The 72089-nt window shown below is 45.2% G+C and overlaps 2 long non-coding RNA genes across 2 annotated transcripts; one reads left to right on the top strand and one right to left on the bottom strand.

Moving 5' to 3' along the window:
• Positions 1 to 37041: 37041 nt before the first annotated feature.
• LOC129388317 (uncharacterized) lies at positions 37042 to 38674 on the top strand. The gene is made up of 2 exons (XR_008615294.2): positions 37042 to 37196; positions 38402 to 38674. It is a non-coding gene; the product is annotated as an uncharacterized lncRNA (long non-coding RNA).
• Positions 38675 to 42781: 4107 nt separating this feature from the next.
• Positions 42782 to 71659, bottom strand: LOC129388316 (uncharacterized). The gene is made up of 3 exons (XR_008615293.1): positions 70761 to 71659; positions 68680 to 68762; positions 42782 to 43176 (listed from the first exon to the last, which is right to left on the bottom strand). It is a non-coding gene; the product is annotated as an uncharacterized lncRNA (long non-coding RNA).
• Positions 71660 to 72089: the final 430 nt, after the last annotated feature.

Here is a 72089-nt window from a genome sequence, read left to right as displayed (position 1 = left end):
GCGCGCGCGTGCGTTGAAAGCCGCAAAGGAGCAGCCATTGTCAGCGACGGCGCATTCTTCTACCGTGGTTGTTGTTTCTCACAGCTCTGAACGCCCAAGACTCCACGGTAAGTGACGTTGAACGATTATTACACGTTCTATCAGTGTTCGTGTGTTCAAAGTGAGGAGACGGGCTGATATGACTTATTGAAGGTCTCAGTACAACATGGCGCGACAGGTGGCCGTCCAGTACCATTTTGCACGATCACTGTGTTTCTTCGAGCTTTGTCGTAATCGAGGCGACTTGAGTGCTTAGAGTCAAGCGAGTGTACTTAAAAATGAGGATTTTACATGATGACGGACTTTGCCGCGTCTTTAATTGGGTGGAGGTGAGCATTCGACATGTTCCCCGAAGCGCAAGCCACTACCATAATAGTTACGTGCAGTGCGACGTGAGCTAAGCTTCGCCGCCTAACCGCGGCCTGAAAATGTGGCGGCTCGTTAAGGGTTTACTGCGGTGCGCGTGTGTGAGTGTTTGTGCAGCGATCATTTGAGCGAGAACCGGCGGCGCTTCTTTGTGCGCGGTATCTGCTAGCTGGCGCGTACGTGGCGCCAATGCCCTAGCTCGTGCGATTGTGTGCAGTAGGTCGCTCACTAAGCGCGCATTGTGCAAATTTGCCAGTACGCTCCGTGCTATCGTCTGTGTCTCTTGGCGCCCACATCACTGATTGTGCAGGCAGTGCGCGACTGCGGCACGTAGCATGTAGAGCCTGCGCCCGTCGACTTTGATCTGCGGGCGTCAAATGTCGGCTGCGCGTTTGTAGTATTAAAAGCGTCTGGTGAGCTTCCAACGGCACTACCGGTCAACGCCGCATGAGCTGCCGGTCAGAGTATAAGAACCTCTTTATTGTTAGCGTACTGCTTGGCGGCAACAGGTGACCTGCTTGGGTTCAGATTACTGGATACGCCATCACTTGAACGGCGGCGGCCGGAGCAGGTGAGTACCAGTGGCGCCGGCACCTCGGCGGCCAGAAAACGATGCCTGTGCCGTGACGAGATATATCAATTTACGCGATAGAATTACCGGCGATGGGTCATACGGGCACGTCGCTCCATGGCTGTGTTCTTTGCTGAGGCCACCACTACGCCTGCCGTTCACATACTACGATATATCTATATAGTCGATGCTTGTGCAATGTTGTTATTCAACAGCTGACGCTGTGCACTGGATACCTGGACTTGTTTAATGTTTAATTACTTTGCTGCTGTGCCATTGCGTATTGGGTAAAGATATTCAGTTTTGAATTCTAGGTGCCAAATCAGGATCATATCAGGTCATATCATATCAACTCAGGATCATATAACACATCACAGCGTCATCCTATATTGCACGAGTATTAATAACAAGATTTCTGCTGCTGGTGAAAAATTAGGGTAGACCGATCAACCTGTATCTGTGAGAAAAATGTGCTTGAAGTCCGCCATTATCTATTATAAAGAGGTACTACCTCGGTGTTTAATGTCAGTAACACTCATAAGTTATGCATCCTTTTGTGTGAAATAATTTATCTTAGAAGCCATTCATTGTAAGGGATCAGTAAACATCTGGTAGCTTAAGTAGTGCAAAAGTGCATGAGTTGGGCAAAGGCTTTAGTTTGTAAAGAGCAAAGCCATTAAGATATAAACTTTTGGCAAGCTTAGTTTAACAATAAGCTGACCAGTATACAAAACCTAATGGAGCAGCAGATGTTCTCCAAGATAAACTTTCGACCAGCTTTTTCGTCTTCTGTGTGATTATTGTAGTGTACAATTTTTCTCTTTTATTTCAGGACTGCGGCTGCTGCCGTTCATTGCCAGCTGTGAGGATGAAGCAGCTTCATAGCCGGAGATCGGACGCCTCCCATCAGTTTCCCTTTTCAGCAATAGAGGCCTTAGTATGCTCGTACCTAGAGCTTACTTTTTTTACCCTGTATGTTTTAAGTGCAATGGCTAGTTTAGCGGCATCACTTAGAGTGATTGGTGTGACACCTGTTCCATGGGACGTATGCAGGTTATCCCATGTAACTTTAGCAAACTTAAAAAATATATGCAAATGCCACCTAGCTGCACAGAACCTAGGTAATGTTGTTTCCTGTCTCTTGGAAATACTTGGATTATCTGCATTTTACCTAATTACCTAATTAGCCTTAATCAATTAATCAACTTATCAAATATAATTAGATAAAAAGTCTCAATTATAAAATTGTAGAGCAACGTGAAAATTTCCCAGTACAGCTTTCTGTGGCTCAATATGTGCTACATAATGTTTTTAGGAGCATGAAAGAAGCCTGAGAATCTCGCAATATGCCTTGAGTGTGTGTGACAGCACCTGTGTTGTGTTCTTCCTTTAGTCCTCGTCTTTTGCGCTGTACAATCAGCCGACCTCGAGTGGCCAGTCCCGTGGCAGTTTTGCATATATTTGAGTGCTTGCCCTGTATAGGCATGTGTGTTCCAGTAAGAAAAAAAAATACTGAAGGAGCCCAACGTGTATTTCAGGACAAGTGTATGATGTAAATTACTATGTAACAATAAAATAAGAAACTGAAACAAGACTTCACAGTAGAGGTATGCAGGTGTGCATAATGACGAAAACTTCGTGCAAGTCTAGAAAAATATTAATTAGATTGGTTTCTGTTATTCTTCTCTATGACATTATTATTGCAAAAATGTGCTCTCTAGTATTGCACGATTAAAGATACAGTTCAAATACATCATTTGCTAGCACCTTCACATTCATAGCAACATAGAGAGGAATGGTTAAAAATGTGCTTTGCTTCTCTGACCTTCATTTTAGGTCCTTCTCATGTTTGCTGAGCTTCTTAAAGTATCATAGACATCTTCCAGGGTTTACAGGCAGCTTGAGTACATTATGCCAGATTGCGGAGAAGCCGCAGAGGTCGCAGCGTCTATAGTGGTGTCCGGTAAATGCAAGTTTCTTGCATGATGCATTATGCTCTGTACCAATTAGACTAAGTTATCATTTTAGCAAAATCTTTGTTTTACAGACATATATCAATGTGTGTCCAAAGAACTACACTTTTCATAAGAGTTGCTCCTTCTCTAAGTCTACTGTACGGTGTTGTAAAATGCATGTTTGTTGGACAGCATAGTGTTTTGCCTTCAGCTGAAGGTAGTAGTGGCCCATTTGTATGTGCATAAAGCTGCAGTAAGCCAAATGTGAAAAGATAAAGGCTAATACGATACAGCCATGTAGCAAAATTTACACGTAAGCAAACTGTTTGATGCAATCCCTAGAAAAGTAAGCAAAGGTATAAGAATGTGCTTATGTGATAAACAGTACCTATGTTTCAGGCGCATGGCTTTCTACCGCCATATTCCATAACAGTTCATTATTTAACACTTTAAACTATTTGCCCTGTTTATGTCTAACTGCTCTAAATTCGAAAATTTTATTGATTGCACTATGAAGGTTTTGGCCGTGACTTAAGTCACTGCCAGAATTAAATTTATAGTTGGGGCCGTCCTATGTGTGATAACAAAAAACCATTTTGGAACCAGGTGACTGTTATACAGTATGCTAAGTGTGTGTATTAGAACAGCCACTTATATTTTCATTGTAACCATGTATAAACTATGTATGTACACATCTCGAAGCCATAGACTATGTAATCTTAATTGAAGGTGTTATTGTGTGGAGTAGGTTTTTTTGTAAGCATTGTCTAGAATTTGCGCTACATTAAGGTGTAGTGAAGCCAAGCGAAAAATATTGTTCAGACAAAATGGCTGAAGTACATCCTTAAGAGTCTTAAGCACATTTAGATGACTTTACAGCATGTAGTAAAACAAGAATGGGAACTGAGGTGCTTAATTTTTGTTCATTATTACCATATGACACCAACATGCAATGAAGACAAAAGGGGAAGAGAAGTGAAGTGCACCAAAGGGCAACTCGCTCCTGATGGGAGCTGCATTCACATCTGCATGATGCATGCAATCTTCGAGTTATAGCAGCAGCTATCCACCTGTTCACTTTGTTGCACATTTGTATTGTTTAGGTACTAAGTTTGGCCCTGGACGTGTTAGGCAGTGCCACTCATGGCATTGGTGCTGCATGCAACACGTCCTTCTAACCACAGATGTCATGCATTATGCGAACTTAAGTTCTTTTGAATTCATGTAACCCACAAAAGTTCCATTTGAAAGGATGTGCCATATTTGCCACCATTACCATGAGTAGCACTGGCTGACAGTCACAGGGCGAGACGTTAACTTTGCTCAGCTATTATGCAAAACTATTTTACATACAAATGTGGTAATGAGTATACATGCCAAAAACCTCACAGAATAAAATTTTTTACCCGCATCTCACAATGATTGTTATTTTGCTTTAACTCAGGATGCCTTTCCACCTGCGTTGCATCCTGTGGCTGACCACTCCAACGATCTCGGCAGAATCGTTACACAGGTTTTTTCTTTTGTGATTCTCAGTAGTGATATCTTGTAGTTTACGTTCGATGTAAATGCACAGATCGAATGAAAAACAGATTAAAAGATGAGCTCACAGGCACTGGATCCAAACGTTTGTTAGGAAGGAAAATCTTTATTACAAGTTGCCATTATAGCAACACAAGAGAGTGTGCTCGTCAAACCACCAGTACCTAGCAAGCAACAGCATTATATCATGGAAGAAGCCAAAACATCAGGCGAAGGCCTATACTAAACTAGGGATTGCATTAAGACGTTTTGGAGGCTTAAACTATTTCTTGGGTTACTCTGTCTAATTGCTTGAACTGAACTGACATGTCCTGCAAAACAGTTTGCATTCGCATTTGATACAATCTGGAGCAAAATGTCAAGAAAGGACTGCAATACTCTAAGGGCCTACTATTGAAGTAGCAACCAGTCTTCCCAGTGTACTGCAGCCTCAGGAAAATATGTGGTACACTGCCCCACATGCACACACAACAAATTTTAATTCCTAAGCACCTGTACACTGCTTGTGCAGGACCGAGCAACTGGCTGTTTGTTCGCGACTGAAACAAGTACGTACTTCAAGACTGTATTGGGAAGCCACCATCTTTTTCAGTCAGTGTAACAGTCCATAAACATATGGATTTCCATGAACATTTTGTCTGCCACGCTTTTCTTTGTCGTTTTTTTTTGCACTCCTGCTTTGATGGCTGCGAGACACTTGAGGCTGGCTGAAGAGACAGTGGTAGCCTAGTAGCTGGCCTCGCAAAGTTGTTGTTTGATTTTTAAGAGCCAGCTTGCTTTGGACAATTTGAATAACACATCAAAAGGCAAGGATTATTGACGAGATTAGAATGACTTTCAAAGAAGTTTATGAGGGTTCTTTTTTAACTCTGATCTGTCTGCTGAGACCAAATCATGTCAGCTTTTAATGAAGCAATGTTCAGGTTGGAAAACTGCAAGGCTGTGTGGATACTCAAACACCATCATTGCTTCATTAGCTGAAGTTGCTCCATGACATCAGGGCAGAAAGAAATGACATGGCAAAGGAGAGGTTGGCGGAAAAAGAACTCTTGGTGGCAGTTATGTAGGTTCAAAAGCTATCGCACTGAGTATGAAAATGTGTTCCCGATACAGCGTGAACATAGTGTTAATGCTGAAGAACAAACTGGCAACATCTGCCTAGTCCTACACAAGCATGTGCACAGAGAGGGATGCCTGTTGGCCTTGAGGGCCACCACTGGAGGGATCAGCTGCTATCGCTATGACATAGAATGTGACATCAGATAACTATAGTTCACACCTTTGCTTCAGCTCGCTGGCTGGGCAATTGAAGCCTTGATTGTAAGGTTGAAAAGTTTCAATCACAAGGTGGCAATTTAGTTGCTAACTCTTATAGCATGGTTCAATACTCAGTGCTGCTGTGCTGGACATATTCGGCCAAGCCTGGTGCGAGTACTCTTGACTACCCATGTTCAAGCTGCCGCTAGATACTTAGTTGATAACGTCACTGAAAATGAAATTTGGTCATCGAAAGAGTCATGAAAACGATGCACACAAGGCTTGTAGCGTGCTCACTTGGTATGGCATCAGTCAAAACACCCTGTGTAGAGCTGGCAGAAGTGCAGCAAAAGTGTGGATTGAGGAGACAAAAATATAAGCTGTTCAAGTTCCACATATAACAGACCGATAATAAATCGTCGTTCAGCAAGAACTCTGGCAAAAGGGGCAAGCCACACTCCCCATGACGAATGCTATAAAAACAGTACTGTTATTGCAGCAAAATTGCCTATAGCTCTTTTGTGAAAGATCATGCCAACCAATATAAAAGCATCAAGTTGCTCCGATAAAAGCCTTTGTTATGCTACACACCAGACTGGGATGTAAGGTCTAGGTTGTTTTGTAGCCAAGATGCCCGCAAGCAATACTTAAAACATGTAAACACTTGGAAGTCTCTGTGATTAAACTGCTGATTAAACTGATTAACACTTCACAGCTGGTATCACACAATGTTGTTTTCTATGCCACAGAAAGATTCCAGCACGTGGGGGCCACAATTCTCCTAGAAGCCAATACAGACACAGGGTGCCAGCAAGCATGGACTAAATATTTTTCCATATGCATTGATGTGGTCTACCACATTTGGTTTTCTTGAGGGCACAGTCATATTTGGGATAACAATTTTCTGCCTGAATATTCATCGCAGGGAGCACTGCAGCCAGCTAAAATGAGTTTGTTGTTCACACCTTGCCACAGATGTAGACCTGACCCATTTTTCTAGGCACATTTGTTGGATTCAAGAAAGAACACAGAGTAACTTAAGAACTTTATTCCTTCTAGATTTAAGGCGTGGGCCAGGCGTCAACAATTGTTTTAAAAATTTTACCAAACCGGCAAAGATTCTTTCTTGAAAGTCTTCTCATATCAGCTTGATACAGTCCCTCGCTTAGTATGGGTGCATGTGCTGTGGCTTTTTTTTAGTCTGTTTAAAAGGTAGTTTTCCTTTTGAGTGTTTCAGTCGCAAGGAAATCACAAATATATCTTCATTTCAGCAACCCTTGTGACATTACAGAATTTATTCACATATTGCAACCAAGCTTATTTTTAAACACATGTCTTTTTTTCAGCATGAAAAAACATCTGAGATGAAACAAGGCAAAAATGCCTGCTTATGCATTTGTACGATATTCCATCTGAGAGGGCTGAAAAGTAATAAAATATTCTACTTTCATAATTTTTCTACCATGCGTACAAAATTTCTTAATAGGAATGAAGCAAATTCACTTTTTGCACTAGCCTATTGCAGAAACGAAAATGGCGAACAGCTTTTAAGGGGACCCTCAGAGGGGCCCAGTCAGTGCGTGTCTTTTCTAGTGCAGCCGTCACTGCACATGGTTGTGAGTGCAGCTGAGCACATCTGCAGCCTGCGCACCCTGTTCTATAGGTGATCTGCTGCGTGTGGAAAGGGTGGACGTGCTGATATGGCATGGTATTATGTGCACAGTCTTCCCACGTGTTTAGTACTGGGGGTTGTATAATCTGTAGTTTCAGAGGTGCATTGAAGTGAGAGACAGACAAAGCGTTCGCCTCCACTGCCAGCACTTTTCATGATGGTGTCGTCCCACTGCGTGTGGCAGTATCAAAGAGGACAGAGTGAATGCAAAAGCAGGGCCGGGTTTGCTTCATACTACCTATGCGAAGGTATCGTTGACACACCTTGAAACCATATCTTTGATCGCAGACTCTCAAATTCAACATTTTTTTTCTCATTCAGGTTTGATTTTTCTTACTGCGGCCCTTTTCGTGGGAAAACAATCCATTTGCACAAGTACTTATTTGACTAAAAGGTGGAATCTCAGTACAACATACCGAATTGCTGATTTTAGTGGATTCGTTATGTTGGGGTTCCTTTGTACATGCCTCCAGAAAAAGCCGACCATCGTCTGCTCACACTCCGCCGTGCCCACCCGTGTAGGAATAAACATAATTTGGTTGGCCGCGATGCTTATCGGTGTAGTAGCTGTCGTGTGTCCACCCATACACATATTGTCGGCGACCTGAAAACCTCAACGAAAAGCTGTATTTTGCTTATGTGCATTCACTAATCAAATAAGTATGTGTTTGCTAGGATCCCCATAATATTGAGTTAGCTGGTATGCTTGAAAATGTTCGAAATATGGCAGACAGATGTGTAATAGGAAGTCATACTAAAAGGCTTTGTATTATTGATAGTAACAGTAAGCTGCAGTGGCAAGATTTAAAAGACTAGGAAACCTCTTCAGTTAAAGTTATTTCACAGCATATACTGTTTCAAACATGTAGAGATAGAGAAATTCATATCAAGCTATCATGATACCTCACAAGAAAGAGATTAGACTAAAAAGGTTTATTAATTTCCTTTTACTTATAGGTGATGCCTCACATTGTTTTTTTCCTTGGACCAAAGCGACTGCAAGGTTTTTCCGCCTGCAAATGTTTGCATAGTTTTCAAAAATAATTCCCTCACTGCTTTGTGTGCTTGATTTGAATGCAAGTTACAATACACAGAATGTATAGCCCCCTGCAATGCCAGTACAGGCGAAGCAGGTACTAAATGAATAACCACAAAAGCATTTTGGAGCGAGCAAAAATTGCATGTGCAATAAAGATATGCGTAGATGTCCCGTCGGTGTTGCTGTCAAACAAGAAATTGTGATACGGAGGGACTGAGCAATATAACAAAATGGGTGCTTGCCAAACTATAGCTGTCATTTACACCTTGATTGTGACTTAGCTTCCAAAAGAAGTTTTCTTTGTTTTGTCTTGTTCTTTATCTGTTAAAATGTACTTTTTTCTTTGTCTACTTTCGTTTGGGTTTTGTAGCTATATCATGTGCACATGTGACCAATAATGCCGTCTGGAACTTAGTGGTGGCTTGCATTTCTCACTGCCTGTCGTTTGTTCAATGTGTGTACTAAAGTCAATAGAGCACCAACCAGTATAAACCAGTGTGTTGAATTTCTTTTCTTGTTTTAGTACGAATGATCTGACTGGTTATGTGGCCAAATAAACAATTAGATTATGAAAACAAAGTTCATCCGAACATGTCATTCGTTTTACTTATAATTACCCTATTTCAACTGCAGAACCCACATGTTCAGGCATGTAGATTTAAGTAGAACAAGTCTTTTGCGATTCTTAGTTCTGAACAGGTAAGAGCAGTGTTAAGGACACAAAGTGAGTCCACACAGATACATGGCATGGTGCACTGTGCACTGACTGATAATTCATGTGTTTTTGCAACAGACAAGCAAATAAATATCCAGTAACGCCTTGTCAAAGGCACGAAAGCACATAAAGAGGCAGGGGGTGGTCACATATAAATATGCCGTGGTTGTAGGTTTGTTAACAAGCATGCCACTTTACTGTAACTTCAGAAAACAGGTGTGTGCTGACACATTCGGCTTTTTTTTGTTATTTTGTGGCATTTGGTTAGTTTCTGGGTTAATGGTTGCTGCTTTCGCTAACATGTTGCACTTGTGAAATTCGGGCCGTCATCTGCACTGTTTACAGTGTATGTACCCTAATGGTCGCATTATAGTGGTGCTTAATTGTGAAGGCTCATTCAAATATAGACTTGTCTGCTCTACATATGCTTTTCTTCATGCTAAAGAAAGAAGATTTACTATGTTTGTGTCAGAAGGAAAGAAACTGAGACTGGAAACTGGGACTTTTGTTATTATTGCACATAAATCTACGCTTAGTTGCGTTAACATTTTCGCATAATTTCAACAACTTATTTGGGGCATTTCTGTAACATTCACACTCTGGCTTATCCACTTAGGTGTAAGGAATAACGGCAAGAAAGTAAAGCATTGCAGTGGATTTAACTTAATGCTCTTGATTCTTGTTACCTTCTTGACAGCTTTTCTTTTTGGAAAAGCATATGTACAAAAGCATGTTTTGACCAAATAAGCTGCTGTTTGCGAGGCTTTGCAAGCACCACTATAACGTGACAAAAGCAGTGTGTGGCCATTTGGTTATGCAAATTCTGGTGTAATGACACCACAAAAAGTAAACGAAGAAAGATATGTAAGCATATCACACAAGCACCGGATCTCACTTCAAGCTTTAATATAAGGAAGCAGGCAATATTTAATAAAAGGTGGAGACATGATATGATAATACCTGTTGTAAGAAATTCTTTATGCAGTGCAACTAATGGATCAGTGATACATTCGTCATTCTTTTTAAATGTTGCAAGCCACAATTACCTTTCATGTTGTCAGGTCGTAATACCTGGTTACAACGCAAGTTTTGTGGAACACAGGACCACAGTCACATTCTTTGCAGAATCTAACATTGTGTGAGGGAGGGTTGTTTCACACAGATGACTCATACTCCCTCAATCTCCCTCATTTCGAATTAATAGAGCATCCCATCTGTCCGATGTAGGCACGGCCTTATGATGGCAGCAGACTACACAACGCTTATGGCCTAGCTCACTAGATGCATATTGTGCTTCAAGTCACAACCAACCTTTTCCTTTTTGGCTTCTGCCTTTTGTTACAGCACAAAACTCCCCTAGCAAGAGCCTGAGAAAACAATGATTTGTGCAACTAAAATAGGCATGAATATGGAATATAATGAATGAGATGATGAAGTAAAAAAGTGGTTGCAGTTGTTTCGTATGCATTTGTAATTCTCATGGGTAATTGTGTAGCTGGTCCCTACAGGCAAAATTTTTTTTTCTGTATGAAACATGTGGAGAGATTTGCTCTGATGAGAAAAAGACTGAAGCCAGGAAAACAAATCAATTTGTTTGTTGCGTGCAGCACATTTTGCAGGCGGTGCGCTGTGCAACGGAGGTTATGTACAGTCTGCCATTGCCATCCAGTCATGCTTGCATTGAATAGACACACATCGTAATAATTTGAGATTGAGGCTAATGAAGTTTGTGTGCAACAACTCTCATCCTCACATTGTGATGCACTGCAGAATAGATTGGTTCGTTCCTGTGTTCTTCAAAACTCGTAGCCAGAAATTATGAGCAGACGTACATAAGATAATTAAGCTTTGGAAGATTAGCACGAATACGACAAATGCATCAGTCATTCTCTGTTACATTGCACGAAGAATTTGTTTTTGAAATAATGACGTCACTTCATGTCACAACGCGTTGTATGTGATGTCTGTTTTCTTATTAAAGCCAGAGTTGAGGTTAGGCGCTTGTGCCTTGCATGTCTTGTCTTCCTTTGCTTCTGTGGTGCCATTACACCAGAATAAATCCATGACAGTACCTGCCAGTCCATGCAGTTATACTACATTGGGCTCAGTACGGCTGGCGGCCTGAATGTGACGAGTTCGAAGTAGCAGTAAGAACTGCAGAAGGGCAGAATTTTGTGTCAGTGGTGCATATTACAGTATGGTGAAGCAATAGATGGTACAGTATGAGGCGAGAGAGGTGGGAAAGTGCTACAGACAACTGTGAAAGTTTACTGGAAAGTTTCACTACAGCAGGACAATGCGGGCATTATCCTGGTGCAGCAAAATTTGCCAATTTTCATAGTTGTCAGTAGCACTTGCCCATCTACATTACACTTCACCATACACTAATAGCAGTAACAACAGCAACCAACTGACCCGATCAATAATCAAAGCCCACAGAATTGCCAAATTGTAGGAGAAATGTTTCAGCGTAACACATGTTTTGTTAACTGACAAGTAAGTCTGCAAACCGATGATCAGGTGTATTTTTCATGCGCATACATTATTTTGTAGAACTGCTTCCTGCTTCGGTTTTTTATGGCTTTTAGGAAGCATTTTAAGGCACGTAACTGTTTGTGTGTTCTAACATTAAATCTGTTGTCGGCCAGCACTATGTGTCATTACTGTATAAGCCTTTACTTCGCCAGTATCCTTCGCAGTGTTCCCAACGAAATATGAATAACCGAATAACCATATTTTAGCTTTCAGATTATGAAGAGAATACTTTTAATATCTATTTCATTAGAAAAATTTTCTCAATTTTAGGAAGAAGTCCGACTGGCCCCAAGCCTAGTGTGAAATGAAGAAATGGCACTCCACATCAATCCATGTTTACTTGTCGTCATAGCCAGTCTGTTAGCTTAATTTTTGGTTCTTCCTAATGAATTCCCAAGAAAGGCACCAACTCTCATTCATTGGAAACAAATTTTTGCACTTGGGGACGCAGCCATGCACAAAGCCTTTGAGCTCAATAATATCTTTATTTCTTAAAGAAAGTGCAGCTCCTGCGTGGAGCAATAGGTTGAATAAGATGAGGGTAAATGAAAACTTGGCAACATTAGTCACCAAAAGTTGTCCAACAAAGGAAGTCTCATGCTGCAGCCAACATCTTTGTAATGGAACCAAATGGCTCCAGCCTGAAACATTCGTTGTTCAACCTGGCAAGTCTCCTTGTCGAAATATTTCCTCTAGCCTGAGACCTATATCCGTTCCACCACCCTCGACCAACAATACACCTATACATTTGGCAACCCATGGCAAGGTAACAAATTCACAGTCAAAGAAAGAGAAGATAGTGTGCACCCTGGAAGGTAGCATGAACAGTATTTTATTTACTTAATGAAATGCAGCTTTGCTATCCAATTACTTTATTTTGATCCCCATTTTATAATTGGACAGCATTGTTCCTCAGGGAGAATAATAATTCAAAGCTCACACAATTTTGCACCTTTATCTCCGTTAAATCTGTCCTGGTTGCTACACTTTCAGCCCTGTCTGCAATCGCATTGCAGTGTTTTGAGTATGCATTCCACTTCAAAAGAATAGTTAGGCTCCTACCTCAGAATGTCTGCTACTGCGTCGCAGCATGAATTTTATATCTAGGTGCTCACTGTGATACCATATGCTTTTTAAATAAGACCAATATGCTGCTTGAAGTGCAATTAAATGCAATCTCAAATGACCTCAGCTCGGGGATAACAGGCCAATATGATAAGGAGGATTTGATTTCTGAAAACAAGGCACTTAAACGTGAGAAAGCATGACTAATTTCATCTAAAGATGCTGCTATTAGATATGATTAGGGAAGGTTCTTGTTCGTGGCTGCATTTGCAACATGTTACATTGCTGGCTTTATATATTACACTGGGCAGAGTGAAATGTTGCTGCTTGCACAATATTCAACTAAACATGGTAGCCATGCTAAAGTGTCCGTGCAGAACACAACTCATCCACTATTATAGTCTACAGTGGAATCTCGATAAACGAAAATCGCTTAAGCGAAACTCCCGCTTAAACAGGACGCTATTCTGATAGTTGGTTGGCTCTCTGGAATGTCTCTCAGTAAATAGAATGCCTGGTAAATGGAACCAATTTCCCTGGCCCCTTGATGCTCCATTTAAAGAGCGCCCACTGTAAAAATATAGGGGGGATCCTGTTTGGAAGTTTCGCAAATCTAGTCGTAACCAAAACCACATTTCAGTGGGAGCGAAATGGAAAAGCACCCGTGTACTTAGACGTAGGTGCATATTAAAGAACCTCAGGTTGTCCAAATTAATCCAGGGTTACTCGCTATGGCACGTCTCATAGTCAGAAGGTGGGTTCTGGTTAGTAAAATACGATAATCTTTAATAGCTTGCTCGGAAATACAGCCCAATAACCACACTTAATTATGTAGCTTGTTTGTGTGAGGAGTCCCAATTTCTTAATTTAGTACTTTGTCATCTATCATATTTGCGTACTAGTCCATGCAAAATGCCACTGATCGGCCTCATTATACAAGCCACTGTTAATTTGGAATGGCTTGTACTTACAGTACAAACACCTAAGACGGACCACAAAAGGAAGATACGACACACACTAGCGTGAACTTCTTTATTTCTTCGTCGTCGATGCAATACAAACCCTAGGCCACACAACCGCACAGGTACTCAGATTACATTACAGAGATCTGCCAAATTATCAAGTACGCAAACATAGGAAGTCAAATTCAGATGGTTGCAAGGACAAAGATATCTCACTGATGCAATTATCGCCTTGCCTTTTTATGTGGTAGGCCTCTAAGGCAAGCCGCGCATGCTCATTCTTGCTTTTGCCAAGAATGGACGTCCCATCAAGTTGTGTCTCACAATTGTTGCAAGAGTTTATACGCACACCAAGCTGCGCTCCTCCATCTACATTTTTGTTTACTTTTGCGCATGTTCCCCAAGTCGCTCATTGACGCAATGCCCTATCTAGCCAAGCTAGGTCTTACCATATGAGATTGGAATAGTATAAATCACACCGACAGCGCACGACATGTATGAAGCAACATGCCGGATTTGGCATCCTCCTCTGCTCTCTGCAGATGCGGAAGCATAGCTTTAAAAGCTTGTTCAGCGCAGAAAATGCCAAAGGAACACTATGCCTGCAAGCAACTTTCTTGAGCTGATAGATGACCTTATGTGTTTAAGGGACCACGCAGGGAATATGCGCAAAAAGTAAACAAAAATGTAGATAGAGGGGTGCACCTTGTAGCGCATATAAACCCTTGAAACAGTTGTGAGACACGACTTGATGGGACGTCAATTCTTGGCAAAAGCAAGAATGAGCATGCGCGGCTTGCCTTAGAGGCCTACCACATATAAAGTCAAGGTGATAATTGCATTAGTGAAATATCTTTGTCCCTGCACCCATCTGAATTTGACTTGCTACATTTACCTATGTGATATTTTGGTAGATATCTGTAATGTAATCTGTGCGCCTGTGCGGTTGTGTGGCCTAGGGTTTATATATGCATCGACGATGAAGAAATAAAGAAGTCAGTTAGCACCAGTGTGTGTCATACCTGCCTTCTGTGACCCGTTTTAGGTGTTTGCACTGTAAGTTTAAGTTCAGAATTATGTACCAACTAGGCTCATATGAAGCTTTACTCTTAGTCAAGCAAGCTCAATATGTAGTCTGTGCAAAAATGTGGAGTGTCTGTACAAAGTAACAATTCAAACACATGGCTCTGTAGTTACAGTTCAGTATGAAACGAGGTAAGATTTCTTAGCATTTCTTTCATTTACTAATTTCATTGTGTAGGACATGTAGAATACTAGTAACTGGCATGCTTACAATGTACATTGTTCTTTCTTAAAATCCAGAAGGTTGCTTTACTGGGGCAGAAATGTGCTTTCTTTTGGGCCCGGAAGTGAACATATTATGTTTCTTACATTTGGTGTCTAATAAATTTTCTTCACTGTCACTGTGTGTCTCGTGCACTTTCCCTTTCAGCAAGTAGCAACTGCTCTCGAAGGCGTTTGCTGGCCTCGGAGGCACTGCCGATAACTAGCATTTTCGCTAGGACGACTGTATAAAAGCTTTTCAAAGAGGGGCTCTGTGAAGCGTAAGGAAAAGAAATGAAGACGTGCGGTGACAGGTTCATTCGCCATTGGACCACGTGTGCGCGTGACTTGGTGGATTCATCAGTGGCCCTGTGCCGTCGATTGGACCACGTATGGCGAGCCCGCGGCGAAATGCTTCGTGGCGGTACGCCGCGCCTATGCAGCAGCAGACGGGATACCGCCGGCCAAAGTGTCGGACGCCGGCGTTCGCTCCGAGCAGGTGCGACGCCTGCTCGGGTGGCAGCTCACGGACGGCCGAGTTGCTTTGAGCCTTCATCGCCGGCGTTCGACATTTCGGCCTGCGGTGTTCCGTCTGGTGCTGCGTAAGCGCGTGACACGCGCCACCAAGGATTTCGCTACGTGCTTGCCGCACCTAGACTAAAATGCCTTTAATTCCTTCACAAAACTCCCATTGTACCTCCCAGTCAAATGGGGGAGAAGTGGGCGTATTACGGTACTCCCGTTGTGTGCCCAAATAATGCCAACGTCAATGGGAGTTTTATCGCAAGCCCTTTTAATGGGAGCAAAAAGATGTACAAAAGGGAATGCGCTAGAGGACAAGCAAAAAACGCCCATCTGGGCGTTTTTTTGTTTACAGTGTACCTTCATTGTTATAAATGTCAATACTTTTTAAGTGCAGAAGGCTCTGCTAACACACACCCTAACTACTAATCACGGTGGTTCAGCCTATGGAGGGGGCCAAATCGAAACGCACGAAGTGTCTCAGCACACTGACTTGCCCAAGAACAATTCATAAGGGCACTCTGTGACTCTCTCAGGCGCATGCGTTCATGACATAATGGTTTCAATATTGGATTTCTGTAGTTGACGTCCTGTGTTCGAATCCTGGCATCGGACAATTTTAATATAGGTTGTTTGTTTATTACACCACACAGTACTTCGTTGAAAATTATGGGTTTGCAAAGTCACGGAGCAGTTTAAAGCGAGAAGGACGAAGTTCAAGCAAATACATGGCCTTCCCAATATTCCCATGCCGGCCGAACCACCCGATTGCAGCTCCCGCAGACACTAGCGCCAAAGTTCCCTCTTGTGACAATAAATGAAACATTATGATCTGGACCATCTCAGGCATCGACCCACTGCTGCGGACGGCGCCAATGGCCTAAAACTGAGCAAGAAAGTAAGCGAAGCTAATGCCTTAATAACTTATTGTTTACAACTACAGCTTCGTATCGGCGTCGCGAGCACATATTCTGTTGCGGAGAAATGAACACAAAAGATGCAGTGCCTTCCGGTGCGCCTTCCATGTTACCAGGTGCATGAAACAGACATTGCGATTGTTCGTTCAAGCTCATTAGCAGATACCAGCTTGTTTTTGCTAGTTAAGATGAGTTCTTCCACTTCCCCGCACGGTCGCCTTGAACGGATGCCAACTTGTCGATACTGGCGAAATTTTAAACAGCTTTAGATAAATTGACAAAGCAATTTGCAGGTTCCCTAAGTGGGAGGAGGAAAAGTGATGTTGGCTGCAAACGTACCTAGCCTTGCAAAAGTTGCCGATCATTGCTACTCCTGAACGCCGACTATTAAACGCGATATGGTCTAAAACACTGTGCAGTCCAGCTGACAACACCTAGCATTTGCTTCAGCGTACTGTGGCGGCCGGTTCGTTTCACACAGTCTGTCGTGTTTTGTTGAGTGGGCATCAAAAACAAGCTGACACGGAGCCCAGTACGTTGAAGCAAAACATGTTTTCGGAATTACTTTTGATCACTGAACAGAATTCGTTCTGCCCATGCGATCACTCCTAAACTGGTGCCATTGCACAACAACCTGGCCGTGATGCAGCGGAATATTTCGCAACAAAAATATACGGGCGTTTTAGCCACGTGCCTGCCCTCCTCAATTCACATGTTACGAGACACCATACGACATAAACAGGTGCTCAAAATCCGTCTACCACGGTTCTGAGTGGCACCAGCTAAAACGCCCAAACGTCTAGTAAACAAATATCCAGGTTAGTGGGTGGATTGATAGCCGTCATCTTAGCACAATTGGTAGTGCCACGCAGGCGTCATGCGGAGGTTGTGGGTTCGGCTCCCACCAGCAGCAAATTGCATTTTTGTCCACTTTCATTTCCCTTCTCTTCATTATTGCTACAGTCCAACTTTAGATCACTACTAATTTCCCTGATTTCCTTGGCTTCAATGTCTGCTGGCTTCGTGTGGTAATGAATATATATATATATATATATATATATATATATTTATTTATTTATTTATTTATTTATCTATTTATTTATTTATTTATTTATTTTTATTTATTTTATTTATAGAATACTGTCAATCCCCCATGGGGATTTTTACAGGGGTGAGCAACAAGTCACATCAATTAACACTACTAAAACATTCAATAAATGAGTACATAATGATTGGAGACTATTCAAGAATAGCAGTAGTACATTCATACATAATGATACACACAACGAAACCAATGTACATCAACCAGCAGGAAAAAAAATGTACTGTATAAAACCAAAAGGTCGCATCGGAGCGCTAAAACAAGAGGACTGGCGTAGCAGGCCTCTAGAACCAAACTGCACTTGCCGTGCTTGCACATCGAGCACGCACTGACCATCTTTATTTTATTCGTCTTTCGCAGGCGGCACCAAAGCGCCAGCTGACGCCCCGACCTTAGTATCCCCGTGTTGCGGCGTCGGAGGGCGCTGCAGAGCACCCCGCTCAGACGGAGGACCTCAACTACAGAAATCCGATATTGAAACCATTACGTCATCAACGCATGCGCCTGAGAGAGTCACAGAGTGCCCTTATGAATTGCTCTTGGGCAAGTCAGTGTGCTGAGACACTTGGTGCATTTCGATTTGGCCCCCTCCGTAGGCTGAACCACCATGATTAGTAGTTAGGGTGTGTGTTAGCAGAGCCTTGTGCACTTGAAAAGTTGTGACATTTATAACAATGAAGGTACACTGTAAACAAAAAAGAACACCCAGATGGGCGTTTTTTGCTTGTCCTCTAGCGCATTCCCTTTTGTACATCTTTTTGCTCCCATTGAAAGGGCGTGCGATAAAACTCCCATTGACGTGGGCATTATTTGTGCACACAACGGGAGTACTGTAATACGATCACTTCTCCCCCATTTGACTGGGAGGTACAATGGGAGTTTTGTGAAGGAATTAAAGGCATTTTAGTCTAGGTGCGGCAAGCACGCAGCGAAATCCTTGGTGGCGCGGGTCACGCGCTTACGCAGCACCAGACGGAACACCGCAGGCCGAAATGTCGAACGCCGGCGATCAACGCTCAAAGGAACTCGGCCGTCCGTGAGCTGCCACCCGAGCAGGTGTCGCACCTGCTCGGAGCGAACGCCGGCGTCCGACACTTTGGCCGGTGGTATTCCGTCTGCTGCTGCATAGGCGCGGTGTACCGCCACGAAGCATTTCGCCGCGGGCTCGCCATACGTGGTCCAATCAACGGCACAGGGCCACTGATGAATCCACCAAGTCACGCGCACACGTGGTCCAATGGCGAATGAACCCGTCACCGCACGTCTTCATTTTTTTCCCTTACGCTTCACAGAGCCCCTCTTTGTAAAGCTTTTATACAGTCGTCCTAGCGAAAATGCTAGTTATCGGCAGTGCCTCCGAGGCCAGCAAACGCCTTCGAGAGCAGTTGCTACTTGCTGAAAGGGAAAATGCACGAGACACACAGTGACAGTGAAGAAAATTTATTAGACACCAAATGTAAGAAACATAATATGTTCACTTCCGGGCCCAAAAGAAAGCACATTTCTGCCCCAGTAAAGCAATTTTCTGGATTTTAAGAAAGAACAATGTACATTGTAAGCATGCCAGTTACTAGTATTCTACATGTCCTACACAATGAAATTAGTAAATGAAAGAAATGCTAAGAAATCTTACCTCGTCTCATACTGAACTGTAACTACAGAGCCATGTGTTTGAATTGTTACTTTGTACAGACACTCCACACTTTTGCACAGACTACATATTGAGCTTGCTTGACTAACAGTAAAGCTTCATATGAGCCTAGTTGGTACATAATTCTGAACTTAAACTTACAGTGCAAACACCTAAAACGGGCCACAAAAGGTAGGTATGACACACACTGGTGCTAACTCACTTCTTTATTTCTTCGTCGTCGATGCATATATAAACCCTAGGCCACACAACCGCACAGGCGCACAGATTACATTACAGATATCTACCAAATTATCACATAGGCAAACGTAGCAAGTCAAATTCAGATGGGTGCAGGGACAAAGATATATCACTAATGCAATTATCACCTTGACTTTATATGTGGTAGGCCTCTAAGGCAAGCCGCGCGTGCTCATTCTTGCTTTTGCCAAGAATCGACGTCCCATCAAGTCGTGTGTCACGACTGTTTCAAGGGTTTATATGCGCAACAAGGTGTACTCCTCTATCTACATTTTTGTTTACTTTTTGCGCATATTCCCTGCGTGGTCCCTTAGACACATAAGGTCATCTATCAACTCAAGAAAGTTGCTTGCGGCATAGTGTTCCTTTGGCATTTTCTGCGCCGAACAAGCTTTTAAAGCTATGCTTCCGCATCTGCAGAGAGCAGAGGAGGATGCCAAATTCGGCATGTTGCTTCATACATGTCGTGCGCTGTCGGCGTGATTTATACCATTCCAATCTCATGTGGTTAGACCTAGCTTGGCTAGATAGGGCATTGCATCAATGAGCGACTTGGGGAACATGCGCAAAAGTAAGCAAAAATGTAGATAGAGGAGTGCACCTTGGTGTGCATATAAACTCTTGCAACAATTGTGAGACACAACTTGATGGGACGTCCATTCTTGGCAAAAGCAAGAATGAGCATGCGCGGCTTGCCTTAGAGGCCTACCACATTAAAAGGCAAGGCGATAATTGCATCAGTGAGATATCTTTGTTCTTGCACCTATCTGAATTTGACTTCCTATGTTTGCATACGTGATAATTTGGCAGATCTCTGTAATGTAATCTGAGTACCTGTGCGGTTGTGTGGCCTAGGGTTTGTATTGCATCGACGACGAAGAAATAAAGAAGTTCACGCTAGTGTGTGTCGTATCTTCCTTTTGTGGTCCGTCTTAGGTGTTTGTACTGTAAGTACAAGCCATTCCAAATTAACAGTGGCTTGTATAATGAGGCCGATCAGTGGCATTTTGCATGGACAAGTACGCAAATATGAGAGATGTCAAAGTACTAAATTAAGAAATTGGGACTCCTCACACAAACAAGCTACATAATTAAGTGTGGTTATTGGGCTGTATTTCCGAGCAAGCTATTAAAGATTATCGTATTTTACTAACCAGAACCCACCTTCTGATTATGAGACGTGCCATAGCGAGTAACCCTGGATTAATATGGACAACCTGAGGTTCTTTAATATGCACCTACGTCTAAGTACACGGGTGCTTTTCCATTTCGCTCCCACTGAAATGTGGTTTTGTTTACGACTAGATTTGCGAAACTTCCAAACAGGATCCCCCCTATATTTTTACAGTGGGCGCTCTTTAAATGGAGCCTGAAGGGGCCAGGGAAATTGGTTCCATTTACCAGGCATTCTATTTACTGAGAAACATTCCAGAGAGCCAACCAACTATCAGAATAGTGTCCTGTTTAGGCGGCAGTTTCGCTTAAGCGATTTTTGTTTATCGAGATTCCACTGTAGACTATAATAGTGGATGAGTTGTGTTCTGCACGGACACTTTAGCATGGCTACCATGTTTAGTTGAATATTGTGCAAGCAGCAACATTTCACTGTGCCCAGTGCAATATATAAGGCCAGCAATGTAACATGTTGCAAATGCAGCCACGAACAAGAATCTTCCCTGATCATATCTAATAGCAGCATCTTTAGATGAAATTAGTCATGCTTTCTCAAGTTTAAGTGCCTTGTTTTCAGAAATCAAATCCTCCTTATCACATTCGCCTCCAATTGTGTTATCCCCGATCTGAGGTCATTTGAGAATGCATTTAATTGCACTTCAAGCAGCATATTCGTCTTATTTAAAAAGCATATGGTATCACAGTGAGCACCTAGATATAAAATTCATGCTGCAACGCAGTAGCAGACATTCTGAGGTAGAAGCCTAACTATTCTTTTGAAGTGGGATGCACACTCAAAACACTGCAATTCGATTGCAGACAGGGCTGAAAGTGTAGCAACCAGGACAGATTTAACGGACATAAAGGAACAAAATTGTGTGAGCTTCGAATTATTATTCTCCCTGAGGAACCATGCTGTCCAATTATAAAATGGGGATCAAAATAAAGTAATTGGATAGCAAACCTGCATTTCATTAAGTAAATAAAATACTGTTCATGCTACCTTCCAGGGTGCACACTATCTTCTCTTTCTTTTAATGTGAATGTGTTACCTTGCCATGGGTTGCCAAATGTATAGGTGTATTGTTGGTCGAGGGTGGTGGAACGGATATAGGTCTCAGGCTAGAGGAAATATTTTGACAAGGAGACTTGCCAGGTTGAACAACGAATGTTTCAGGCTGGAGCCATTTGGTTCCATTGCAAAGATGTTGGCTGCAGCATGAGACTTCCTTTGTTGGACAACTGTTGATGACTAATGTTGCCAAGTTTTCATTTACCCTCATCTTATTCAACCTATTGCTCCACGCAGGAGCTGCACTTTCTTTAAGAAATAAAGATATTATTGAGCTCAAAGGCTTTGTGCATGGCTGCGTCCCCAAGTGCAAAAATTTGTTTCCAATGAATGAGAGTTGGTGCCTTTCTTGGGAATTCATTAGGAAGAACCAAAAATTAAGCTAACAGACTGGCTATGACGACAAGTAAACATGGATTGATGAGGAGTGCCATTTCTTCATTTCACACTAGGCGTGGGGCCAGTCGGACTTCTTCCTAAAATTGAGAAAATTTTTCTAATGAAATACATATTAAGAGCATTCTCTTCATAATCTGAAAGCTAAAAAATGGTTATTTGGTTATTCATATTTCGTTGGGAACACTGCGAAGGACACTGGCGAAGTAAAGGCTTATACAGTAATGACACATAGTGCTGGCCGACAACTGATTTAATGTTAGAACACACAAACAGTTACGTGCCTTAAAATGCTTCCTAAAAGCCATAAAAAAACCGAAGCAGGAAGCAGTTCTACAAAATAATGTATGCGCATGAAAAATACACCTCATCATCGGTTTGCAGACTTACTTGTCAGTTAACAAAACATGTGTTACACTGAAACATTTCTCCTACAATTTGGCACTTCTGTGGGCTTTGATTATTGCTCGGGTCAGTTGGTTGCTGTTGTTACTGCTATTAGTGTATGGTGAAGTGTAATGTAGATGGGCAAGTGCTACTGACAACTATGAAAATTGGCAAATTTTTCTGCACCAGGATAATGCCCGCATTGTCCTGCTGTAGTGAAACTTTCCAGTAAACTTTCACAGTTGTCTGTAGCACTTTCCCATCTCTCTCGCCTCATACTGTTCCATCTATTGCTTCACCATACTGTAATATGCGCCACTGACACAAAATTCTGCCCTTCTGCAGTTCTTACTGCTACTTCGAACTCGTCACATTCAGGCCGCCAGCCGTACTGAGCCCAATGTAGTATAACTGCATGGACTGGCAGGTACTGTCATGGATTTATTCTGGTGTAATGGCACCACAGAAGCAAACGAAGACAAGACATGCAAGGCAGAAGCGCCTAACCTCAACTCTGGCTTCAATAAGAAAACAGACATCACATACAACACGTTGTGACATGAAGTGACGTCATTATTTCAAGAACAAATTCTTCGTGCAATGTAACTGAGAACGACTGATGCATTTGTCGTATTCGTGCTAATCTTCCAAAGCTTAATTATCTTATGTACGTCTGCTCGTAATTTCTGGCTACGAGTTTTGAAGAACACAGGAACGAACCAATCTATTCTGCAGTGCATCACAATGTGAGGATGAGAGTTGTTGCACACAAACTTCATTAGCCTCAATCTCAAATTATTACGATGTGTGTCTATGCAATGCAAGCATGACTGGATGGCAATGGCAGACTGTACATAACCTCCGTTGCACAGTGCACCGCCTGCAAATTGTGCTGCACGCAACAAACAAATTGATTTGTTTTCCTGGCTTCAGTCTTTTTTTCTCATCAGAGCAAATCTCTCCACATGTTTCATACAGAAAAAAAAATTTTGCCTGTAGGGACCAGCTACACAATTACCCATGAAAATTACAAATGCATACTAAACAACTGCAACCACTTTTTTACTTCATCATCTCATTCATTATATTCCATATTCATGCCTATTTTAGTTGCACAAATCATTGTTTTCTCAGGCTCTTGCTAGGGGAGTTTTGTGCTGTAACAAAAGGCAGAAGCCAAAAAGGAAAAGGTTGGTTGTGACTTGAAGCACAATATGCATCTAGTGAGCTAGGCCATAAGCGTTGTGTAGTCTGCTGCCATCATAAGGCCGTGCCTACATCGGACAGATGGGATGCTCTATTAATTCGAAATGAGGGAGATTGAGGGAGTATGAGTCATCTGTGTGAAACAACCCTCCCTCACACAATGTTAGATTCTGCAAAGAATGTGACTGTGGTCCTGTGTTCCACAAAACTTGCGTTGTAACCAGGTATTACGACCTGACAACATGAAAGGTAATTGTGGCTTGCAACATTTAAAAAGAATGACGAATGTATCACTGATCCATTAGTTGCACTGCATAAAGAATTTCTTTTAACAGGTATTATCATATCATGTCTCCACCTTTTATTAAATATTGCCTGCTTCCTTATTTTAAAGCTTGAAGTGAGATCCGGTGCTTGTGTGATATGCTTACATATCTTTCTTCGTTTACTTTTTGTGGTGTCATTACACCAGAATTTGCATAACCAAATGGCCACACACTGCTTTTGTCACATTATAGTGGTGCTTGCAAAGCCTCGCAAACAGTAGTTTATTTGGTCAAAACATGCTTTTGTACATATGCTTTTCCAAAAAGAAAAGCTGCCAAGAAGGTAACAACAATCAAGAGCATTAAGTTAAATCCACTGCAATGCTTTACTTTCTTGCCGTTATTCCTTACACCTAAGTGGATAAGCCAGAGTGTGAATGTTACAGAAATGCCCCAAATAAGTTGTTGAAATTATGCGAAAATGTTAACGCAACTAAGCGTAGATTTATGTGCAATAATAACACCAGTCTCAGTTTCCAGTCTCAGTTTCTTTTCTTCTGACACAAACATAGTAAATCTTCTTCCTTTAGCATGAAGAAAAGCATATGTAGAGCAGACAAGTCTATATTTGAATGAGCCTTCACAATTAAGCACCACTATAATGCGACCATTAGGGTACATACACTGTAAACAGTGCAGATGACGGCCCGAATTTCACAAGTGCAACATGTTAGCGAAAGCAGCAACCATTAACCCAGAAACTAACCAAATGCCACAAAATAACAAAAAAAGCCGAATGTGTCAGCACAGCACCTGTTTTCTGATGTTACAGTAAAGTGGCATGCTTGTTAACAAACCTACAACCACGGCACACTTGTATGTGACAACCCCTTGCCTCTTTATGTGCTTTCGTGCCTTTGACAAGGCGTTACTGGATATTTATTTGCTTGTCTGTTGCGAAAACACACCAATTATCAGTCAGTGCACAGTGCACCATGCCATGTATCTATGTGGACTCACTTTGTGTCCTTAACACTGCTCTTACCTGTTCAGAACTAAGAATCGCAAAAAGGCTTGTTCTACTTAAATCTACATGCCTGAACATGTGGGTTCTGCAGTTGAAATAGGGTAATTATAAGTAAAACGAATGACATGTTCGGATGAACTTTGTTTTCATAATCTAATTGTTTATTTGGCCACATAACCAGTCAGATCATTCGTACTAAAACAAGAAAACAAATTCAACACACTGGTTTATACTGGTTGGTGCTCTATTGACTTTAGTACACACATTGAACAAACGACAGGCAGTGAGAAACGCCAGCCACCACTAAGTTCCAGACGGCATTATTGGTCACATGTGCACATGATATAGCTACAAAACCCAAACGAAAGTAGACAAAGAAAAAAGTACATTTTAACAGATAAAGAACAAGACAAAACAAAGAAAACTTCTTTTGGAAGCTAAGTCACAATCAAGGTGTAAATGACAGCTATAGTTTGGCAAGCGCACATTTAGTTATTTTGCTCAGTCCCTCCGTATCACTATTTCTTGTTTGACAGCAACACCGACGGGGCATCTACGCATATCTTTATTGCACATGCCATATTTGCTCGCTCCAAAATGCTTTTGTGGTTATTCATTTAGTACCTGCTTTGCCTGTACTGGCATTGCGGGGGGCTATACATTCTGTGTATTGTAACTTACATTCAAATCAGGCACACAAAGCAGGGAGGGAATTATTTTTGAAAACTATGCAAACATTTGCAGGCGGAAAAACCTTGCAGTCGCTTTGGTCCAAGGAAAAAAACAATGTGAGGCATCACCTATAAGTAAAAGGAAATTAACAAACCTTTTTAGTCTAATCTCTTTCTTGTGAGGTATGATGATAGCCTGATATGAATTTCTCTATCTCTACATGTTTGGAACAGTATATGCTGTGAAATAATGACGTCCTACAGTAATACTCACGGGCTTTTGTAATGTTGAGGAAACGAGGGAAACCGGCAAGGCACAGTTCCGGCCCGCAGTCTTGTTGATTGCCCTGTGTGGTCAAAGCACTCTGGCGCGAAGTGCACAGAGCACAGGCGATCTCCATCTTTCGCGTGCCACCTTTCACGGTGAACGAGCCGCTCCCACAGACTCCGCAGATCAGGATGTTTTGGAAACCTGTCAAAAAGTGCAGTTCCACACTCATACCACATCCGTTATAGCGACTCTCAGTACCGAGCGCGTATTGGCTCAGTCGAAGATGTTTTCGTAGGCTTACAGGCAGAAAGTGAGACCACAACCCTTCTTCAGCCTGTTCGCTGTAGGCAACATCCGTAGGCAACATCCGTAGGCAACACAAGAGGCAACCACTATCAAACCTCTCGTATTTACGTACTCGTAGCGCCATCTGGCACTCCAAAACAACGTGCGAAAGCAGCAGCACGAGACAGCATCGAGCGTGATTTCTGCCACTAGCAAGAGGCCGCGGCCGGCTTCACTTGACGAGCACCCCCTCCCCCCAGCAAGCTTTATATAACCTCCTTGGAAGGCGCAGAATAAGCACTGGTCGAAGACGGCTCACAGATAGAAAGGAAATACGGCACTCGCAGGGACAACGTGGCAAGAGATGTGTCACGAGGAAGTACTTGAGGGCACATTTCAAAACCGACGATGGGAAGACATGTTTCATTGGTCGCTACAGAAACGATGGTGTGCGGATAGGAGACTTTATGGGAAAGCAGGACTGCAGTTATGGGAGGTTGTTGGAGCGTACAGGTGGACAGACTAAAACAGTGATGCACGTTGCTGCTTCAGGAGAGAGGTGAATGAAATCAACAGAGCAAACTTTAGTTTAGACTTGAGCACACAATGGTCCATGAAAAGAGGTAGGCCAAGCTGTAAAGCACTAGCTGAACAGTCACTCAGTACAGAAAGGGCGACCCAAAAATTCAAGTCCGAGGATTACGGGGTGAGGGCAGCGCTCGTGTATACTAAACAAAACGAAGGTGTGATAGCCAGCCACACTGACACTTGCAGCCCACATTCCAAGCACAACCGGAGATCCACGGTCGGCGACCTGTACCACATGACTCGGAGCTGGAGTAAGGACTTTCTTCAGGAGCGTACGAAGCTCCACACTCGTAATGGAAATTTGAGCGCCAATGTCGATTAGTGCTTTAAATGGCAACCCATCCACATCGGCGTCCAGGTGGTTCCGATCAGTAGGCAGGATCAAGAAGGAATTTCAGGCCAGGGTGCTAGAGCGTCGCCACCAAAAGCTGCTCCAGTTAGTTTACCATCGGAGAGCGCCGAGGGTACGATGGGGACGGAGAGTGACGAGGCTGAGCTGAACGGGAACGGCGACTGTGTGGCGGTGGTCAGCGGAAAGTGTCAGTGCCTCGATCGTTGTGAGGAGCATCCTCGATATCTTTACAGGTGTGCATGAAGGCGAGCAGTCAGTGGGGAGCGGCGGTAGGGGCAAATGGTTGATCGAAAGTGCGCAGGCCAGAAATTTCGGCAGTGGCGGGAGATGTGGCCCACACGTCCGCAGTAGAAGCAGATGGGTATATCATCGTGCCTACGCAATTCGGCCGTGTTGCAATAGCTCGGGCAGGCACTGTACTGGCTTCAATGAACGAGTACAGGGGCAGCAAACAAAATGAAGTCAAGGGGCTTGGCGGAGCCGATGGACCACAGACCCACATTGGCTAGCTCTTGGCGAATGACCGATTGGATGAGAGACACAAGCGGTCGAGAGTCGTCAAAACACGCCGTCACTGGAGCGGAAGGAGGCGCTGCTTCTATTTCTCACCCGACACAAGCACGACGTTCTCGGAGGAAGAGGGCTCACGCGGAGCACGAAGTCCTTCGCACGTCGACACAGCAGAGGTATTCGACAGACGCGTAAATGGCTGTACTATGCGGCGGCTCTTCGACTCTTTAATGCGTCGACATTGAGTTATGATCTCATTTATCTTCGTTAAGTTGTTGTAAAGCAGAAGGTTAAGCGCATCGTCCGCGATCCCTTTAGAGCCTGGTTTACTCTGTCTGCTTCTGCCGCGTTATTATCCACCTTGCGGCAAAGAACGAGCAAGTCCTGGATATACGCCTTGTACGATTCATTGGATGCCTGTGCACTGGTTGCAAGGTCCTTTAGCAGCACGCTGGAGCCCGACGGGCTGCCTGAGCAAATCTCGAAGTTTCTGCTTGCACTGATCCCAACTTGTTAGCTTTTCATGGGTCTCAAACCAGACCCCTGTAGTTTCCCTGAGACGTAATGTTATGTTCGCCAGCGTAAACATATTATCGGACCTGTTGTGTGTGCTGACATCTTCGTATGTCCGCAACTAGTCCTCAACATCAATGTTGCCTTTCCCAAAAGACATCCCAGGTTTGCGGGGCTGGTACAGGATGACTGTCGCTGGCATTGACTGGGCCCCGATTAAAGGCTCTCCTTTGGATGACACGGAAGCCAGGTTACGTCCACTGCGGAGCTCCATCTTGCGTAGGTGACTACCCCGCACTTCCACCAAAAACGTTGCAGGAAGAAAGGGTAGGTATCGATAAATATCTTTATTTTTTGGCTCAGCCAGCGCGCCCCGAAGCGAGTTAGTTTCGAATTTTTCTTGTTGCTTTTCAGACCAGAATCAAAGTCCTCTTCTTCCAACATTACACACTGTTACAATATGATGCCGAGTTAATGTCGTTGAGCAACATGCCAGTTCGATGGCTCTCATATTTTCGAAAGCATAGTAAGTATAAAAACAAAGCATTAGATCCTTCCATGTTTGCCCTGAGCTGTTGAATTACTAAAAACGATCTTGCACCTTCTTCCCAACAAAAAAAAATTGTCCGCTCTTTTAGTGACTTAGCAAAAGAAGACTGCGAGCATATTACCTGGCTTTAGTGGTACTTTAACAATGAAAGTACTTCTACGCCAGAAATCGATAAAATAATGGACTAGGACATATACGTTTGCCTGTGGCGTCTCCAGCGTCCTGTTATGAAAATTTGTGAACAATATTTAGCAAACTGCGGTGACAATTCATGGTTCAGGAGCATGACACGGCGTTCGCGTTTACCTAGACCATCTGTACTTTAACAGCTCCTTAACTCTATTCCGACATCAGTATTCCCTATAGAATACAGATCTTATAACCGAGCCGCTGTATGCGGCGTCTCTTCATGGAACGCCTTTATTGTTTAACTTGGGAACAACAGTGTTGATATCATAGAAGTCGCGAAAAATCTTAATTCTTTTATGGCAGACGAAGCTTAGAGAGGAAAATTATTAGGCACAGGTCACGTACACCAATACGAGGCACTAGCGAAAATTCTAGTAGCACCAATGTGCAAATAGCGAACTTTTATGGGAGGCCGGGATTCATTCCTCCCTGAAGTGTACAATCAGTCGGCTAACACTCTTAGGGAGAATGAAACAAAGTATACTACAATTGTCACAAACACCAAGAACAAGCAAAAATGCGGTCGCCGGGTTTCACCCTTTGCTGAAACCCTGTGCGATCCTTGATATAAACTTGTAGCTACCCCATATTCATATCACTGCCACGGCCTATTTCCTGCTGTACAAAAGATTATCCCCTACATACACGCAGTGATAAGTCATGTCACGTTCTGTAAAGCATTGTAATACTAAACTAAAATGGTAATATTATGCATAGGTCTATATGGTGTATAGAGTTTAATGCCACAAGGGCCAGCTTTCGATAAACAACTCAAGATATGTGGTCATGAGTTGTGAGAGAGAGAGAGAGAGAGAGAACAACTTTAGGGAAAATGCCTGCAGAGTCGGTTAGGCTCCCTCCACGCAGGGAGGACAAGCTTTTACCGCGACGCGGCCACTACGTCAATCTCGTGCATTGTGCTCCTCGAGGGCTTGGTTCCTCGCTACTTCCGCGGATCCGAGAGGGCCGGCGCCCCCTTCCTCGGGGTGCTGCCCCCTTTCTCCTCGGTTTCGCGAGGTCGCTGCCTCTCTAGAGCTGCCGAGACCTGCTGGACGGCCTTGAGTTGTGTATCTTGGTCATATATCTTCGTTGCAGCCTCTAGCTGCGGCGGGATCGTCGTTTTCTCGCTGGCTTCTTGTGGATTTATACGACAGTCCCAAAGGATGTGAGCCGCGGTGGCTCTCTCCTTAGCGCACAGTCTACATACGTCACTCGCGTACACGCTCGAACACACGTGTTTAGCTAGCACCGGGGTGAGCAGGGACCCCGTCTGTAATTGCCGGTATAACACTGCCTCCTTCCGGGTAAGCCCCGAATGAGGTGGCGGCATAGTCTGTCTGTTAAGTCTGTACCACTTCACGATCTCGTTGAAGGTGGTCATCTTGTCCTTGGCACTGCACCGCGACCAACACTCCGAGTCGGCCGTGCTTGCAGCTGCGCGGTTGGTTAGTCCTCGCGCGGCCGAGTTGGCCGTCTCGTTGTGGTTCACGTTCCCGCGTTCCGACACGTCACTGCCCATGTGGGCCGGAAACCACTTGATCACCACAGCGCTTGTGCGTCCGATGTCTTCGGCCTTGCGCAGTATGCGCGCAGCCTCACTACATACCCTACCCTTGGCGTAGTTCTTCACTGCCGTTCTAGAGTCACACAACACTGTAGTGCATCCGGGGTCGGAGACGGCCAAGGCGATGGCCACCTCCTCCGCCCGGTGCGCCTGTCGAGTCCGGACGCTCGCCGCGGTCTTCGTTGCACCCGTCGATCCCCGGACAGCCACCACCGCGTATGCGTCGCTGCTCCCGGGGTACTCCGCCGCGTCCACGTAGATGGCGCCTTCTTCTCTGGCGTGGAGGTCCACGAGAGCCCTGGCCCTCGCCAACCTCCGCTCCTTGTTATGCTCGGGGTTCACGTTCCTCGGGATCGGGCAGACCCTGAGCTGTCTGTTGATGCTATCCGGTATAGGTACGTCTTTCTGCTGCTCGCCTTCCCTCGGCTCGAGGCCAAGGTCCCGCAGTATCTTTCTTCCGGTTCTCGTTTCAGAGAGACGCTCGAGTTGCGCCGTTCTCTGTGCTTCGGCTATTTCGTCCAGCGTGTTGTGGACTCCCAGCGCCATGAGTTTTTCGGTGCTCGTGCTCCCGAGGAGGCCGAGTGCCGCCTTATACGCCTTGCGTATGATGGCGTCTATCTTGTTACGTTCGCTCGGCCTCCAGTTGTGGAAAGCGGCCACGTACGTTATGTGGCTAACTGCGAAGGATTGAACGAGCCTAGTCAGGCTCTCCTCCTTCATCCCCGCTCTTCTGTTGGACACTCTCTTGATGAGTCTCATTGCCGCGGCCGCTTTAGCCGAGAGCTTGTTGACCGTTTCACCGTTGACTCTGTTTCGCTGGATGAGCAGCCCGAGCACTCGAATCTTCTCAACCTCCGGTATTACTTGTCCTAACGCTGTCTTGACCGTGATTCAGGGAATAAATTTATTGCTAAAGGCCATGCCTGCATCGTAGGTTGCTGATAACTGTAGTGTGTGTGTGTGTGTGTGTGTGCGTGTGCGTGTGCGTGCGCGTGCGTGTGCGTGCGTGTGCATGTGCGTGCGTGTGCGTGTGCGTGCGTGCGTGCGCGCGTGCGTGCGTGCGTGCGTGCGCGTGTGTGTGTGTGTGTGTGTGTCCCACTCTTTAGAAAAAGGCTGCTATCGCAGTGCCAGCCTCCAGTGAGAGGATGCGCCACGCAAAGGCGATAACTTGGGATGCCCAGCTATGCCGAAGGTACGCTAACGAATGTCATGCGCATCTCTAAGACGACTTCGTGGTCTCAGGCAGAACACTGTTATCGCCACTTTAATTCGCCTGATCCCGAGCTTCGATTAAGGATGCCATGTAACATCTAAAAAGTCACGCAAGTCTTCTACACACAATGAGATTTGATGTGGCCTTTCAAAACAATATCGCCATCTTATTTCCTGTACGGACAGTCCAGACTGTCACAACTGCACCATGCTGGACACTACAGACCATGACCTTTGTTTGTCCCTGTTGTTCTTTCAACAAAGACAGTCAGTGGATGAACATCTGGCAAGCATCGATAACCGACCAATTTCTGAAAAAGAAGAAACTCTATTAAGGCATGCGCTAATGCGCATGGCCAAAATATTTCGTGTAAAAGCCCTGAAGGCCGTTATGGGCTGTGTTGAGAGACGCCGTACTGGATATAAGATTGTAACAGGTGTTTCCGATTATATGTTATTATTTATTCATGCCTTTTCATATCACCATATTCTTCGCTTTCCAATGTTTCCTTTTGTTCCCGTTTTTTCCCTTCCCCGAAGCTGTGTAGCAGGCTAGACCATAGTACTTCAGACTACTCTCACAGCTTTTAGCGCATAATAAATCTCTATATCTCTCGATGTCTGCGCGGGCTCAAGATATACGGTTTTAATTTTGTATTTGTGTACCCTCTTTCATGGGAACCCGGCAACAGACTCGTCGCAAAGGTGAGGATGAGATCCTTTGTAATAAATTATTTGTTGTCCTGATTTATCTTTATGTTCTGCGCTGGGATGACATTCTGGTCATTTCATTCCACTAGAAGCTGCTCTTCGCAGAAGCTGAGAAGATCATCATTCGGCATCACTCCTTTGGATGTGCTCATTGCACGATGTGGGGCGACCGTGATTGGAAATTCACCAAGTGCCATAAGATTTGGGATCTTTCCATGTTTAATTGTCACTTGCCTCAAGCTGGAGGCCGTCGCTTGCCACTTTCATAGCTTTGTAGCGGGGAACCAGGTTGTCCGTAATAACTTTGCCGAAGGTGAAATAAGGGAGAGTTCTTCTCACGCCCATGTAGGAGAACTCACCGGGCTTAATGGCTGCGCCAAGCGACAAGCGTGCTGTTGCTGTTGCTTCCTGAGCTGGCGGTGTAGCGCACGCAGATAAGTTGTGCTCCACGTAGGCGCCACAGAGAATAGGTTGATTACCTGCCTTCTCATCTGCTTTGCTCTCAGGAGGAACTCTCCGGGTGTTTCCTGCCGGGATGCGTGCGGTCCTTCGGAAACAGGCAGGCCCTGTTGCACTTGCTCTTGCAGCGGCAGCTCGTTCTTCTCGGCCTCCTCAGCATCACTGCCTTGCAGTTCCAGCTCTCCTGCCTTTAATGCTGCGGCGCATGCTGGCACAATTGTGACTGCTTCCTTAGGCTGACACAGGAGTGTCCCGTACCTGTGAAGGAATCGAAACCTTGGCTTCAAGACACCTATGCCCCTCTCCACAACCCTGCTCATGGAGGCATGGGTAACGCCCCTACGAAGCGTGGATGCCTCGAGGGGGCCTGGCACAGTTGTGAGCAGCCATGGCTCAAGGGGGTAGGCCAAGTCTCCTACATGTTGGTAACATGATAACTGTGTAATATCCTGCACTGACTGCAACATTTCTGTTGCACTCACCAAGCACGCATTCACCACGTCGAAGGTTCGGGGTCGGGTAGCCTAAGGTGGCGAGTGCCTCCAGGCGTATGAATCATAGTAGGATCCCGGGAAGCGGCGATCGATGCCCGTGATGTGCGTGTTGGCATGGCACACCTGGAGTGGAGAACAAACGGGCGAAAATGGTACAGTAGAATGAATGCGAGCTGGAATTTTGCCGCATTTAACGTTATCGTGCTAAGTGATAAATACAGTCTCAGTAGAATGTTTCACCACCAATATGATTTAATCTTACTTTTCCAGACGCAGCTGCATTCTTTCTCAGGTTAGTAAAAAGGAATCTCCAAAATAGCTTTTATCGTTGCTTGAAATGTGCAAAAAGCAACATTCGCAACATATTTATGAATTAACGCTCATCGTACCTACGTTTGTCATTCAAAGTGTACTCTTATACCGGTGTCACATGGTCACTATGGATCGCAATCGATTCAATCCAGTTTGAAATCCTCGACAACGATTTCCTAGCTCCCTCCGACGACTTGAGCGAATCTCGAGCGAGAAATTCAATTCCGACCGGGCTCAATCGCTATCGATAGTGCGTTTCGTGGTATCCATTTTGTACACACTGCGAAGACGTTACATGAAACCGGGAAGCTATCATAAAAGAAGAAACCACGCAAGAAATAGCAGATCCTGAGCACTTACGACCACGGAATTTAAGCCGTAGTAGTCTTTCCTTCACATGAAGCTTGCAATCTCGCCCGGGCTGAGTCCTTCAGGCTGTTCCATGGCTATGAGCGTCGCGTTGACACAGGCCACTATACCGGGAATGCGTCCGCGATTCAAAAAGGTTGCTTTTGCGCTAGCCTTGCCGGCCATTGTCACCTGGTAGTTCACCCAGCATTGTCGCCGGCCCACCATGGTTATTGCCTCCGCAACCACGTAAATACTCTCGTGCACTGAATCCTGCCCCATGGAGATGAATTCTTCGCTACCGATGTATCTCTGGAAGCTTCCCGTCGCTAAGAAACAGAAGTACAAAACACCTCTTCCATCGTGGTGCCAGCCATCCGAAGGCCTCCGATGGCATCCTCCAATTCGCAGAGCCACCACACAGTGCTCTTTGAGGCAGGATTGGTGCGAAAGCTTTGCTGAAAGAAAGGGCCATTTTGTGCGCCAGCCTGATTGCCGTCTCAGCTTGCCGGTCTCGGGTGGTGTCGTATTGCTTGAGAAAAAAACAGGTGAATTGGCAGTACAGTCTATCTTCGGCTTCTTGGAACCATATTCTGGGCACGTCAGCGGCGTATGCAAAATACTCAAGTCCGAGTGGCACCGGTCCAGTCGTTTGTGTCCTTCTTCAGTCCTCGTCTTCTGCACCTTGCCTTTACTAATTCAGGAGATGAACTAAGATATTTTGTCTGAGCCAATGGGTCAGTCGACACCTACAGAAAAGCATGCGTCGTCATTTGAGCCAATCAGCGCTGAGTGGTAAGTGTGGCTCATCGGTAGTACGTGGCGTAGTCGTGTACTACAGCTGTTTCTATTTGCTTTTGAGGAGTTCAACCGACACCTCTTTTACTTCACTCGGCGATGAAGGCCCTAAAGCCCAGGTCTCATCGCCGTTGAAGATGCGTTGAAGATGAAGATGCCGTGCCTCGCGTGCGATAGAAGACGGCGCGCTTCCGCACGGCCTTCCTCCCTGGAGCGCGTGAGATTGAGGCGCGATCGTCGGCTGACTGTCGCAAGCTTTCACTTGCACATACAGCGTAGGGCGCGCGGCTACTATGTTATCGTGTTTGGACATTATCCAGAACATCACCGCGACAGCGACGGCCCAAATGCGCTTGCAGTGTCCATATAATTGCTATCTCAACAATAATTTTGTAAATGCTTTTATTTTCACGCATTTTGCCGACCACGAGAAGGTGCAGTACTACGGGAGTCAGCTGACGAGGGATTCAACGTCGCTCGTCAGCTGCATCCCGTAGCTATGCAAGCTTTGCATGCTAGTTCTGCGTGTTCTGCATACTGACGTCACTTACGTGCGTCATTAAAAAACCAACAAATTTTTGTTCGCGAATCTCAGCTTAGATCGATTGCTTCAAAGGACACTTAACCTTCAAAGGGAGGCCATATCCATAGCATCAAGTCGCGGACGGGAGTAGAGCGCGTCATTCAGGGATCATAGGTGCCCGAGTGGCGCACAGATGTTTTCGCACGCGTTTCACAGACATACAGATGTTTCTCACCGAGGAGATTACTCATTTCAAACAAGTCCACCAGTTGACTTTCCGCTTGCGTCAATCGGTAGGCAACGAGACAGGTCGAGCGTTCATCATGTCTTCTAGTCTGTGTGGGTGTCACTTCACGCTACAGCCCAAGAATATGTTACCGTGCCAACTCGCCCAACTTTCTATCCTTTTGATTAATTTTTCTTTGTGCGATATTTTCTGGCCTAGTCCCCGCACCCAGTGTGTATTCCCCAGGAGCGATTTAGTGCTTAAAACAAGTAAAGTCACAGGCCTTGCCCGCACACACAGCACAGTCACATTGTAAGCTGGAAGAGCGCCTCCATAGGAGCTCCAATTTCAGCAGCACGCACTAGAGGGATCGTACCTTGTGATAAGGCGGCATAACGTGTATCTAAGAACAAACACAGCTATCGAGACTACGCGGCGCATGTGTCACAACCCTCGACCCGTGGTACGATGCGATTAGGTTCATGATGATGATGATCATCATCATCATTTATTTCCATTCATTTTGAGACGAAGCAGTGACAAATAATCACCTAGCCTGCTTGAATTAACTTTGTCCAGCCACATGCAATACTGAACTGCTACATGTTGCGACCCTTGGTGGAATATAACACAATTGTGATGTAAGATTTGCACGTATCGACGCTAAGCGGCCCGTTGTGACAAGTGATACGACATGATGCTGATGATGTCGATTCATTGGCATCCCCTTTTAATTGGGACAGTGACAAACAGTCAGCCAGCTTGCTTGATTCATTCAGGTATGCTATACACATTTTTCATTCGGGCATTCTTATATACGTCTGTAATTACTTTTTTGCCGTTGTTTTTACGTGCAAGCGTACATGGTTCGCCAGCGAAACCGGCGATGCGATGTTTGAAGCCGCGACGGAAGTGAGCGCCTGAGGAGGAAGGCGCCTTGAGGTGGAGGAGAGAATCGCTACGTTCAGGAAAGTACGACGTAGCGCACTGAGCTCGTGGCCAAGCAACGCCACGTAAAGTCTAGGTGGCGTTCAGCAAACGACGAAAGGAGACAGGTGGCCAAGCGACGCGGAGGAGGAGGGTAGGCGGACGCGTGCTCGGTTGATCTTCTCTGGCCGTAATCGCTACCGGTTGCGTGTGCGTTACGTAGTTACCGTATTCGTCTCGTGGCGAGAACGCCGTACGCACAAAGATATGAGCCGTCGAAGCGCCTAGACTCGGCCCATAGAGAAAGAAATTTCAACAAGAGGGGACACTCTTCAAAAATTGGCAACAGGAAACACGTCACGCCTAGTTTCAACTCCATCCGTTAGTTGACGCGAGCATCAGAAAAAAAGGATGTGAAATAAACTTACAGACGTTTTATTTTCTTTTTATTCTTTCCCACTAAAAGAGAAAAAGTTTTGCGTCTAAATGAACTACTTTGCGACTTATTTTTGTTGCGTTGCCTAGCAACAAGCTAGCGGCACGCCAGACGCACGTGCATACGTCACGCGCCAGACAAGCCGCAGGAGTGGGCGAGGCCGGCTGCGCATGTGAAGCTCGCGTGCTCGGCGACCCGTCTTTTTTGGATGTAGCCCGTTTTTTGGGCTCCCGGCGTTCTTTTGTGTTCCGTGTGCATTTCGACACGGCACCGCTGCACTACTGGACGACAGCAAGGTGAGGAATTTTGTTTGACAGTCTGCGACGCACTTCAAGCACATTTAGGCTTACTGCGCAAAACTGAACCTATATAGTGACGCAGTTATCGAAAAACAGCTCCGCAGTCCAAGCCGAGTTAATATTAGTTAATTACTCGTACTGGGAGATGTTTGCGACGCTTTCTATGAGCCCAAGCATAATTATAACTTATTTCGGTAGTTCTTGGGAACGCTCGCCGCACCTGGCTTTGACGAAAAGCACCTTGGCCGTGTGACGCAGATTTCGCGTGTACTGAATCTTACCGGGACGAGTTTTGGCGCTTTCTCTGACCCCAGACATTATTGTAAATAATTTCACTACTTTTTGGGGTACTTTTCAAGCACAGTGGCCGCTCTCGGAGTAGTGGCTCAGTTAGCGAAAAGCAGCTCGGCTGTGTTTCGCGTGTACAGAATCATACTGGTAGAAGTTCGTGACGCATTCTCTGACCCGAAAAAGTATTGTAATTTACTTGGTAACTTTTCGGGATATCTTGAGGCATGCTCGCCGTGCCTGGGGTTGTGAAGCTGTTAGCAAAAAAGCAAGCCGGCCATAGTGAGTTACTTTTGCGTGTACTGAATTTTAGTGGGACAAGTTTGTGACGCAACTTATAGCCCTGCAACAACATATACCTTATTTCGGTACTTGCGCTTGTCGAAAACGCGACGAGCGATTGCCGAGAGTGATAACACGGGAGTGTTGCATGCGCCGGCAGGACGCGTAAAAGACAACACCGAGGAGCTCAAGAACATGACATTTATGTATTCTGAGCGACTGAAAACAGGCTTTGCACCCACGAATCTGTCTTGAGTGCGACTAGAAGGCATTCTGCGAGCGTGTAACATTGTCTGGCTGAGCCTGTGTTGTAGCCACCTCTGTGTACTTGGCGTGCCATCGCGTCGACTGAGGCCAAGTTGTTTTGGAAACGCGCAGTCACCCGTGTATTTGTGCACTTAAAGTGCAGGAAATAAGGCCCGGGAAGGGAGGGGTGCTTGAAAATCGGATGTCTTGTTCAGATTTTATATCATTGTTTGGGAGGAGTCCTTGCTGAGAAATGTACATATGCAAAAGTGAATTTATCTGTAATGCCCTCATTCACCACTTACGCACGTTTCGCCTCTACACGCAATACTCCTGTTAGGTCAACATACCGAAATGATACATGCTTGTAATTTACTTTCTTTCAGCTGATGGCATCCGGTGGAGCTTCGTACGGCAACGAATGCTGCTTACCTAGTGCCACAACTTTGGATGAACGTCCAAAAAGCCCGGAACGAGCATTAATATAGAGCAAAATAAACATTTCATCATTTCAGAAGACGTCTTGTGTTTTCCTTATGAAATTGCACCTGACGGATTCGGTGGAGTCTTGTAAAGGTCGTTCGCAATCATTTTTACTAAATAATGAAACGATTCCACGCCAAGGCCACGCGGGGTTCAGCAGAAGCGAAAAAAAATAAATAAATGCCGCGCCGAACAGCGGAGCTGGCACGGCGTGTACCAACTGGTGTTCAAAACGCGCGCCCAGAACCGAAACCGGAAGGAGTCAATACCATCCGCTTGGTGCGCTACAGTCAATTCGGCCGCTGGGCTCTATGGGAGTGTCCGCTCTTGAACTTTTTCTCTATGGCCCAACTGCGGCAATTTTTTGATGACAACAGATGTCGATGAAATTGTCTGGATGCGTTCCTCCAAGCACTTCCGTCATGTCCTCAAAAAAGGAGGTCTGAGAGTTGCGCAGATTTTTAAAATGAATTTAAATAATTACCTCGAACACCCTACCTTGCCTCCTACTCCTCAGATACAGGCCACATTGTGTATGACGTCAGGAGTGTTCCATTCAGAGCATGCCGGGATCATGCAGACGACAGCGACGAGAGCATCGGGGAGTCGACGATCATGAGCTGGTGCATGGCCTGAGATGTTGCTGTCGCGAGATGTTGCGTGCCTTATAGACACGCAAGAGATAGGAGGCAAATGGCGTTGCGTAGTTGGCTGCACGACATTCAGCCCTCGCCATCCGCACACAAAGTTTAAGCCGATGCCGATCGCGTTCAGCCGAGGGTAAGCCTATATGTCACAGTCGCGTAGTTCATGCGTCTGCTGCTGGTGGACCTGAGCCACTGACCTAAAGCTAATTAAGCCATCGGGATGAAGAAAACTCCTTCTGTAGTTCAGTTTTGACCATACGGATTTGAAACAAGCCACTCCTCATTTCGTACAGTGCACACACAAGAAGCGAGAACCGACGACACGGAGCAGCATGGACATCGGTACGTTGCCGTTTTCGAGGGAAGGCTGCCGGCCCCCCTCACCGGAGCTTCCCTAAATTAAATGCGGCTACGAACGTGGGTGTATTTTTGCGTATTGGCATGCAGACTCATTACTTAGCTTCCTAGGTGCACTGCTTGCCTCGTATCTCAAATGGGCAGCAAGCGTAGGCCCCCCGATACTGCAGCGTAAACAACCGCCTCGTTCAGCTGCCGACGGTGTCTGTACTGGCATCGGCATTTCCGCGAGTAAACGACGCGTTCTCTAAATGAACGATCATATGCACAAAGTCCTCATTTATTACCCCTTTACGGGACACATTGTGTGCATGAAAACAATACGAAGGTGTGTGTGGTCGCTTATATCAGCGCGATTCCGAGTGATGCAAGGGTGCTTACATGCACAAAATTTGCCTGCTTTGATATGTTTTGACATTAATTGATGTCCTCGATGAGCGGCTAGCGTTATATCTCAAGCGAACGACGAGTGGTCGCTCTACCTGCCGATGTAAACAAATGCGCCGTTCGGTGCCTTGGACTGTCAGCGGCGTTCTTGCGGGATACAAATGCGGAAAGTCGTGCTCCTCATCTTACAGTGAGCATGCGAAGCGCTTCCCTGAGAAAGGATAAAACACCTAAAATAGAAAGCAGCACGTATAAATCAGTGGTTAGGGCTGCCTTTAGTGTTCATGTTGCAGCACGATATGTAGCGCATGGGCGCTGGCTCTCGCGCTGGCGGGTCGAATGCGAACGACGATTTGCGGCTGTTGAATTAGTGAGACTCAGAACTGTCAATATTTGGCGGATCCAAGAGCCGGTGCAGCTAACGTTGTCACCCGAAGGTCCGGCGGGCGAGAACGGCCAGCGGGCCAGCGGACGAGACCTGCATGCCTTGCGCGCCTTTCCCGGTGGGGACACTAGTGACGTCACACGAAAAGGTTCGCTCGGCTGCTCAATCAGGTTTCGGTTTTGCGCTTTCTTGCTTATGCAAAATTATTTTCCAATTTGCGAAACAATTCTGCTATCAGACGCGTGACAGGGGGGTCTCCAGAACCTAAATATTGCATTACCTTGACATGGTCAAAAAATCGCCGGAGGTATATATATAAGCGCACCGCGTAAAGCGTCTGATGTGTTGTAAGGTTTTAAAAATGTGCATCGCTACCAATAGCAGAAGCGCCGCTCTCCTGAGTTTTCAGCCGTCCCATACCAGTTGACGCATTTGGCCCAACTGACGTCACTCGGGTGAGCTATCCGATTGGCTACCCAGGTAGTGTCGTCCATAATTTTTCCAACTTTATGGAGACCAAATGTTCGTAATAGTTCGAATGTTGGTTTATATGTTTCTATAAAAAAAGTAACAGCAAGGGAATACACAACGGCAGTTTGTCACTAAACTCAAGCACTTCCGACACACTGCAAGTGTCGTCTGCTTGTGTTACAACGTGCTCCGTTATGGTGTTGGTTTCTAGCTTTCTTTTCGGGAGCACCACAGTGACACGTCGACTTGTTTATCTGTTTCGGGTTAGCACTTTTCACCGTCTAACAAACGTTGTCGCTCAGCGCTGGACGCGTCTGCCTACATAAAAAGCTGATTCGCCGTACTCCCCGTCACTACTGCGTGACAGTAGTTTGCCCTTGTGTTGTGGACTGCAAAGTAGCTATGGGCGATGTACCAAGCTTCTACAAAGTGTCCCTCAGCAAGGCAGCAGACTAGTGGGGTGTCTGCAGCGTATGTGGCTGACGGTATCCGATCGGCGCCAAAATTTACTCGTTTTCGGCCGTCACTTCACGTCGGAGGCTTACTACCGTAATAGAGAGCTTTAGCGTGTTCAGAACTCAGGCAAACGCAAGCGCAAACGGACTGGGCGCTTAACCGAATGTGTGGTGCAGCCACCAGGTGGCACAGCGCTCAGCCAGACAAACATAGAGTTAATATAGCAGCAGCCGAGCGTATTCTACTTTAATTGTTGCTTGCGTAAACGCTCGGCAGGAGCGCAATCATGAACACGCTGTCTTTTTATGTTTGAAATGTTTTACGCATGGCTAGAGAAATAGTAGCCCTACGTTTGTCTGGTTAAGCTCTGCGTCACCAGGTGGCTACATGGTGCAGGTCCTTCAGGCTTCTCACGTATACGCGAAAGCCCCTTCATCACAGCGGTAGTAATGTGGAGGGACTTTACATCTCCGCCCATCCGCCAGAACGCCCAACTCGCCTGCGGTTACGGGAACACCGGACACGCCCGGCGCTGCGACAGAACGTTGCTTGGATAGCTCTCGCGGGGTATCGACGGCCAGGCGGCTAGCGCAGGGGCTGGTGAGGCTTCGTTCGCTGGCTCGAAGGCAACCGGAAGTAGACGGCACGACGTCACATCATAAGGCAGAGCCAGTGAAGGAAAAGCTTATGGCTTGGGAGGAGGGCAATTTAATCACATTACGTTACATTGCTTTATAGGCCCATGTATATACCTGTTTATTCAGTCAAATCTGAGAGAAAACAGATAACTTGAAATACTAGTACACTGTCTGCGACTTGGTACGGCATTTACGCGAGGCTTTTTAAACAGGATACAAAGTGCCTCTAGCCTGCGGTGTTCCTGTGACCATCCAGACGAAGATGTGAGTAATAGGATAGGATAGGATAGGATAGGAATTAATTTTATTTTTGCAACGATTATTGACGTTGGTGCCCGGGGCTAGGCTGCCAGGGGTACATCGCCCAAGGAAAATATTCCGAGATCCTCGGCAATGGCCCTGGCCCGCTCGACGGCTCACTCTTGGTCTTCGAGTGCCTCGCTGAGGCACCCGAAGGCGGATATGTGCGTCATATCCTCCTCGGGTAGACAAAATATGATTCACCGTCAAGGGTATTGCAAGAAAATTTGTTGCGTTTATGTAGAAGACCATTCACAGTAAAAAAAAAAAATACTTGTTACATCACCAACAGCAGGCCTTCAGAAAAGAACATTTCTTGCTTTGAAAACGTTTTCGAAAACACAAACATATGGGGGAGATATTCAATTTCAGTTTGTTCTAATAAGCTAAGTGAGTGATATAAATCTTCTGTGTTCAAAACTGATTTATTTTGTGACCGTATTTTTTAGGCTATGTGTAATTACTTGTGTTCTGGGCTTTGGCCATTCAAAATATTTGACATTATATATGCCTATGTGTACTGGACTCATGCTCCAAACTGTGTGATTCGTGTACTGCTATACTTTATTGTGTTCATGCATCTGATGTTCTACTGAGTGCCATATTTCGTTATATCATTCCGTCTTTTTGTGCATATTTGTTTCCTTTGCTAAGTGACAAGGAGTAGCCGGGGCCGCCATGAAAGCACCAACTTGTACTATTAATTATTTCAATAAAAAACAATTTTATTGCGGTTGCGTAAAAAGTAAGTGATAAACCTCAGTGCTGTATCTATTACCCTTTCACGCTCAGCCTTGACTGAATTATACCCCTTGCCTACGAGCTACCGGGCTTCTTCGCCCCAGCCGCAGAGTCCTCTTTTTGGCATTGCGCTTCACTACCAATGTAAGATGAGTCTTCTCCTGCGCAATGTTGTCTGAAGTATTGTTCGCATCTGCTGGCTTCATTACTTGAACCACGTTTCACCCACAGCATACAATCAGGTTTCATCTCTTCGCTCGTCGCAGCTGCATCTTCACGTTCTTCAAGGATCAGAACTGCCGAAAGACAAATGCGAACAATCAATAACAAACAGATGAACACATGTAACGGAGCGTAAGAAGTTCAAAACATAAGCAGGCGAACTAGGCGCTACAATTGTGCTTCTCAGCTAAGCGATCTCGTTTTGTAAACATTTTGCCACTGAATAAATTAAAGTTAATGCCGGTGTTTTACGCACCAACCGCGCGACTTAATTATGAGGCACATCATTATGGCACGTACAAATTAATCTTGGCCACCTGGGTTTCTAACGGGCACCCAATGCACGGCACATCGGCATTCTTGCCTTTCGCCCCTATCTAAGTGCTGTCGGCGCGACGGGGATTCGAACCCACGACCTCGTGCTTAGCAGTGCAACGCCATAGCTGCTAAGCCTGCACATCGGGTGCAGGGGATTAAAGACTAGGAAAATGTGGCCAACAAGGGCCTTGTTATTCCATTAAAGGGCCCCTCACCAGGTCTGGCCATTATTCAGCTGACAAGCGCAGAGCATACATTGCGTGATAACGATCGTGTCTGCAAAGTATGACATCGCTACGCGCCGCGGGAAGACCCGAACTTTCAAACTAAACACCGTGTGCCCTTCTTTTCGCGGCCACCGCGCTCCAAGACGGGAGGATGACGTATGTCAGCAAGTGCGCTTACGTACGTGTATACGCTGTGACGTCGCTCATACTTACCCGTGGCACTTCGAAATTTATTCAAGGCGCCATCTGTTATTCGGGTGATATGTGGCTTAAACAGAGGAATTAAAGATTATGGCAATAATCACAAACCGAATGTCTGCGTGTTCTTGTTTTACTTCGCACCGCAGCAAGAGAGACGTACTTCCGTTTCGTCGGCTTGTTCCCACCTCGTGCAGTCGCGCGCGCTGAGAGCGAAACCATGTCGTTTTCCACCGTGTTCCAGCGCGCGATCGTGCTCTGTGATCCGCTCGCGTCTTCCTCAGTGTTCGCGTAGCATTGAATTGTGCCGCTAGCCAGGTGTTCTCGTGCACAGCACGCACGATCGTGCGCTGCGCGAAACGAGACAAACGCAACAGCTCACGCACGTGACCGTCAGTTCAAGTGCGCCGCACAGCAAAAAAAAAAAAAAATTGCGAGAAAAGAAAAAGAAGCCGGGGCCCGTGACGTATGCTTCACGCGATCCTCTAGCTCCGGTATGGGAAAACGAAGGGAAGGAATTTCGCTTGCGGAGGCTAGATGAGACAAGTGCAGAGAGTGTCCTTGTTGGCGGTTGGATTGGCTACACTGAAGTACGTCTATCTAGTTGTTACTGAACCAATTTGAACAATTCTTCCGGTAACAGGCGTCCAAGAGGGCGTGTAAGAAGTTCTAGCGCATACCAAAAATTTACTGCATGGCCTAGCGAGGGGCCCTCTAAATATTCTAAATTTGTCAACACGTGTCTTTCGTGTGGTTTTGAAGGAAGTATTGACGTCTGAACCTCATCTTAATTTTCCTTCCATGTTTGTCGCGCTTTTGTCTAGCATTTGTCTAGTCTAGCATTTGCATATGCAAACTACCACAGGGTGAATTTTTTAACCACGTCTGTGGCAAATTTGCTCCGAGCCGGCTTAAATTTTCCTATGACCTTGAACTTAGTTTCCAAAAGAACCGAGGAGTGAAAAGAAAATAAAGCCCCAAGTTCCGAAACGAGCTTGTCAATGTCAAGGACAAACTAAGAAAGGAAAGGTTTCCTGGCGTTGCACATAAGACACCGTGCTCGGACTGCACTTATGTCTATATGGGTGAAAGTGGCAATATTGAGCGGCGCCTAAACGAGCACATGAACGATGTGAAAAAGAAAAAAGTCACTTCCAGTGCACTCGCTGGACACGCAGAAACCAAGCAGCACGATTTCAACTGGAGCCAAGCTTCAGTAATCGTCCAAGAAAAGAACTGGACAAAGCGACAGTATCTGGAATCTCTGACTATCCAAAACACTTAATTGAAACGATGGCAATCTCCCGCCAACATGCGCAAGATGCCTGAAGCGATCATTGACGCGGATTTAAGCTGAAGGTTTTTTTGCCTCTCAGCTCAGTGAACAAGGCTTCCGTGTGGAATCCGAAACGTTGAAAATTTTTTTACAACCTCATTTTGGTCGGCGTTCTGCATTTTATTCCTATTAGGTAGATGAGCTCTTCAGTGCGCAAGGCCTGGGTTTTGCTGCGATGACAATCTGCTAGCGCACCCCGCGACAGGCTTAGATTAGTGGAGCACTCAACCGCCTATCACTCGCACTATCCCTCCCTCCCCCTGTGCAATATCCTTGCCTGAGACACCGCAGGACACTTATAATACTGGATGGATGGATAGACGAACGTTATTGTGGTCCTTTGGGGCACGCGTTAGGGCGCAGCGGGCCGCTTACACGCCGGGAGACACAAGAGATACGCGCGAATGGAGATACTCGCAAATGCGGAGCCCTGAGATACGCGCTAATGCTGACGTTTGCCTGACGTCGGTTGTTTCGGATTGCCAACTTTCCCGTTGAACCGAAAACCGATAAAAAATATCTGGGTTTCACTCCGAAACGAAATAATAAATGACGTTTTGGTTACATTTTCCTTCCGACAAAGAACATCGTAGTTTTTTTTTTCGTTTTTCTTTCCGTTGCATTCTGACACACTGACTGTGGTTGCTCCGCTCGAATACGATTCTTGCTGCGAGCGTGTGAACAAAAATTGTGCAAGTCCTGTTGCACCTGCATGTCTCGTAAAAAAAAAAACGGAGGGCAGACGTGATCAGGAAACCGAGGGTCAAGACTTAATTTATTGTGCGCGCTTTTTTCTACCTTTCGCCGGAGTACATTTAATGTTTTAGTATTATGGCGCGTTTCGCTTCTTCTTCTCTCTCATTCGCGTTCGGTGCGCTGGTTAATTATCGCCCTGCATTTGCGCTTCAGGCGTCCGTAAGTACTGAGAGCTTCGCTGTTTACACAGGCCGTGGCTTGAAGCACAGTGCAATAACATAAGCAACGTGCAAACGCGCGATCAAGCACGTTATACAGAACGATATCTCAGTACCAGAGGCAAACACTTAGAAACACGTCGTGAATAAAACTCCAGACAGAATTAAGGAAAACGAATGCGTGTGCTATTCAACAGTGTGCCGCTTTGAGAAGCAGTGACAGCTTGAGGTTACAGCACGTGGACCATGTCCATTTCTATGTCGCTGTTGAGCTGTTGCGAGAATGTCGAGAGCAATGTGCGCCGACAACGTAACCGCTCTTCGCAGAGCTGGATGTATTCCGCCTCCACGTGTATGACAAGTTGTCGTAGCTTTTCTCTTTTTTCTTTTTCAGTACGAGTCAAAATAACATTTTCGGGTATGTCAAGTTTACTACGAGACTTTCTTCATACAAACTTCGCTTCAAAAAATATTAAGAGCCAAATGTGTGCCCCCACAACCTCTCAGGTGTTCTCATTCCGGTTGCGAAATCATTATTTTAGCTGTTAGAATGTTTAAAACCCTTAAAAATCTCTTATTGCGTTCTATGCAAAACAGCACTGCCTTCATGTACAAATCGAGCAAGAATAGGCGCGCTAAACAGGTGGTCGCGTTCCTAAACAATTTTTCGTACAGAAGCAAGCGTTGCCCATGTGTGAGAATGCGTGTGGTGCGTCATTGTGCGGGTTGCAAAAAAAACTGTCTTTTTCTGTGTTTTTTTCAGCGGAAGAGGGATTTGGGGTGGAGGGGAAATTTATAGGTTTTGCCGTAAACAAACAGACACGAAGGAACGAGACGGAAAGAATCGTCAGCGTAGGTCGCCGTGTAGCATGCGGAATTTTATTTTATTCGCTCATTTCGCTACGCCTGTTCCACAAAAAAAAACCAAGCCTAGCAGGTTGCCCGCTTAGCCACGAACGCCTTGTTTCGCACATAGCAGCGAACAGGAGTTGGAGGACTCCACAAAACAATGGTGAAAGCAGCAGCTACGTGCACAGCTATGCTGTCGAGATAGCAATTTCGTTTTGCCATGCCTTCGGCAAGGTGGCGGGTGACCTTTTGCTGCAAATCAAGAGATGGAGCTTGACATTTCGTGCATCCCCTATTGAAATGAAGCTTTTGATTAAAAACAGCGTGGTGCATAGTGATCTTCCTTGCGGCGCTGTGCGGTGAACAAATGACATCAATATCGCTCCAAATTTAACGTGGAAGCTATGATCCTTCACGTAGGTCATCAGTCAGCAAGATATGCGTTCATGTGGTTGGTATTTCACTATGTCTTCTGATCGTCATCGAAAATGTATTCACGAAGTTTAGTTCGTATTCTGGTAAGGTCGTTCACGGCGCCGCGATGGAATTCTAGTTCTCATTGGTGCTCACGAAGTACGCCATTACATTTCACAGCCATTTTATAGGTTATACTCAAACAGCCCCACTGACGCACTTAGACGGTAGCCATATGACTGAAAATATTATTACCCCTTTTTAAACAAGTGTGGTAATCCTCTTTCACCAATATTTTATAAAAGTACATGTAGTGTGAATACGGTTAGAGGTACAAATATGTATCATGTGCATCACCTTGTAGATGCCGTAACATTTCATAGTGCGTGTTTCCCGGACCTGCCGACTGGCTGGCGTAAGGTCACCAGCCTTTTTTGCGGGCTCAAATAGCTTGTAGCACCCCCGCTGAGGTGGCGGCGATGAGAACGTAGTTGTCGTCAGGCGCAAATGAGCAAATGCTTGGCACTTGATTTCATCTAAGCCATCTCTGAGCCCGCGCCGTCAGGTTTGGGTCACCGGTTATGTGGTTGCTGTGTTTGTAGCAGCGAGTCGCCACGTTCATTGTGGGAGCTTTCCCAGCCATGAAAACTGGTGTGATGATGACGGCTTAAAAAACAGCTAAGATGCCTACTCTGCTATCAGCCACCGCCACAAGCTGATGCGCGAGCCGCATTCTGGTTTGGCGTCGAGAATGAACCCAGCCAAATAAAGAGAACTCATGGTAGACAGTACATATAAGTGATTAATTTCGCGTGCCATCTATTCATATTATAGCATTGGTCTGCGAAGCGCTTAGCTATTTCACCTGGTAGAGAGAGTCCAGGGGACCTCAGCGGACGGGGTGAGAATAAAACTTATCTGTGCATTACATTGCGGATCGATTCTCACGGCATTGTTTACGCTACAGTTGGGAACGCGATCTGTAGCTTTAATAATTATTTCCCCAATAACTCCTGATTTCATACAGTCCAGTTATCAGCACCGTGAACAATAAAACATTTTTGTTGCGATAGCAACTATATGGACACCCCAGGAGCATTTCTGCCGTCGGCGTGGGCGTCGGCGTACGCGTCGGCGTACGCGTCGCCGTAATATTGCGTATAAAGTCCAAGGGCGATAACACCGTCACCGCGCGCCGTATGCTTGTGTGCGAGTGAAAGCGTGCGATGGTTAGCTGACGATGGCGAGGCAATCTCGCGCGTACAAGGGAGGAAAGCAAGGAGGAAGCGCGCCGTTTTCCGTCGCGCGCAAGGCGCTGGGGGATTGGAGGGATGGGGGCGTTCTACTCCGGCGGCGGCTGTGTATGGCGCGGCCGTGCGGCCCCTCTCGTGAAAGCGATCTGCGATGAGTACAGAGTCTACGTGCACCGCGAAGCTCATAGCTTCGTGTGCACTGTGTTCTCGCCGCTTAGTTCGCGTTGAAGCGAGTAGCCGCACGGAGGTTAATTCGCTCGCTGCTGCTGCCGTCTTCCTCACGCTTGCGTTTTGACAGCGAGTGTCCACGCTCATCGAGTGAGATCTGTTTATGTTTGGCTGTGGGCTCATGACAGAATGCTTATTAAGTTAGTTAGTATGCGAATGTTTACGAGTCTATACGACCGATAAAGCTCCTATCTTCACTTAGTACAGCTGTCTACTAATTTGCTATCGCAAATATTGATTCATCTTTCGAGCGAAACTGCTACTTTTTTCTTGAGCAGCATTCGTGACATATATGCATTCAGGATTACTGCTGGCATAGCTCCATACCACAGGAAAGTTCCGTCCAAGTAGATCAGCTGCCTTTTAATGGTCGAGTTGCATGAACTAAATTGGCGAGCTCATTTTTCTCGCCCATATTCTATCAATATTTTGAAGTTGTTATTCTGCATATATGTCCTAGAAGAGTCGGAACTAGTCTTCTTTTTTTCACAAGCGAAATTCCGCTAGAACAATAGGTATGGGACAACTCGATTAGCTGCCTTCACAACACGCCTTAATAAATTCATCGCTTTTTTTAGAAATCACATACCGATACATATTAACTGTAAAGCTAAAAGACTCCAACACGCAAGTTAAGAGCTATCTTCGTCTAATTTAATAGATGTTGACTCATAGACAATACCGTATGAGACCTTGGTTCAGCTTACACGAAACGGTTGATTAGTTCCATTCTCTTTGACTAATCATCTGGAGCAGAACGACACCTTATGGTCCGCTCCGCTACAATTTCCTACGCTGCGGCACTGCAAAGAATATCGTTGCTGTTCAATTTATGATGCGCGTGTCTCCCAGCGACGCGAGCAACGTGTAGTCAGCTTCGCTGCAAACCGACAAGAAAGAATACTTGGTGCACCGTCACGCTCCCTTTACTCCGGTAGCGGAGCGGGTAATGTGTCTTAACTGATACTGTCGTCGTGGGCGTTGTGCGCATCCAAACCGGCGTTCGCACTTAGCTGATGTTTCCCCAGTGTTAGGATACACTGGCCTGAGCGGAGCGTACGGAAAACGCTCAGATAAATATCTATGTTATCAATGCCGTCGATTTGTCTTTCGGAGTATGCGTGCGCACCTTCACGTCACAACGAGCCTACTATAATCAGCATGTAATCGAACGGCTGGCGTGAACGGGCACACAACGTCGAGGGCATGTGCGTAAAACTCATAAATAAAATTATCACGGGGAACATGAGTCGCTACATCATATCTTCCCTTTAGCCTCACTCCAAGCTGCTTTGAATTCCACGTCTGATAACTATCGTTACGGAAGATAAGACGCAATGGTTGTCCAGATTCTAAAGAACCGCGTACATTCAGTGAGTGGTTCACTCTCGCCTGCATGAGACAACAGTCTAACAGCTGTGCTACTTCCTGCTTCCACCAGTAGCTGCTTCCTCACCATGTCCTCTTGGCACTCACTAAACGTCAAAAAACCTAGCCTTCCCAAAGGGCAACCGCCGTGTCTTTGGCATATCTATATTGCGAGGTTATGAGAGATAGTCACCCGCCCCGAAGACCCAATATAACTAATGCGTCCTGTCTGACTCAGCTTGGTTTAGATTCTTCGACAGTGAATCTGCAAGTTACGAGGAAATCATACTTATCGAAACATTGTAACCGCGCTGAAGCTCTATCCAACCTTGCGCACACAACTTCACTTGTTGGCATGAAACTTTCATACAATTTATAGCCTGGGTCTAGGTCTAGTAACTGGCGGTCTCGATGCCTCGCGGTCGCATGTTAGAATTTGTTGAGCAGTTGCTTGCTCCTAAGGTGGCATAGCGCTTTATGCCTGCGGTTGAAGGCATGTTCCATGCCTGCCGTCATGTCTAGCAGTGGCACTGGCTGACATTAGCAGGTCTCCGTCTACTACATGGGCTATATTATCTGAGAACATGGACGGGAAGAGATCATGAGCCATACCTGAACTCGCGGTCCTTCTTCCAAGTGTTCTTTATTTTAACTATTATTTTATTTTATCAATATTATTGAACTTGATCGGATGGGAGTTGTCTAAATATGCGTAAGCATAGTACAAGTCGCTCATCTCCACGCATCCCGGTGTCATTATCAATGTTATGGAACTTGATCCGATGGGAGTTGTCTAAATATGCGTAAGCATTGTGCAATTCGCTCATCTCCACGCATCCCGGGGTCATTATCAATGTTATGGAACTTGATCCGATGTCTAAATATGCGTAAGCACTGTACAACTCGCTCATCTCCACGCATACCAATGTCATTACCAATGTTATGGAACTTGATCCGATGGGAGTTGTCTAAATATGCGTAAGCATTGTGCAACTCACTCATCTCCACGCATCCCGGTGTCATTATCAATGTTATGGGACTTGATCCGATGGAAGTTGTCTAAATATGCGTAAGCATTGTGCAACTCGCTCATCTCCACGCATCCCGGTGTCATTATCAATGTTATGGAACATGTTCCGATGTCTAAATATGCGTAAGCATTGTACAACTCGCTCATCTCCACGCATCCCGGTGTCATTATCAATGTTATCGAACTTGATCCGATGTCTAAATATGCGTAAGCATTGTGCAACTCGCTCATCTCCACGCATCCCGGTGTTATTATCAATGTTATGGAACTTGATCCGATGGGAGTTGTCTAAATATGCGTAAGCATTGTGCAACTCGCTCATCTCCACGCATCCCGGTGTCATATCAATGTTATGGAACTTGATCTTATGGGAGTTGTCTAAATATGCGTAAGCATTGTGCAACTCGCTCATCTCCATGCATCCCGGTGTCATTATCAATGTTATGGAACTTGATCCGATGGGAGTTGTCTAAATATGCGTAAGCATTGTGCAACTCGCTCATCTCCACGCATCACGGTGTCATTATCAATGTTATGGAACTTGATCCGATGGGAGTTGTCTAAATATGCGTAAGCATAGTACAACTCGCTCATCTCCACGCATCCCGGTGTCATTATCAATGTTATGGAACTTGATCCGATGGGAGTTGTCTAAATATGCGTAAGCACTGTGCAACTCGCTCATCTCCACGCATCCCGGTGTCATTATCAATGTTATGGAACTTGATCCGATGGGAGTTGTCTAAATATGCGTAAGCACTGTGCAACTCGCTCATCTCCACGCATCCCGGTGTCATTATCAATGTTATGGAACTTGATCCGATGTCTAAATATGCGTAAGCACTGTACAACTCGCTCATCTCCACGCATCCCGGTGTCATTATCAATGTTATGGAACTTGATCCGATGGGAGTTGTCTAAATATGCGTAAGCATTGTGCAACTCGCTCATCTTCACGCATCCCGGTGTCATTATCAATGCTATGGAACTTGATCCGATGTCTAAATATGCGTAAGCATTGTACAACTCGCTCATCTCCACGCATCCCGGTGTCAGTATCAATGTTATGGAACTTGATCCGATGTCTAAATATGCGTAAGCATTGTACAACTCGCTCATCTCCACGCATCCCGGTGTCAGTATCAATGTTATGGAACTTGATCCGATGTCTAAATATGCGTAAGCATTGTACAACTCGCTCATCTCCACGCATCCCGGTGTCATTATCAATGTTATGGAACTTGATCCGATGGGAGTTGTCTAAATATGCGTAAGCATTGTGCAACTCGCTCATCTCTACGCATCACGGTGTCATTATCAATGTTATGGAACTTGATCCTATGGGAGTTGTCTAAATATGCGTAAGCATTGTGCAACTCGCTCAACTCCACGCATCCCGGTGTCATTATCAATGTTATAGAACTTGATCCGACTTGTATAAACCCTTATAACACCCAGATAAGGTAGGTTTAATTAAGATAGAGTTCATTACGGCACTCGAGCCCACGACCATTGATGTTAATCAAAGCGAAAATAATTATCCAGGGTGAATTAGGATAGCGTTAATGAAGGCACTCGAACCCTCGGCTTTTGGTGGGAATCTAAAGCACAACCTTTGGGGTTAATTAAGGTGAATTAAGGCTAATTTAGCGAAGCTGTACCAAAAATTTGGAGGACGCTTAAACTTTGCCTTTAAGAGTGGAAAGCCGGTAGCATTCAAAGATCCTTGACTACTTCTCACGCTTCCCGGCAACTGCAGCATATGTAACCGGAATGTTTACCGGGAAACGCTCGCGGAGAACGCGGGGGCACGAAGGCGGGCTTTCTGGTCGAAACGCGGCCTCTTGCATGGGCCGCGATGGATGGATGGATGACGCGGCGGAGGCGAGCGCCATCTGGAAGTGTTTCAAGGAAGCGGGCGCGCCACTTCGTGGACGCTGAGACATTTACGCGCCGCCGTGTTCAAATGGCAAACGCCGTCTCGGGTCTGTGCATAATATAAACGCTCGAAAGGGAATTTGAGTTTTCGCGTAACCGAATTACGTTTTCTCGTATATTCAAATCATAATCCGAGAGCTATCTTGTCTGCAGGTTGTGTGTAAGTTGAGTTTAGCTTGAGAAATGCAATTAGTTCAGTGAATTCCTTGCGTCACATGAAAGGCCTGGGTATGTTTGGTCCGAAATCTGTTTTTGTCGCCGACGCTGGACGCTGACGCCGGTGCGGGATTTTCTGCGACAAGGGCTCCTTAACGCTATTGCGTTAAAAGCACCGCTACATTTGCGGAGGGGAGTATGCACTGCTTTGTTCCTGGTTCGAATGCTTATTTTGAGCGTGTTCTTTATTTAAACGTATGCTGTTCTGTGTGCTGTACGGGGGTTTCAAAAAACGTGTGCACTGTTCGCTTCACTTTACTGAGCACTTGGAGCCTGTTTCTTAAGGGAGTGTGAGCCATAGCATATTTTTTTTTTTTTTTTTGCTTGCTTACGGGGGCATGAACCATTGCTCAAGAGAGTATGAGCCATTCATTGGCTTACGCGACAGACAAATTTCTGGTTGGTTAGGCATAAAAATCATTACGCATTTAAAAGTTGTACGCACCACGTCTACCTTGACATGTACACCCACGTATATCGTTTATCAATAGAATGTTTTTTTTTTCTTCATTCGATACAATGACGTATCGCGGTATTTTCGCGTTTTGTAAAGAAATACTTCTTTCAAGCTAACCAAATTAACATTCAATTCTCACATTGAAAAATTACCACGAGATTACTTAATGAAAGATCGCTCAAAGCATGCTTTAATATTTCCAAATATGATAAAGCATGGTGCAACAACTATTCGGGAGTAACCGCGTCTCAGGAGGAGGAGGAGGAATAAACATTTATTGTAGAACCAGCACTTTATGATGGCCGGGCCTAAGCCTCCCACGAAGGGACGTCGAGGGCTTGCCTCGCCGCCGCCTCGCGGGCGTGCTGGGTCGCCCAGGTTTGGTCGTCGAGGGCGGAGCTCCGCAGAGCCTCATGCAACCTCGACGAGAGAGCCGTGGTGTTAGTCTGTATGTACTGTGCTGGGCACTCCCATAGCATATGCGGAAGCGTAGCCGGGTGAATTCCACAGCACCGGCAGTTGGGGGTAGTGTAGACGTCTGGAAATATAAGGTGGAGGCGGGCGGGTGAAGGGTACGTGTTTGTGTGTAGTAGACGCAGGGTGGTAGCCTGCGCCCGGCTGAACTTTGGGTGAGGCGGGGGGAAGGTTCGGCGACTGAGGTAAAAGGCCTTAACGAGATCGTTATGAGTTGTCAGACTGTCCCTGGTGTCCAACTCATCTCCAGTGACTCCGGTGCGGTTGACTAGGCCTCGCGCAATGGAGTGGGTGACCTCGTTGAGATTGGGGAGGTGTGGGTGGACAGGGCCCGCATGGGCCGGGATCCACGTTAGGGAGATTATGCTGTCTTTAGAGTGTGGTGCCTGGCAGAGGATTCGAAGAGCTTGGGGAGAAATACGGCCTTTGGTGAAGTTAGTAACGGCTGAGCGAGAGTCACGTACTATGGTGTGACAGGTGGGATCTAAAGTGGCCAGGGCGATGGCCACTTCTTCAGCCGTCTCGGCAGTGGGGGTAGTGACGCTACAGGCGTGGTGTAGGACTCCATCGCGTGTGGCGACGGCCACAATTCGTGTGCCATGGGAGTATTGGGCTGCATCAACAGTGAGAATGTTATTTTTTTCCAGTCAATAATGACTTCAAATATATAAAACTAAATGAGTAGAATTACGGAAGAAATGTACTATATGTCTTTCACTAAACTGTGGTGTATTCGAAGTGCCATTTTTTGATTCAGCCTTAAGATTGCGCACCCGTACCAAAACTGCATTGATCCGAGCTTACTTGGCGTGATGTTTTGCGACTCAGTCGCAAGATAGTCTCCCTCAGCGCGACGGCTGGTTTTATGAAAGGTGCACAAAACACCACGTTTCATTCTCTCAGAATACTGCAATTTATAAAACGACACTAAAATGTGCACAATAGTTGGAGAGCGCCACGTTATGCAACAGGCATTTATAGCAGCCGCAAACGTTTTCTTAGTTCGCTCTTTCTTCAGGGTGAGGGAAAAATAAATGAAAATTCCGCGATTCCAGCTTGAGTTTTCTTTGCAGACGATAAAGGAGATTCCCCTAGCTGAGGTCACCGAAACGCCGTTCATAGTGACATTATCCGTAGCGCAAAAAACCAATTGTTTACCCAAGTCATAGGTCACCTTAACAAACCATGTTTCTCAGAGACACAGGTCTCAATGAGGTACTTTAGTTTGTAGAATGGCGTGGTCTGTACTGTATTGTTTATGTTGTGTCTCTAAGACGTGTACTGCGCATATCAGTTCGTTTTTTTCTTCATATTTATCTGAAGTAGCATGCTAGATATGCCCCCAGACAACCCTTTCAAGGACTCATTAAAGAGCGTTCTCTCTTTCTCTCATGTTTTGCGGTCGGAACTATGAACAAAGCATTACGCGTATTTAATTTGCTTTATTATGGCTCTATTACTAAGGGCATCAGGCCGTGTTTAGGTAGCTTTGTGCTCGCAGAACACATTGGGCAATGAATACCCGACTACGCGCTCTAGGAATGATGTTCAGGCTGAAAATTCGACCTCAACCTCAGTAATGAAGTTGAGGTACAGTCACGGTGGTGTCGATGGCGACCACTGAAAGTCAACGAGAGGTGTCCTAAGTCCACCTCAACCTACGTACGTGGGTGAGGTTGAGTGAGGTAGTAAAATCTGATCACTATCAAAAAGTCAGACCCCTCGTTTTCGGATTCTTCTGGCTCATGCAGTCAATGACAAAGCATAAACACCGCAAGAAAAGCAAAAAAAAAAAAAACATAGAAGCACCAGGAGCTTGATGTGGGCGAATTAGTCCACGTCTTTGTAGCGCTCATTTCTTTGCTTCAAGGACATAAAAACACGTACACATTGCTACTACAATCAACCCTATGTGATACGAACATGGTTGATCCGAATTTGGGTGTGATACAAATTTTGAGAAAGTCCCAACCATATTAAATTAAGTGCGTCACACTCTGTGTTGGTAAGAACGTCACGCAGTCATGCTCCGCAGTGGATGACACAAATTTCACAGCAGCAGCGATATTTCGTACAGTGAAAGGAAAACGGCCACGACATACAGTTACGAAGTCGCCGTATAAAATCTTGGTCGCCCACGATAATCGAGGAAATTAACGGAATTTAAGATCATGCAATACGGCATGCATTGAGCTCTAGCAGTTGGGCTTGTGAAAGAAATCGTAATTTTGCTCGTTGAAAAAGGACCTCCTCGACAAAACTGGCAGAAAGATGGTTTAAAAGACACGAGTAACTTCGTCAAGCAAAACCAATGTCTTACCTTCACTGTTGCACTGTCACTATGTTTTGTTAGGGGTAATATAAATATGAGATAATTCTAATAAACTATGGCGGCACAAAACGTTCGTCTAATCGAGTTCCTACTCTACTCTACCAAATGTACGTGCACCATTCAGAACCCCCTCTAGGCTTGCGCACTGTTCTCCTTCCATCGCTAATCCTATGGCTTATTTTCTGCGCCATCTAAACGTTCATGAATCAAAACATTCTACTGAATACGAAAAGCATTTTAAGCCTATTTAAATTGTGAACACTACATGACTCCTGCAATTAACCCATGGCCCTCAGTCCCCAGCGGCTGCAGAGCACCCCACCAAGGCGGCTGTCAGACCTGCGACGCGTCAGAGGGTGCTAAGAATCTTTGGTTCCGGACAGGCCGCCATTGGAAACTCAACCTAGCAACGTTCAAAACGCGAAAGCTCTCGAGTGAGGCTAGCTTAGCAGGGCTCTCTGATGAATTATCAGGCGTTGCCTGGAATATTATCGGCCTTGGTGAAGTTAGAAGAACCGGCGAGGCTTATACAGAAGGGGCTAACAGCTATGTCCTCTGCAACCAAGGTCTTCCAGATAAGACCAGAACACGGGGTAGGATTTCCAATCCATAAAGAGATAGCAGGCAACATTGATATATTCAACAGCAATAATGAAATGGCAGCATTCGTCGTAATAAATCTGAATAGGAGGTATAGAATCAAGGTAGTACAAGCCTACGCTCCAAAGTCCAGTCATGATGATGACAGAATAAAGCATTTTTATGAAGACGTTTAATTACCGATGAGAAAGGTGCACACTCAGTATACTGCAGTTATAGGCGACTTTAATGCAAAAGTGGGAAAGAAGCAGGCTAGGGAACAAGCAATTCGCAACTAAGGCGTGGATTTTAGGTGCACTAGAGGAGAAATGTTTGAAGAAATCGCGGAAAGGAATAGGCTCCGAATACTGAATACGTTCTTCAGGAAGCGCAGTAACCGGAAGTGGATCAGGAAAATCCCTAATGGAGCAACAAGAAATCAAATAAATTTAATACTCTGCCGATTCGAGCATAATGCAGGATGTAGATGTATTAGGCAAGGTAAAATACAGTGATCATAGGTTAGTGAGGCCTAGGATTTCCCTCAATTTGAAGAGAGAAATGATAAAATTAGTCAAGAAGAACCAGGTCAACTTAGACGCTGTAAGAGTAAAGGCAGACGAATTCAGGCCAGTGCTCGCAAACATATATGCAGCTTTAGAACACGAAGCTGAAGATAACATAAAAGTCACGAATGAAATCGTAAACAGGTTGATTTCAGAAGCTGGAACTGAAGGGGGAGATAATGTACCAAGACAACCAGTAGGTAAGCTCTCCCACGTCAGAAAAGGACCTAATAGGGACATGACACAGCATGAAATTATACGACTCAATATATCACATAGAATTTGCTGAACTTTAAAAACAAATCAACAAGAGGAAAATAAGGGACATTCAAAATTATAACGTGGGAAGATGGAGGAGGCAGTAAAAGGTGGCCGGAGCAAGAAATCAGGAAGAAGAAAACTTGGCATAGGACAAGCCACGATGTATGCACTGAAAGGTAAGCAGGGTAAACTCATCAGCAATTTATATGGCCGGCATAAGCAATCTACATATTTTATGACATGGTAAAAACAGCAGGAGAATTCTATACTCAACTGTACAATACCCAGAGCAGTCAGCATACCTCTATTGAAAGTAATGAACAGGTTACAGAGGCTCCTTCTATACCTTGCGACAGGCACGTGCCCGAGGGGGAACCCGGGCACCACCCCCCTCCCCGTCCACGCCACCACTTCTCACACACATTCCTAAAGCGCCGCCAAATCAATGTTGAGACTTGACAACTATTCGGCCATTTTGCTGCCTTTTTGACTCCTTTTGGATAGCGGTAGTTATCCTGGTATGGGAAACGCCAGTTTCCTCATCAATTCGGTGCTCGCGCGATTAACTCCAGATGCATTCAGTTGTCACCGTCTATTCAATGCTCACGCGCATCGTTGTTGCTTCGTTAGTTCATTCTTATTCGTTTAGACTGATCCAGGGACCAGGAAAGGAATTCAATTCGTGGTCAGCTGGTCTGTATACAAGTGGAATGAGTTGCGGCCAGAGAAAAGGCCAATTGCATTTAACTTTTCCTTTTGTTTCATTATTTCCTCGAGTGACGGCTCGCCGCGACGCTGACAGATCCTCGGAACCATATACCCGTAATATGGGTTAGATAAGGTAGAAAATAAAATAATCCGAGACAGCCTCCACCATCAAACCCTGCAACAACCCTTAAACTCATAGCCAATGTGACAGTCACCCGTTAACTCGTCTGGTTTCTCTCTAATTGTAAAGCTCTTTTCGTGCAAAATTTCCAACTGGAAACAAGAGTCGCAAGAATTTGAGAAGTTAAGCGGTCTACTAAGGGAGAGAGCCAAGGCAACAGCCAAACAGGAAGGAAAAGCAAAGATTAACAAATTTAACCGTTGTTTATGTAAATATTTATGGATCAACATCTTTTTATCTAAAAAGGAAGTAGAGAAAACGCCGCCGGAAGTGAAGGACAATTCCGTGTGTTCTCAATGACGCTTCTACAGTTATCATTCGAGCCGCGTAACGTAGCCACTTCTCTGCTGTGCTTATGTAGGTGTTTTTCTAACCTTCCGCGGTGGCCGTAGTACGTGTAGAATCGCAGCTTCCCGCGCTATACGCGGTTGTACGCGACTGGCGGTCACGCATCGTTACGTAACTTCCCAAATAACAATACGAGACGGTAGCGGCACTTAACTTGTTAGACCAGTAAACGAGGGGTCCAGAAGAACTGTGATTGTTCCGCAACTACACAGACTGTCCCAGCTAACTTGGACCATGGTTTTGAAAAAACATGCATTCTTCAGAACAGAAATCGCGTGGATGTTGTTAGCGTTTATCTAAACTTACAGTACCATTTTTTTTTGCTCGTCTTTGAGTAATTAGCCGAGATAAATTTACTTTCAAAATATAGCTTGAAGCGTTCAGGCATCAATAGGAAAATTGTGGAGCTTCACAAATATTGCCCAACCCAGGTACTTCCAATGAGATAGACTTAGCGTGGCCGTTTTTATTCGGGAAAAACTAAAGCCTGCGGAGTTTAAAAAATGCCACGTGACAGCGCGCTCTGTGCCCCGAATGCGCCGCGATTACAGCGCTCTCATGAGTGATTTGTAAAAACATCGCTTGCGCCGCGCCTTCCCTTCACTTACGAGAAAGGGCTTCAACCTTTGCTCGGCTCTGACATTACCGGCAGCGGCTGGCGACGGCGCTCCGAAAAAGCGCTTCGTCAGCAGCCGCTCGCGCCTGTCGCCGAAGAACACACCGTCATCAGCCGTTTATTCCGATATGACACGAAGAGCAATTTTTTTTTCCAGCGTTCCAGTCGATGCGGAATGGAAAAATACGCACAAAACATGCATCATACATCTGGAACCTGTGCGAGAGAAAGAGCATCATTTGTTACAACGCCGTTTTTCTTCCAAGCTGTTCCAGCGGCTAGATGCATGTGAGCTCGACTGTCTATTACTGTCGTGCCGCGCAACCGTTTCCAAGGATTTGTTTGCAGTAACTAAAGCATGCCGTACTCAAGTGAGCAGAAGGCGAACATGGTCGTAGCCTTGGAAGCGGCACGGGGCGACAAGCGGAAAGCTGGCAAGGTATACCGAAATTGGCAGTGTGGGGGAAGACCTAGCGCGAACACAATTATGACGAGTTACTTGACGCTGAAAGAAACACGTAGCTTCAAGAATACGCGGCACAGAAAGGGGACCATCAGTGAAGGGGCTGAAGGAGACATTTTGGCTTTCACGACTGTAAACCTTCATTCGAGCGTGCGTGATGTGAGTGTTGAGGTCGGCATTTCAAAGTCTTTAGTGTCAAGAGCTATTGGGAAGGCTGAAATGCATCCGTATCACCTCCAACTGCATCAAAAGCTGCAAGAAAGAGACTTTCAATGGCGGGTTGATTTCTCAAATTGGATCCTTGTGAACCGTGACGAAATACCGGTTTTTGTTGACAAAGTGCTCTGAGCAGATGAGGCAACCTTCTCCAGAAATTCTCAAGCCAACATCCATAATGCGCATTACTGGGGCGATACGAACCCGCATTGGGTGGCGCAGACCAGACACCATCGTCATTCAGTGTGTGGTGCGGTATCTTTGAGGGAAGAATAATTGGCCCCATATTTTTTGACCGCATGCTGACTGCTCACCGGCACGTGAACGACATCTTGGAAGGCCCAGTCAAATATTTTCGCTGTGATCTTCCTCTTGCGTTTTTAAAGCGAACTTGGTATCAGCACGACGGTGCACCAGCTCACAGCAGCAGCCTTGCCCGAGCCTGGCTTGACGAAGCCTTCAAACGCCAGTGGGTCGGGTGGCATGGACCAGTGGCATGGCCTGCAAGGTCACCGGACTTGACACCTCTTGACTTCTTCTTGTGGGGACATGTGAAAGACCGAGTGTACCGCAAACCTACAACTACACCAGAAGCGCTAAAGGCAGAGATTGCTGAGACCTGCAGCGAGATACCGTTTTGCGTCATCAAAAAAGCTACATCGGACGTGTTGAAAAGGTACCAATACTGTATTATGGCAAAGGGCTACTTGTTTGAACACATTTTTTAGACAGACATTACCGCGAATAAATCTCTACAACCGTCATCCATGAAAAGTGCCATCTGTATGAAACTCTTGTATGACGTGGAAAAGGCACGGAAGTAATGTGAAATTACAAATTCTCTGCCGACAAGGAATGAACAGGAAGCTAAAAAGCAACCTTCCGTGTCAGTTTACAATTCTTCCTTTTGTGACAACCAGCGTAATTCACACTACGTTATCAAGCTTGTTATAATACGTGTTTGCTTGTTGGGGCCTTGCTCCCAAATTCGAACTAATGAGCTTGTCATTTTTCCTCCGCATGCATTCTGCTAGCGTGAGAGTGCAATTATCGCCGCAGAAACGGGAGCCGCGCTGTATTTCAACTGCCGCCCGAAGCAACTGGCGTTTATCTCGTAACCAAGCACAACGCGAAGCTCTGTCGTGGGCAGCGTGCACGAAAGCGCGAAGCGAGCGATGTTTTTTACAAGGCACGGTTGAGAGCGCTGCAATCGTGGCGCATTCGGGCACACAGAGCGCGCTTTCACGTGGTACTTTTTAAATTCCGCGGGCTTTCGTTTTTCCCCGAATAAAAACGGCCACGCTAAGTCTATCTCGTTGGAAGTGCCTGGGTTGGGCAATATTTGTGGAGTTCCACAAGTTTCCTATTGACGCCTGAACGTTTCAAGCTATATTTAAAGAGTTAATTAATTTGTCTCGGCTAATTACTCAAAAAAAGACGAGCAAGAAATGGTACTAAAAGTTTAGATGAACGCTAACAACGTCCACGCGATTTCTGCTCTGAAGAATGCATAGGTTTTTGTTCAAAATCTTGGTCAAAGTTAGCTCGGACATTTTGTATATTTCTGTATAATTCTTGCAGAGCTAATTCGAAAAACGCTACTATAGTCGGATACAACTGAAGTCTGCAATGAAGCTCCGCCCACGCCCTCATAACCGCCAGCCACTGTTCCTCCGCGAGGCTGCAAATAATTCGTACTTGAAACTTTTTCTGTTACCGAAATAAGAATGTAACTACAAAAATAAAATTATTATCACGTAATTTCATATATTTTCCCTCGCCTATTATAGTAGAATGGCGAATGCCTAATTCTTGATTGAACTGAAATAACATGCTTGCTGCGCTACAACTATTTGTTGTGAAGTTTCATGAGTAAAACGGGTTCAGCAGTGAAATGAACGACACCGCAGACTTTTGAAAAGTGAAATGCTCAGACTCCATACATTTCGTCCATGTCTGTTGCAGACATCATTGCCTCCGCCGATGAAAAGACTCTTCAAGAACAGCAGACGCTCCGGAGGCATCAAGTACGACGCCATTTCGAAAAGGCCGCATGGCGACGATTTTGTTTACTTCTGTGATTGGCTGGCGGAGTAACACAACTCCGCGCGGTCCATGTGCCTTTGTTGCCAAGTACTATTTTTTTTGAAGTTCTACTCTACTAAAGTAATCTTTATTTGTCACTTTCGCTTCTTTACTTGTTCTTGGCAGTGTTCTTCCTGCGCTTCTTTCGTGCGCGAGTCCATTTGATGTGGTTCTTTGTTTGTCAAGTAAACGAGAGGTGTATCGCACAGGCGTACGTGTAAAATACACCTTGTTTCATTTCTCTTCTGTAGATTAACGCGTTTTTATTGCGAATGGTGGGCGTTATTCACATTTGTGCTAGTAAAGGTACCCCCCTCGTTGGCATAGAAAAGTTACCTTGGGTTGCCCCCCCCCCCCCCCCCCCAAGAAAAATCCTGGGTACATGCCTGCCTTGCGATGAAGTTAGAAGGGCCTTAGAAAACATGAAACGAGGAAAGGCGGCAGGAGAAGGTGGAATAGTGGCCGATTTAATCAAAGATGGAGGAGACATCATGCTTGAAAAGCTTGCGGTGAGCCAAATTAGTTTTCTACCGAAGCCGCGAGCTCCGTTGTATTCTTTGCCGTTGATGCAGCCAACACTCTGGACTCAGCTCTATCACAAGGCGTTATGACCAAGCGTAAACTAAGACTTAGCCACGCTGAGCTCCCGCATGTATAATGTGTTAAGGAGTCATGAAGTATTCGTAAAACTTATTTGACGAGTCCGAGCAATGATCACGAGCCAGGGGCGTTCACATGCTGGCGTATACTGCCTGAAGCAACGCCAATCTAATAGAATGCCAAGTGTGTGTAGCCGACGGTGACACGTCGATATTTTATGGGGTGGTGCCATATGTAACCGCGCGGTGTGTTTCGCCCTGTTTTACAGCAATGGCGACAGCTGGCGCCACCATCCTGTTTCAGTGACATCGCGATCTGTTGTGTGTGACCATAGGTTTCTCCTTCGTTTCTCTATATACCGAAGCAATCAGAAGAAGTCCGCGGAGATAATGCCCGAACTTAGCTGTCGATGTGAGACAAAGCGTAGCAAAAGTGAACACCATTCACTTCCCGTGAATGGGACAAAAGGGTTAGAAATGGCAGATTGGTCTTCCTGAACCGAGGAGGTCTATGGATTCTAGAGACCGTAATGCTGGACGATGACGTAATTTCCGTTCCATCCAAGAAACGGTAGTCTACGAGATACCCCGACAAAACCGCTTCTGCACTAAAGATGATTTCTTGCAGAACCATGTCCTAGTTCTATTTATCCCCACATCCTTAGTCTGGGTTGTGTTATTTTCTAAGGAAGAAACAGGAGTGTACAAAAGAAGCCAATGAGTACAGGACACAAACCCAAAGTCAACAAGCAAAATTCCCCAACGCCATACTCACGCTTTTACCCCGGGTTACTCAGAAACTAACATTTCTTAACCTCGATGTATTCGCAACCAAGCCGTATATGAATTCACTCACGTAACACAATACCAGCAGCTCCATCCTCCTCCACCAAACTAACACTTACCGTACTGTCCAAATAACGCAATTTCCATTACAGCGCACACTTGACATGCGTACTTGAAGGTGTAAATTCCATATGGCACATAAATACGATTTTCCAGAGCCTGTTCTTCAGAACCACCTAAATTGAACGTGAAAACAAATTTCATTTCTCTCTCTCGCACCTTAGACACCTTACAAGTCCTTACATTTACGGCGATATCAGTGTTTTACGACTCAAGGGCAAGATATTACCAACGAGCTTCGTGAAATATAGCCATGATAAATGTATGAAACAGTAGAATAGTAGAGCTAAGGAATCTTAACTATTTCGAATATGAATAGATTACGAATATTAATTGAATTGAATTGTCAAACACTGACGCATTTATTTAAAAGGGCAATATTTATTTCGTCATAATTGGCTACGACAGCGGTACTAACTCCGGAAAAAAAGCAGATAGCTGACTATCAGAGACTGTTAGGATACGTTTTATACACAAGATCATCATTTCTCATTAAAATATCTGTGCTACTACCTACTGAACATAATTAGAGGCTGATTGCAAGCAAACTTTGCATTTGCCTTTTATATTTATATGTACATGGCTGTATAGGACTGTGTGCTTTGGATTTCTGACCCTATGAAGTGGTTTCTTTTCACTTGTTTACACATATTTTTATATTATTTCCGCTATGCGAAAAGGAGTAACCGTCACCAATATAGCGTGACTACGTCTCTTTCTTTTATTTTCATTTCAATAAAAAATGAGCAGTAGCATTCGGGGATATGAGCCATAGGTTAGGATAGTTTTCTGTTGACGGTACGCCCCGAAGAAATCCCGGGATTCTAGCCATAGACAGCTTCGCTGTAATAACAGGACTCGTGTACTTCCTTCAGAAAACACGAACAATTCAATGTTAAATCCCCAGTGCATTGAAGATGATTGACCTTTAGGACAAACAGAAGTAGTGGAGGAAAATACAGCGCCCTCCTAGGACACACATTCTGACACGTTGAATGTCGCGGTTATAGTTTATTCAGGGAGCCTTCCACGATTTACCGGCGCTTCGCAGTTACTATACGCAGGTGTGGCAGAGCCCGTGCGTTTACAAAACATCCGCAAAGCATGCGTTATTAAAAAAGCGAAAGAAAATGTAGGTCTCTTTTGTTTGGTTTTATTGCGAAGCCGTACACCGTGTTTTTTTTTTTTCTTAGTTACACCAATTTTTGAAAGAATGCCCGTGGCAGGTAGCCCAATTTTAACCGATGAATTGAATTACCTGGTGAGACGGGCACTACTTCCACAATGAATCAAAGTGCTTAATCGAATAAATAAAACAATAAAATGAATCAACCACCTAAATAAATATTTTACGGCAAATATTGCAATTTACGAATTGTAGCCGGTCAGTTCGCAAGGCGAATCTACTTGGAACGAATTCTCAGGATGGCACCAGTTTCGAGATATTAATTTCCAAAGTGTCCGGCCGAAAGTAATGCTGTTTCGGTTGCTTTTGTGCTTCAGTGCATAACGCAGCGTTTGCATAAAAAATTAAGCGCGACAATCCATTTTCACGGCGCTTGACGGTGCGTATCTCAAAACCGATGCCACCCTCAGAATTCGCTCCAAGTCGACAGGTCTTGCATTCTCACTAGCTACAATTGGGAGATTACAATATATGCTGCGAGTAATTTGGTAAAAAACTTGATTATTATAATTTTAACTAGTGAATTACGCCTTTGATTTCTCGTGGAATGTGTGCCTCAACGAGTAACTTAGTTAGATTCTTCTATTTGCCACAGGCGTTTTCTTTTTCTCTAAGTGAGTGCAGCGAAACAAATTCACGCAGAAACTCCTCTGGGACTTGTGTAAGTATGTGTAAGCGTTGTGCCCCTTTTTCATCTCCGCACAGCCGGGTATCATTCTCGATGTTATGAAACGTGGCCCTGTCAATATAAACCGTTATCAACTTTGCCGGACTAAAGCGGGCCCTTATCGACCCTTATCGGTTGTTATCAACATTATCGGACTTGACCCGAGCCCTTATCTACCCTTATCGCCCGGCATCGATCTTATCGTAATTGATCCGATCCTTATCAGCCCTTATCGGTCCTTATCAGTCCTATCGCACATGATTGGACCCTTATCAACTCCTATCGGTCATTGTCAACCTTATCGGACTTTGTCCGACCCTTGTGAGCACTTATCGGTACTTATTAACCTTATCAGAATTGCTCCGACCATTATCAGCTCTTATCGCTCTTTGGCGCCTTACTCATCCACGTTGAAGCTTATCAACCGTCATGAGACACATAAAACCCTTCGTCACTCCTCATCAGCCTTGTCAACTGATTGCTCATCTGCCTTTGTTGCGCGACGGGAAGTGCATGAAGCCACTGGGATCGGTGCCATATGGTAGGTGAGGGAACGCCCCATTGGAAGGCGCATCCCACGACAACCATGTTTGTAAATAAACATTTGCAAAATCATAAATTTTAATGTTTACAATGTTCAAAGTCAGCTGTACGTGAGCTTTTATTCCAACATCACAAATTCTTTCAACGAAGCCTTCATAATGGTGTTTTCCTTTGACTTCTTTTTCTACCGCCGACACTCAGTTATTTCACCCTACACAAGCGTGGCTGTTTAGCCCAGGGGCTGTAAGACACTTGGCTTATGAGCGTGGGGGCGTAGGTCGGGGACTCAGCACCGCCAACTTTCTTCCTTGAATTGAACACATATTGGCGGTGAAGTTCTATTTACTACAAAATAAATGCGATAAAACAAACTATTAATTTAATTTCGATGCACATAAGCAAAAATGCTTTAGCTTTTCAGTTAATTTTAGTAATAGCGGGTAGTGACCGTCGCACCGCAAACCTGGTATCAAAAATTTCGGGACGGGGCACGTGCCCGGTGTGATTGCCCATCCCCCTGGCTACCCCCCTGCCCAGTAGCAATCGTCGTCGCCACAGCGACCAGCACGTCAGCCTGTTGCGGACACGGAAAGCGACGACGAGAGCAAGTACGCAACTAAATTTCAACTAAAAGACACTAAACTAAATTAAACCACATGAGGAATGCGCACGGGCCTCGAATAAAGTGCTCATTCTAACGACGTTTCCGCGGATGCAGGGTGACGCGAGTCGACCTTCTCGTAGCTGGTGGCGGTGGGACGTCAGGCAATAAATTGCAGCCTGTACTTGCTGCTAACGTTAATACTGCCGCTGATCCGTGATGCTTCAGAAGCCTGCGATGTCGGCTCAACTGGTGCTGCAAGCGCTGGTGTGCGAGGTCTTCACACCTAATGTACATTCCTCGTTAACGTGACCTTCGCTTTGACCACCGTGCCGTTCCCTCGTATTCAGTATATGTCGGCGGTGTCCCCTCAGCACACGGTGATCTTGAATTTGTGTCCAGAAATAGCCTGGAGCAAGTGCACTGACAACCTGCAATTGCCTGGACCAAAGAGCAGCATCCTCAAGCCTAAACTTGGTGCCTCTGCTCAGTATTTGCAAATGTGTTTCAACCTTGTTTCGCTGGTGCTTCTTCGCAGCAGTTTTGGTCGCAATGCCGATGTCAGGAAAGCGATTTCGCCTTACTTAGAGACTCTCACCACGAGAATGACAAACTTCCAGTGGTGTTGAGCGATGCGCCAGTCGACCCAGCCCGAAGTCGTCTTCAGGTTCATGCACCTTTTCCAAGACCCGCTTTGCGATTTGCACTCATTTTACTGATAGGTCTTTCCACTGCAGATAATGAAGACTGGTGGTCATATGGCTTTATTCGGCAAGCAGGGCAAACTCATGGCTATAATATTGGGGTCATTCTCCATGTGCACTTGTATTACACCATACCTTACAAAATGGCGATAGAGGCTGCAATCGTAGTTGCTGAAGCTCTGTTTTTGAGCTTCTCCACCTCAGAAAAATTGGAAAGGGCGTCAAACGCAACCTGGCACAATTTTCCAGCCTAAAAATAAAACATCCGCTGCGACCCTGTACCTGGTACATCTTGGAGCTGGTCAGGAGATTGGGAAGACTTCCTTAGGGATTTCATAAAGTAACTTTAAAACTGAGAGAATAATAAATCACAACCCTAACGCACCAATTTTGCCTTGCGCTATACATCTGTTTTCTGAAGTGTTGAATGCACTAGAAGTCATGAATCGAACCGCTGTCAATGGCGGCCCTGTCTACTAAAATTCCGGTAGTGTCATATATTGGCCGCACGGTACTCATACCCTACATACCATCATCCCTGCATATCACAGACAAAATATTTGTCCCTAAAACGTCAGAACAAATAACCAAGTTCAAGTACTACAACAAAGGTAGCTCCCGTCCTAAAAGCAAGATTTTTGATGTTCAGCCTAGCAATCTAAGTATAATTAAGAAGACTGTGCTTTCTTAGGGAATGGTATTGCATGGTTTTTAAGAATTCTGCTCACAGAAACTGATCTTCTTCATCTTCCATTCACACCTAAAATCGAATTTTTAAGTTTGACAAACTCCTCACCCAGTAGCAATCCGTCCGGAGGTGTCATTTTGTTGTAACCTCCACCTTCCTGTTCAAATTCGAACGTCGATGTAATGCTTTGCCTGAAAGAAGTTCGCGCAAAAAAATCAGTTCGACATCTTTCACTTATGTTCCTGCTTATGTCATCACAGAATGTCGCTTATGTCATCAGTCATGTAATCACAAATAACAGGTTTAACTCCGTCCACATAATCAAAAAATTGCTGCCTCTCCCGTAATTTCGAGTAGATGTAAGCATGAAATGGCAGCCAACAAAGTAGATTGGTTGGAGCTGATACTAGCCACAATATTGAAATGGGCGTGGAGCCTCTTCGCAACGGACCACTCCACCGCACCACGCCACACTGTGCATTGGTCCACATGGACGCTGCCCAGCTAGAATAAGAACACCAGCTGAAGGAGGCGCGGTCAAACGTCTTAGCAAATATTGATTCTTGCTCCGTGACCTCGATACAAGAGGTCATGCATTGGGCCGCCACTGAACAAAGGGCTGGGGTTCAAGGGGCGTTGTATCTGGCTCTTGAACGTTATTTGAAATGACGAATAAAGCTTCAGCGTACTATCAGTCACAGCTCAAGTGATACGGTGAACAAACATTAGGAAGAACTCGGAAGCGATATATTTTAACCCCCTTGGGAGTGACTAGCGTATGTAATGCGGTCCTGTACAAAGGGTGGGAGGACCTCGTTTTGTTCCCGCAACTTGTGCGGATGTGCTCGTTTTGAGTGCCCGGACAACAGCTCTGGCTTTTGGCTAAAGATCACTTGAAGGTCGCCGACAACGGGAGCTAAAAGCATTTCATGCTTAATAACAGCAGCATTAGCCTATGGCATAATTCTTCGTTGCATTTTAATGCAATAGCATTAAGGGCCCTGTGTCGCAGAAAATCCGACGTCGGCCTCTAGCGTCCCGCGTCCCGCTTCCGGCGTCCGGCGTCGGACGTCGCTTCGTGGAAGGAAATTCGGACGAAATGTTTAACTGCACAATCCCAACCACCCTTCCACCACCAAAGTTGCTCATACCTTGTCTTTCATTCTTGCTTGTCTCCCTTTCTTTCTATCTGCCCCTTTCACTCTGCTTCTCTTTCTATCCCCTAAACCCTTCCCCCTGCGCAGGGTAGCCAACCGGAACTATCTCTGGTTAACCTCCCTGCCTTTCTCTGCATTATTTTCTCTCTCTCTCTCTCTCTTACAAAGTTATTCCTCGGTATTTTGAGAACGGCAGTCCACAAACGAATGTCATGAAAAAGGAAGAAGACGCCGCTCTTCACAGACTGAAATATTAAAAGTACGAAACAATAACAGGAGATCGACCCACGCAAAAGGTTGTGTTTATACCAGAAAGCTTGCCGTCGTGCATAGAGCAAACCGTGCCAGAGAGCAAACCGAGGATGACGGCTGTTTTTTATTTAATACGTGAGTTAGGAATGTCAAAGTGGAATGAAGTGAATGTGTGTGCAATGTGGGCAGCCGGTCACGTGGTAGAGGCAAAGAGGTGATGGGAGAGCATAGAAAATGATATATATATATATATATATATATATATATATATATATATATATATATATATATATATATATATATATATATATATATATATATATCAAGACCGCTGATCAAAATACAAGTGCGTGTGCGTGCGTCTTTCTTCGGGACCGGTCAAGAGAAATAAAATTTGCTCATGCCTTTGATCTAAATTCTCTGTCACCTGTATGTCATGTGCTACACAGCTTCGCTGGTAATCCAACTTCACAATAGTGAAATCGCAAACCAGTTTTTTTTTCTGTCCACAACCACCACAATTTCAATTCTCACGCACGGTACTAGATACTTGCTGTGCCCTCCACCTTTCTTGCGCGGGAAACAAAGCGCGATAAGTTTCCGGACGAGAATAACATGCATATTGTACACTTCAGCACTGGAATATTCACAAACACGTACACTGCTATAGCTAAACAACGAATACGTCATGCTCGCCAATATTCACAGGCGCTGACAGCTGAATTGAAGGAGCTGACAACGACAAATTGACCATATGCGACCAGAAAAGGGTTAACATACCTGGCGTTCTGTATGCAAAACCATCACTGAGTGGAACGTGGGTCCCATCCTCGCTGACTACAGGCGTAACCTGTGTTTGAATCCCGCCGACCGGCACGAAAAAGCGTGGAGAAGTCGTGCCCTCGATGGAGCGACATCGTCTGCTCCATCGTCTGCAAGGTCGTCAACTATCGTGAACCATGCGTACACCAATGCGGCACCACCGGAAAAGTAGGTTCCGAAAATTCCTGCACCAGCGCTGCACCTTTGCTTCACTTTTTGAAACGAGCGCCAGGGTGCGGGCGGGGAGGTTGCACTGCTGAAACTAATGGCAAGCTGCGGCACCACGTGAACTGGTTCAAGTGGTGCAGCCGAATCGAACAGACCGAGCATTTAGCCGGGTGTGCTGCCGCTGCACCTGCTTATTGCTATCATGAACACGAAGGAAGCACAATGGTGGCGTAAATCGCAGACCCAACGCCTGCGTCACTGGCCTGTCGCCTTTTAAGTGGCAGCTCACCCTGCTAGATGCTATCTTCGTTTGTACGAGAAAAGTTTGAGAGCGCTGCAATCGCGGCGCGAAAGCGGGCATGTCACGCGGTATTTTTTTCTTTTTTTTTTTGTATTTCGCGGACATCTGCAATAAGCGGAGAAAGAGTAACACCTAACAGATAGAAAGTTAGAGACAGTTTAATCGGACGTTTTGCAAAGGGCTCTACAACGTTATAATTAGAATTGGTTGCCTAACTTCGTTGTTTGAAAAGTTGACTAATTAATCTTGACTAATTATGCAATAAAGAAAAATACAAGAAATTGTGTGATTTACAGCATACAATAGTCAGCAGTGCATTTGGTCACGTCGCCTTAGTGCATGAGCATATGTTGAAACCCTGGTTAAAGTTAGCTGGGACCACCCTATATATATATATATATATATATATATATATATATATATATATATATATATATATATGTGTGTGTGTGTGTGTGTGTGTGTGTGTGTGTGTTGCGAGACAGCTGTTAAACCTGGACGGTTTATTTAGCAGGCCACGCGCCGAAGATGACACTGGCCATGATGAATATATACAGATGAAGAAGATGAAGGAATAATATCATGCTCACAATATATATATATATATATATATATATATATATATATATATATATATAATTTTCTAAGCTCTCCCATACACCCTTTACCTCTACCACATCACCAGCTGCCCACATTTCACACACATTCACTCTATTTCACTTTGATATTCCTAACGCTCACACATTAAATAAAACAGGCGTAGTCATTCCCGGTTTGCTCTGTGGCAACGACGGTGAAGATGTTCGCCATCTACGCTT

Source organism: Dermacentor andersoni, chromosome 10 (assembly GCF_023375885.2).
Source record: "Dermacentor andersoni chromosome 10, qqDerAnde1_hic_scaffold, whole genome shotgun sequence".
In the NCBI taxonomy this organism is placed as follows: domain Eukaryota; kingdom Metazoa; phylum Arthropoda; class Arachnida; order Ixodida; family Ixodidae; genus Dermacentor; species Dermacentor andersoni.
This window is presented reverse-complemented; position numbering and strand designations above follow the sequence as displayed.